The sequence below is a fragment of the Drosophila rhopaloa genome, unplaced genomic scaffold, assembly GCF_018152115.1.
Source record: "Drosophila rhopaloa isolate 14029-0021.01 unplaced genomic scaffold, ASM1815211v1 contig_203, whole genome shotgun sequence".
Taxonomy (NCBI): domain Eukaryota; kingdom Metazoa; phylum Arthropoda; class Insecta; order Diptera; family Drosophilidae; genus Drosophila; species Drosophila rhopaloa.
This window is the reverse complement of record NW_025335088.1, coordinates 1116821-1169154: the sequence shown is the minus strand read 5'-3', so window position 1 is coordinate 1169154 and position 52334 is coordinate 1116821. Positions and strand designations below refer to the sequence as shown.

Below are 52334 nucleotides of genomic sequence, written 5' to 3'. Positions count from 1 at the left end.
ATATTGTATTCGTGCAAAAGTATGTAACAGCTAGAAGGAAGCGTTTCCGACCCTATAAAGTATATATATTCTTGATCAGGGTCACTAGCCGAGTCGATATAGCCATGTCCGTCTGTCCGTCTGTCCGTCTGTCCGTCTGTCCGTCTGTCCGTCTGTCTGTCCGTCTGTCTGTCCGTATGAACGCTGAGATCTCGGAAACTATAAAAGCTAGAAGATTGGCATTTTGCATGCAGATTCTAGGAGTTCCTACGCAGCGCAAGTTTGTTTCAAAAAGGTGCCACGCCCCCTTTAACGCCCACAATCGCTTATATACGATACATTTAAATATTTCGGAAAAGTAAAAATGCAGTTTTATTGTGTTTATCAATACCTATCGAAATGTAGAAGAAATTTTTCAAATCGGACCATTCGTTTAAAAGTTATGCGTGATCAAAGTTTCTATCTCCATCTCCCTCGCACTCCCTTTACCTGAGTAACGGGTATCTGATAGTCGGGGCACCCGACTATAGCGTTCTCTCTTGTTTTAAAGTTAGGAGGTTGGAATTTCTTATGAATATTAAGAATGCATCATATGAATAATTTTGGCTAATTTCGGCTTGCCGAAGTTTACTTCATTTCTCGTTGAGGGGTTATATACCGTTTTTTTCAACAAAAAAAATGAAAGTTTCAATTTTTTTTAGGTATTTAATAAATATTTTTTTATTACATGAATGATTCTATTTTCTGAAAGTTCAGTTTGCTGACAATGTTTGTGAAAAAATGTTGAATAGTTTTTAAGGGGTGGCTGTTTTCCTTGAACTCCTCTGTTTGGAAGAGCCTTGCACTGATAATTCCCCTTGTCGAACAAGTCAACTGAAAACGTAACAAGAAAGGAAAGCTAACTTCGGGCGGAGCCGAAGTTGATATACCCTTGCAGAATACTCTGTAAATTATATTCTCCAAAATTATTCATATGATGCATTCTTAATACTCATAAAAAATCCCAACTTTCTAACTTTAAAAACACCAAAGTTATGGCATTTCCAATCGTTCAGTTATATGGCAGCTATAGGATATAGTCGGCCGATCCTTATGAAATTTGGTAGGTCGGATTGGCTGGCCAAATATAACACCCATAGAAAATGCCAACTTCCTAACTTTACAAACACCAAAGTTATGGCATTTCCGATCAATCAGTTATATGGCAGCTATAGGATATAGTCGGCCGATCCTTATGAAATTCGGCATGTCGGATTGATTAGCCAAATACAAAACCCATAGAAAATCCCAACTTCCTAACTTTACAAACACCAAAGTTATGGCATTTCCGATCGTTCAGTTATATGGCAGCTATAGGATATAGTCGGCCGATCCCGGCCGTTCCGACTTATATACTGCGTGCAAAGGAAAGAAGGGTGTGTGCAAAGTTTCAATTCGAAATCTTTAAAACTGAGAGACTAGTTCGCGTAGAAACAGACAGACGGACAGACAGACGGACAGACAGACGGACAGACAGACGGACAGACGGACAGACGGACAGACGGACATGGCTATATCAACTCAGGAGGTGATCCTGATCAAGAATATATATACTTTATAGGGTCGGAGATGTCTCCTTCACTGCGTTGCACACTTTTGACCAAAATTATAATACCCTCTGCAAGGGTATAAAAATAAAGAATTTCATTAGTTTAGAGTAATTCCTCTTATCTGAACGATCGTTTTTATACCCTTGCAGAGGGTATTATAATTTTGGTCAAAAGTGTGCAACGCAGTGAAGGAGACATCTCCGACCCTATAAAGTATATATATTCTTGATCAGGATCACCTCCTGAGTTGATATAGCCATGTCCGTCTGTCCGTCTGTCCGTCTGTCTGTCCGTCTGTCTGTCCGTCTGTCTGTTTCTACGCAAACTAGTCTCTCAGTTTTAAAGATATCGAACTGAAACTTTGCACACACCCTTCTTTCCTTTGCACGCAGTATATGTCGGAACGGCCGGGATCGGCCGACTATATCCTATAGCTGCCATATAACTGATTGATCGGAAATGCCATAACTTTGATGTTTGTAAAGTTAGGAAGCTGGGATTTTCTATAGGTTTTATTTTTGGACAATCAACCCGACCTATCAAATTTCATAAGGATCGGCCGACTATATCCTATAGCTGCCATATAACTGATTGATCGGAAATGCCATAACCTTGGTGTTTGTAAAGTTAGAAAGTTGGGATTTTCTATGGGTTTTATTTTTGGCCAATCAATACGACTTACCAAATTTAATAAGGATCGGCCGACTATATCCTATAGCTGTCATATAACTGAACTATCGGAAATGCCATAACTTTGGTGTTTTTATACCCGTTACTCGTAGAGTAAAAGGGTATATTGTATTCGTGCAAAAGTATGTAACATCTAGAAGGAAGCGTTTCTTGATCAGGGTCACTAGCCGAGTCGATATAGCCATGTCCGTCTGTCCGTCTGTCCGTCCGTATGAACGCTGAGATCTCGGAAACTTTAAAAGCTAGAAGATTGGCATTTTGCATGCAGATTCTAGGAGTTCCTACGCAGCGCAAGTTTGTTTCAAAAAGGTGCCACGCCCCCTTTAACGCCCACAATCGCTTATATACGATTTTAAAAATTTAAATATTTCGGAAAAGTAAAAATGCAGTTTTATTGTGTTTATCAATACCTATCGAAATGTAGAAGAAATTTTTCAAATCGGACCATTCGTTAAAAAGTTATGCGTGATCAAAGTTTCTATCTCCATCTCCCTCGCACTCCCTTTACCTGAGTAACGGGTATCTGATAGTCGGGGCACCCGACTATAGCGTTCTCTCTTGTTAAAGTTAGGAAGTTGGGATTTTTTTTGAGTATTAAGAATGCATCATATGAATAATTTTGGAGAATATAATGTACATAATATTCTGCAAGGGTATATCAACATCGGCTTCGCCCGAAGTTAGCTTTCCTTTCTTGTTAGTGTTTTTTTTTTGTTTTTTGGGATGTGGTAATAAATACTAAGGAATTATGGCTTTAATCAAATTCAAATAGGAAATCTATATCCCACAGAAAAATCGAAGAAATATATAAAAAAAAAAAAAATTATTATACCCTTGCAGAGGGTATTATAATTTTGGTCAAAAGTGTGCAACGCAGTGAAGGAGACATCTCCGACCCTATAAAGTATATATATTCTTGATCAGGATCACCTCCTGAGTTGATATAGCCATGTCCGTCTGTCCGTCTGTCCGTCTGTCTGTCCGTCTGTCTGTCCGTCTGTCTGTCCGTCTGTCTGTCCGTCTGTCTGTTTCTACGCGAACTAGTCTCTCAGTTTTAAAGATATCGAATTGAAACTTTGCACACACCCTTCTTTCCTTTGCACGCAGTATATAAGTCGGAACGGCCGGGATCGGCCGACTATATCCTATAGCTGCCATATAACTGATTGATCGGAAATGCCATAACTCTGCTGTTTGTTAAGTTAGGAAGTTGGAATTTTATATGGGTTTTATATTTGGCCAATCAATCCGACCTACCAAATTTCATAAAGATCGGCCGACTATATCCTATAGCTGCCATATAACTGATTGATCGGAAATGCCATAACTTTGGTGTTTGTGAAGTTAGGAAGTTGGGATTTTCTATGGGTGTTATATTTGGCCTATCAATCCGAACTACCAAATTTCATAAGGATCGGCCGACTATATCCTATAGCCACCATATAACTGATTGATCGGAAATGCCACAACTTTGGTTTTTGTTAAGTTAGGAAGTTGGGATTTTCTATGGGTTCTATTTTTAACCAATCAATCCAACCTATCAAATTTCATAAGGATCGGCCGACTATATCCTATAGCTGCCATATAACTGAACGATTGGAAATGCCATAACTTTGGTGTTTTTAAAGTTAGGAAGTTGGGATTTTTTATGAGTATTAAGATTGCATCATATGAATAATTTTGGAGAATATAATTTACAGAATATTCTGCAAGGGTATATCAACTTCGGCTCCGCCCGAAGTTAGCTTTTCTTTCTTGTTGGAATTTAATATAGTTAATAATTTCAATATAGTTTTTAACATGCATGATATTTGAAAACTAAAAACTTACACTTGGAATGTTATCACTATTGTTAACTTGTTCGGACAGCAGTCGATCCCGTATTTCCCACGCAAATATGCTGGGACATTCCCGTTTATAATCAGCAATTTTTTGTACGACCGGGGTTGTAGCTACTCGTGGTTTTGAACCACCTATCGCTCGAGGTTTAATCGATCCTGTTTCATAATATCTAAAAATGAAAAGAAACATTTTCAAAAGTTATCTTTATGTTTTTGGGCTATTAGCAGTTAATAATAAAGAACGACATATTTAATGAGAAGATAATAATAAGGTCTGTTTATATACTTTGGAATAGACAATGCCTGTAACTATATCCTTGCAGAGCACGTTATAATTTTTAGCAGAAAATTTGTACCGCGGCTGTATAAAAGAAACATACCTCTTTATGATGTGAAAAAGTAAGGATCGCCCCTTAATAAAAGTTTTTTCACTCAATTTGTTCAATATAGTTTTTATAGAGTACAATAAACCGGACTTAACAGCTTCAATTTATATAATTATTACCTTTTTACTTTTACGGAAAGAGAATAATAAAGAGAATAACTGAAGTTTCATCCAGTGAAACTTGCCAATAAAATGCCTTTGATACAATACATTCCGCCAAGCCAACAACAAATTTAATTTCTGCTGTCGACATTTTGTTTTTGTTAAATCGCTCAAATTGATTTGTTTCTGCTAATGGACAGTAAAACCCTACCAAACTTAGTTGGGATGAACTGTACAAAGTGTTGACACTAGAAAGACTATATCTATTCAGCTGGCGAACGCCTAAAAATTCCAATAGAGCCAAGTAAAACAAAAAGATTGTAGGCAACAGCACACTTTTCGCTGTTGCGAGTTCCAGCGTCTTTTTCCGGTCTCCCAAAAGTGCGGAATTTGGCTTTAGCTGGTATAAAAATATGCAAAAACTAATTGTCTTACTATCTAACAATCTATATATTGTCTGAAACTATTTTTATACCCGTTACTCGTAGAGTAAAAGGGTATATTGTATTCGTGCAAAAGCTAGAAAGAAGCGTTTCCGACCCTATAAAGTATATATATTCTTGATCAGGGTCACTAGCCGAGTCGATATAGCCATGTCCGTCTGTCCGACTGTCTGTCCGTCTGTCTGTCCGTCTGTCTGTCCGTCTGTCTGTCCGTCTGTCTGTCCGTCTGTCTGTCTGTCCGTATGAACGCTGAGATCTCGGAAACTATAAAAGCTAGGAGGATTCTAGGAGTTCCTACGCAGCGCAAGTTTGTTTCAAAAAGGTGCCACGCCCCCTTTAACGCCCACAATCGCTTATATACGATTTTAAAAATTTAAATATTTCGGAAAAGTAAAAATGCAGTTTTATTGTGTTTATCAATACCTATCGAAATGTAGAAGAAATTTTTCAAATCGGACCATTCGTTAAAAAGTTATGCGTGATCAAAGTTTCTATCTCCATCTCCCTCGCACTCCCTTTACCTGAGTAACGGGTATCTGATAGTCGGGGCACCCGACTATAGCGTTCTCTCTTGTTAAAGTTAGGAAGTTGGGATTTTTTTGAGTATTAAGAATGCATCATATGAATAATTTTGGAGAATATAATGTACATAATATTCTGCAAGGGTATATCAACATCGGCTTCGCCCGAAGTTAGCTTTCCTTTCTTGTTAGTGTTTTTTTTTTTTTTTGGGATGTGGTAATAAATACTAAGGAATTATGGCTTTAATCAAATTCAAATAGGAAATCTATATCCCACAGAAAAATCGAAGAAATATATAAAAAAAAAAAAAATTATTATACCCTTGCAGAGGGTATTATAATTTTGGTCAAAAGTGTGCAACGCAGTGAAGGAGACATCTCCGACCCTATAAAGTATATATATTCTTGATCAGGATCACCTCCTGAGTTGATATAGCCATGTCCGTCTGTCCGTCTGTCCGTCTGTCTGTCCGTCTGTCTGTCCGTCTGTCTGTCCGTCTGTCTGTCCGTCTGTCTGTTTCTACGCGAACTAGTCTCTCAGTTTTAAAGATATCGAATTGAAACTTTGCACACACCCTTCTTTCCTTTGCACGCAGTATATAAGTCGGAACGGCCGGGATCGGCCGACTATATCCTATAGCTGCCATATAACTGATTGATCGGAAATGCCATAACTCTGCTGTTTGTTAAGTTAGGAAGTTGGAATTTTATATGGGTTTTATATTTGGCCAATCAATCCGACCTACCAAATTTCATAAAGATCGGCCGACTATATCCTATAGCTGCCATATAACTGATTGATCGGAAATGCCATAACTTTGGTGTTTGTGAAGTTAGGAAGTTGGGATTTTCTATGGGTGTTATATTTGGCCTATCAATCCGAACTACCAAATTTCATAAGGATCGGCCGACTATATCCTATAGCCACCATATAACTGATTGATCGGAAATGCCACAACTTTGGTTTTTGTTAAGTTAGGAAGTTGGGATTTTCTATGGGTTCTATTTTTAACCAATCAATCCAACCTATCAAATTTCATAAGGATCGGCCGACTATATCCTATAGCTGCCATATAACTGAACGATTGGAAATGCCATAACTTTGGTGTTTTTAAAGTTAGGAAGTTGGGATTTTTTATGAGTATTAAGATTGCATCATATGAATAATTTTGGAGAATATAATTTACAGAATATTCTGCAAGGGTATATCAACTTCGGCTCCGCCCGAAGTTAGCTTTTCTTTCTTGTTGGAATTTAATATAGTTAATAATTTCAATATAGTTTTTAACATGCATGATATTTGAAAACTAAAAACTTACACTTGGAATGTTATCACTATTGTTAACTTGTTCGGACAGCAGTCGATCCCGTATTTCCCACGCAAATATGCTGGGACATTCCCGTTTATAATCAGCAATTTTTTGTACGACCGGGGTTGTAGCTACTCGTGGTTTTGAACCACCTATCGCTCGAGGTTTAATCGATCCTGTTTCATAATATCTAAAAATGAAAAGAAACATTTTCAAAAGTTATCTTTATGTTTTTGGGCTATTAGCAGTTAATAATAAAGAACGACATATTTAATGAGAAGATAATAATAAGGTCTGTTTATATACTTTGGAATAGACAATGCCTGTAACTATATCCTTGCAGAGCACGTTATAATTTTTAGCAGAAAATTTGTACCGCGGCTGTATAAAAGAAACATACCTCTTTATGATGTGAAAAAGTAAGGATCGACCCTTAATAAAAGTTTTTTCACTCAATTTGTTCAATATAGTTTTTATAGAGTACAATAAACCGGACTTACCAGCTCCAATTTATATAATTATTACCTTTTTACTTTTACGGAAAGAGAATAATAAAGAGAATAACTGAAGTTTCATCCAGTGAAACTTGCCAATAAAATGCCTTTGATACAATACATTCCGCCAAGCCAACAACAAATTTAATTTCTGCTGTCGACATTTTGTTTTTGTTAAATCGCTCAAATTGATTTGTTTCTGCTAATGGACAGTAAAACCCTACCAAACTTAGTTGGGATGAACTGTACAAAGTGTTGACACTAGAAAGACTATATCTATTCAGCTGGCGAACGCCTAAAAATTCCAATAGAGCCAAGTAAAACAAAAAGATTGTAGGCAACAGCACACTTTTCGCTGTTGCGAGTTCCAGCGTCTTTTTCCGGTCTCCCAAAAGTGCGGAATTTGGCTTTAGCTGGTATAAAAATATGCAAAAACTAATTGTCTTACTATCTAACAATCTATATATTGTCTGAAACTATTTTTATACCCGTTACTCGTAGAGTAAAAGGGTATATTGTATTCGTGCAAAAGCTAGAAAGAAGCGTTTCCGACCCTATAAAGTATATATATTCTTGATCAGGGTCACTAGCCGAGTCGATATAGCCATGTCCGTCTGTCCGACTGTCTGTCCGTCTGTCTGTCCGTCTGTCTGTCCGTCTGTCTGTCCGTCTGTCTGTCCGTCTGTCTGTCTGTCCGTATGAACGCTGAGATCTCGGAAACTATAAAAGCTAGGAGGATTCTAGGAGTTCCTACGCAGCGCAAGTTTGTTTCAAAAAGGTGCCACGCCCCCTTTAACGCCCACAATCGCTTATATACGATTTTAAAAATTTAAATATTTCGGAAAAGTAAAAATGCAGTTTTATTGTGTTTATCAATACCTATCGAAATGTAGAAGAAATTTTTCAAATCGGACCATTCGTTAAAAAGTTATGCGTGATCAAAGTTTCTATCTCCATCTCCCTCGCACTCCCTTTACCTGAGTAACGGGTATCTGATAGTCGGGGCACCCGACTATAGCGTTCTCTCTTGTTAAAGTTAGGAAGTTGGGATTTTTTTTGAGTATTAAGAATGCATCATATGAATAATTTTGGAGAATATAATGTACATAATATTCTGCAAGGGTATATCAACATCGGCTTCGCCCGAAGTTAGCTTTCCTTTCTTGTTAGTGTTTTTTTTTTGTTTTTTGGGATGTGGTAATAAATACTAAGGAATTATGGCTTTAATCAAATTCAAATAGGAAATCTATATTATATAGCTCCCACAGAGAAATCGAAGAAATATAAAAAAAAAAAAAAACAAGAAAGGAAAGCTAACTTCGGGCGGAGCCGAAGTTGATATACCCTTGCAGAATACTCTGTAAATTATATTCTCCAAAATTATTCATATGATGCATTCTTAATACTCATAAAAAATCCCAACTTCCTAACTTTAAAAACACCAAAGTTATGACATTTCCAATCGTTCAGTTATATGTCAGCTATAGGATATAATCGGCCGATCCTTATAAAATTTGGTAGGTCGGATTGGCTGGCCAAATATAACACCCATAGAAAATCCCAACATTCTAACTTTACAAACACCAAAGTTATGGCATTTCCGATCAATCAGTTATATGGAAGCTATAGGATATAGTCGGCCGATCCTTATGAAATTCGGCATGTCGGATTGATTAGGCAAATACAAAACCCATAGAAAATCCCAACTTCCTAACTTTACAAACACCAAAGTTATGGCATTTCCGATCGTTCAGTTATATGGCAGCTATAGGATATAGTCGGCCGATCCCGGCCGTTCCGACTTATATACTGCGTGCAAAGGAAAGAAGGGTGTGTGCAAAGTTTCAATTCGATATCTTTAAAACTGAGAGACTAGTTCGCGTAGAAACAGACAGACGGACAGACAGACGGACAGACAGACGGACAGACAGACGGACAGACGGACAGACGGACAGACGGACATGGCTATATCAACTCAGGAGGTGATCCTGATCAAGAATATATATACTTTATAAGGTCGGAGATGTCTCCTTCACTGCGTTGCACACTTTTGACCAAAATTATAATACCCTCTGCAAGGGTATAATTATTGGAATTTAATATAGTTAATAATTTCAATATAGTTTTTAACATGCATGATATTTGAAAACTAAAAACTTACACTTGGAATGTTATCACTATTGCAAACTTGTTCGGACAACAGTCGATCCCGTATTTCCCACGCAAATATGCTGTGACATTCCCGTTTATCATCAGCAATTTTTTGTACGACCGGGGTTGTAGCTACTCGTGGTTTTGAACCACCTATCGCTCGAGGTTTAATCGATCCTGTTTCATAATATCTAAAAATGAAAAGAAACATTTTCAAAAGTTATCTTTATGTTTTTGGGCTATTAGCAGTTAATAATAAAGAACGACATATTTAATGAGAAGATAATAATAAGGTCTGTTTATATACTTTGGAATAGACAATGCCTGTAACTATATCCTTGCAGAGCACGTTATAATTTTTAGCAGAAAATTTGTACCGCGGCTGTATAAAAGAAACATACCTCTTTATGATGTGAAAAAGTAAGGATCGCCCCTTAATAAAAGTTTTTTCACTCAATTTGTTCAATATAGTTTTTATAGAGTACAATAAACCGGACTTAACAGCTTCAATTTATATAATTATTACCTTTTTACTTTTACGGAAAGAGAATAATAAAGAGAATAACTGAAGTTTCATCCAGTGAAACTTGCCAATAAAATGCCTTTGATACAATACATTCCGCCAAGCCAACAACAAATTTAATTTCTGCTGTCGACATTTTGTTTTTGTTAAATCGCTCAAATTGATTTGTTTCTGCTAATGGACAGTAAAACCCTACCAAACTTAGTTGGGATGAACTGTACAAAGTGTTGACACTAGAAAGACTATATCTATTCAGCTGGCGAACGCCTAAAAATTCCAATAGAGCCAAGTAAAACAAAAAGATTGTAGGCAACAGCACACTTTTCGCTGTTGCGAGTTCCAGCGTCTTTTTCCGGTCTCCCAAAAGTGCGGAATTTGGCTTTAGCTGGTATAAAAATATGCAAAAACTAATTGTCTTACTATCTAACAATCTATATATTGTCTGAAACTATTTTTATACCCGTTACTCGTAGAGTAAAAGGGTATATTGTATTCGTGCAAAAGTATGTAACAGCTAGAAAGAAGCGTTTCCGACCCTATAAAGTATATATATTCTTGATCAGGGTCACTAGCCGAGTCGATATAGCCATGTCCGTCTGTCCGTCTGTCTGTCCGTCTGTCTGTCCGTCTGTCTGTCTGTCCGTATGAACGCTGAGATCTCGGAAACTATAAAAGCTAGGAGGATTCTAGGAGTTCCTACGCAGCGCAAGTTTGTTTCAAAAAGGTGCCACGCCCCCTTTAACGCCCACAATCGCTTATATACGATTTTAAAAATTTAAATATTTCGGAAAAGTAAAAATGCAGTTTTATTGTGTTTATCAATACCTATCGAAATGTAGAAGAAATTTGTCAAATCGGACCATTCGTTAAAAAGTTATGCGTGATCAAAGTTTCTATCTCCATCTCCCTCGCACTCCCTTTACCTGAGTAACGGGTATCTGATAGTCGGGGCACCCGACTATAGCGTTCTCTCTTGTTTTCTTTTTATACCCTTGCAGAGGGTATTAAAATTTCAGTCAAAAGTTTACAACGCAGTGAAATGACTCTATAAATTATAAATTTTCTTGATCAGCATCACCACAAGAGTCGACCTAGTCATGTCCGTCTGTCCGTCCGTCTGTCTGCTTATACGCGAACTAGTCTCTCAGTTTTGAAGATATCGAATTGAAACTTTGCACACACCCTTCTTTCCTTTGCACGCAGTATATAAGTCGGAACGGCCGGGATCGGCCGACTACACTGGTCGGCATATATATTTTGTCATGGCGATGCCTCAGTTTATTTTTATACCCTTGCAGAGGGTATTATAATTTTGGTCAAAAGTGTGCAACGCAGTGAAGGAGACATCTCCGACCCTATAAAGTATATATATTCTTGATCAGGATCACCTCCTGAGTTGATATAGCCATGTCCGTCTGTCCGTCTGTCTGTCCGTCTGTCTGTTTCTACGCAAACTAGTCTCTCAGTTTTAAAGCTATCGAATTGAAACTTTGCACATACCCTTCTTTCCTTTGCACGCAGTATATATGTCGGAACGGCCGGGATCGGCCGACTATATCCTATAGCTGCCATATAACTGATTGATCGGAAATGCCATATCTTTGGTGTTTGTAAAGTTAGAATGTTGGGATTTTCTAAGGGTTTTATATTTGGCTAATCAATCCGACATGCCGAATTTCATAAGGATCGGCCGACTATATCCTATAGCTGCCATATAACTGATTGATCGGAAATGCCATAACTTTGGTGTTTGTAAAGTTAGAATGTTGGGATTTTCTATGGGTTTTATATTTGGCTAATCAATCCGACATGCCGAATTTCATAAGGATCGGCCGACTATATCCTATAGCTGCCATATAACTAAACGATTGGAAATGTCATTACTTTGGTGTTTTTAAAGTTAGGAAGTTAGGATTTTTTCTGAGTATTAAGAATGCATCATATGAATAATTTTGGAGAATATAATTTACAGAGTATTCTGCAAGGGTATATCAACTTCGGCTCCGCCCGAAGTTAGCTTTCCTTTCTTGTTCAATTTGTATTTATTTTAAAGACAAAAATATTTATGGATTGTACATAATTCATTTAGTTACAATGTATTAAATTATATATATAACAATTTTTCATTTTTATTTCATTAAAACTAAAAACAACGTCATTTCATGGGTGGCGTAAGTATTTTGACATTTTTTTTTCGTTTTATTTAACTATAATGTATTAGAAATTTATTATAAACTGGAAATTAATAAAAAATATAACCTCCTTTGGTGTCTATCACCTTTTGGAGGCGATTTGTAACGGAATCGACCAAGGTTTGAAGGTATTTTAAAGGAATATCTTTCCAGATCATTGTGACCTCAGTAATGGTTTCTGCTTTTCTCCTGGTCAGATCAGTGCTTTTATTTCGCTTTATTAGCGACCACACATTTTCAATAATGTTTAAGTCAGGACTTTGTGGTGGCCAATCGAGGGTTTTCACCCCAACATCTCTTAAAAACCTAGTAATCATTTTGGCCTTATGGCAAGGAGCGTTGTCCTGTTGGAAAATAAATTCCTTTCCTATTAATCTGTCGCCGGAGGGAAATGCATAATTGTTTAAGGTATCTAAATATCGGTTCTGGTTCATGGATCCGTCGATAGGAACCAAGTCTCCCACACCATTATAGGAAACTGATCCCCAGAACATAACGCTTCCACCACCATGGCTTACTCTTTGACACACAGGAGCAATTTTTATACCCTTGCAGAAGGTATTATAATTTTGGTCAAAAGTGTGCAACACAGTGAAGGAGAGATCTCCGACCCTATAAAGTATATATATTCTTGATCAGGATCACCTCCTGAGTTGATATAGCCATGTCCGTCTGTCCGTCTGTCTGTCCGTCTGTCTGTTTCTACGTGAACTAGTCTCTCAGTTTTGAAGATATCGAATTGAAACTTTGCACACACCCTTCGTTTATTTGCACTCAGTATATAAGTCGGAACGGGATCGGCCGACTATATCCTATAGCCGCCATACAACTGATTGATCGGAAATGCCATAACTTTGGTGTTTGTAAAGTTAGGAAATTGGAATTTTCTATGGGTTTTATATTTGGCCAATCAATCCGACCTACCAAATTTCATAAGGATCGGCCGACTATATCCTATAGCTGCCATATAACTGATTGATCGGAAATGCCATAACTTTAGTGTTTTTAAAGTTAGGAAGTTGGGATTTTTTATGAGTATTAAGAATGCATCATATGAATAATTTTGGAGAATATAATTTACAGAGTATTCTGCAAGGGTATATCAACTTCGGCTCCGCCCGAAGTTAGCTTTCCTTTCTTGTTTTTTAAATGTTCGTAATGAATTTTGTTTGTACTTGAACGATCGATTTTTCATGCACAAATTTTTATTTCGCCGAAATGGATTTTTTTTTGTAAAACCTCTACCGACCAAAAAATTCATTTTTTGCATAAAACGTTCCCGTATATACAAAAAAAAATTATAACAAGAAATGAAAGCTAACTTCGTGCGGAGCCGAAGTTGATATACCCTTGCAGAATACTCTGTAAATTATATTCTCCAAAATTATTCATATGATGCATTCTTAATACTCATAAAAAATCCGAACTTCCTAACTTTAACAACAACAAAGTTATGGCATTTCCAATCGTTCAGTTATATGGCAGCTATAGGATATAGTCGGCCGATCCTTATGAAATTTGATAGGTCGGATTGATTGGCCAAAAATAAAATCCATAGAAAATCCCAACTTCCTAACTTTACAAACACCAAAGTTATGGCATTTCCGATCAATCAGTTATATGGCAGCTATAGGATATAGTCGGCCGATCCTTATGAAATTTGGTAGGTCGGATTGATTGGCCAAAAATAAAATCCATAGAAAATCCCAACTTCCTAACTTAACAAACACCAAAGTTATGGCATTTCCGATCAATCAGTTATATGGCAGCTATAGGATATAGTCGGCCGATCCTTATGAAATTTGGTAGGTCGGATTGATTGGCCAAATATAAAACCCATAGAAAATCCCAACTTTCTAACTTTACAAACACCAAAGTTATGGCATTTCCGATCAATCAGTTATATGGCAGCTATAGGATATAGCCGGCCGATCCTTATGAAATTTGGTAGGTCGGATTGATTGGCCAAATATAAAACCCATAGAAAATCCCAACTTCCTAACTTTACAAACACGAAAGTTATGGCATTTCCGATCAATCAGTTATATGGCAGCTATAGGATATAGTCGGCCGATCCCGGCCGTTCCGACTTATATACTGCGTGCAAAGGAAAGAAGGGTGTGTGCAAAGTTTCAATCCGATAGCTTTAAAACTGAGAGACTAGTTTGCGTAGAAACAGACAGACGGACAGACGGACAGACGGACAGACGGACAGACGGACATGGCTATATCAACTCAGGAGGTGATCCTGATCAAGAATATATATACTTTATAGGGTCGGAGATGTCTCCTTCACTGCGTTGCACACTTTTGACCAAAATTATAATACCCTCTGCAAGGGTATAAAAATTTGAAGAAAATCGATTCAATAGTCTTTCGCCTATCCATATCACCGCAAACACCATTTCGAGATATTCGCGTTTAAAGTTTCAAGTTTAGTTTGGGGCGGGGGCTGTTCTTCAAGATAAAGCAATTACAAATTTTCGAGTTTTTGGAAATGGAAAAGGTATATAACCTCTTAAGGGAACCCCCCTCGATTATTTTTTTTTGTATTTAATTCGTACCTATAACTATTCAAGAATGTTCCTTTAAAATTTCAAGTGAAAATGAAATGAAATGAAGCATGAACTAGGATAAATCAAATCGGTGAGAATCTTCTTTACTTTTTACCTTGATTTGTGGCTGAAAAAAAAGGTCCGCCATTTTGTTAATTTTTGTCCGAATTTAAAAAAAGCCATACATATACTCTTCCTAACCCCGTTGTAATTTTTGGTTTCAGATGTTCCAGTGAGCTTAAATCCCATACGCCGACGAAAAGAAGGGCCTTTGTTCAATGACAAAAAACAACAACAAAAAACAAAATAAAAATTATGTTTAATTTTTTTTTTTTTATTCAAGTCTTCAAATAAATGATGCAAAGTTGCAAGCCTAAAAAATAATATATGTACATTTTCCAGCCCATTGAAAATCGTCAACATTTGAAATCGAGAATGGGGGTCCCCTTAAGCGATGTTTTCTTCACTTGACCTGAAATTATTATATTTGCTTTTATTAATTATTAATTATTTTTTTCTTTTTATATTTGGATTCATAGTGGGGATTTCTCTTCCGCGGTTCTTTTCGGAATAGTGTTTGTCGTCTATTTGGGTACCTTAACCTGTTTTTTTTTTAATGGATTAGTAGTTTTAGACTTGTTTGTACCGAGCGTCTATTTCGAATATTTGGCGATTCTCATTTAGATTTTTAATTCCTTTCTGTTTACTGTCTTGAGTATTATATTCTGGTGTTCCAGCATAAATGAAGATGTCAGCGGGTGTTCTGCCTGATGTTTTGTGATTAGGACATTTTCTGATTTTAACCAGAGGTGCAAAGCTGCGCACATAAGTGCGGAATCTCGTCGGTCACGATTGTATTTGATTTCGTTGTTTTTGTCAAGTTATATGGAATAATTATTTCTAAATAATAGTTTTGAAAACAAATCTGCTTCATTTGGAAAATATATAACGGTTTTCTTAGAGCTTGTATATTATTTTTATTTTCAGTTTATGAAAGTAATTTATAGTTTGTACATTACTAGATTCTCCTCTAACAAATTCGATTTGCCTTTAAAAACAAGAAAGGAAGGCTAACTTCAGGCGGAGCCGAAGAATGTTCTGTAAATTATATTCTCCCAAATTATTCATATGATGCATTCTTAATACTCATAAAAAATCCCAACTTCCTAACTTTACAAACACCAAAGTTATGGCATTTCCGATCAATCAGTTATATGGCGGCAAATTTGCATTTTCATGGTCAGTCAATTCATTCTCCTGTGCTCATTCCTTTAATTTTATATCTCTGGTTTGTTAAGGTTTGGTAAATTACAACATAGACAGTTTTCTTTGTTAATTTAGTTATTTCATACCATTTCAGAGGATTATTTTTTTGTACAAAAGAGAAGATGGAAATGAGCCTCTGCTTTAAAAACTCCACGACATTAAAATGTGCCTGCATTTTTCGCCTCTTTTGTATGACCTGCAATAATCTTTAGTATCTTTATTGAGTTTTCAAAGTATTATGTGAGCAAAAATTTCATCCACATCTTCGGATAATTGAGCTTTTAGTTTTATTATATAATTTGACTCGTTAATTGTGTGAATGGAAATTTCAATTTGCTTATTGAAGTCTAAATTTAGATTAGGTAAGTTTATAGGAAAACAAATTTTCTTTTGTTTTATACCGCTTGATAACAATTTCCTAGTGGCATATTTATTAACCTTTAAGTTTTTGCATGGACCCTTAATCATCCAGGTCGATGTTGAGGTACGCCGTGCAAATTAATTTTATAATTTGTTTTTGATTTAACAAAAATAAATTTTGTATTTTATTTTATTGGAGATAAACATTTATGACTTATCCCACTTTAAACTCAAGATAATTTTACTTTTTACTTATTTAAAGATCGATCGCGCTTTGAATCCGTCAAAGTTTAATTTCCTTAATAAAAAAATCGTATCCAACGAACCTAGGCCAGAACCCTCTTTTTCAGTTTCTAGAACATTAATTTTTGTTTAGAATAAAAGCTTATGCTGAAACATCGCATTTTAAAATTAAATTATGCTGGCCGATGCAATTTGGTTCAAAATTGGGATGCAATATATTTTGATAAACAGAAAAACAGCAAATTAAAAATATTTTTTTATGTTTATTTTTAAATTTTCCTATAGGAGCTTTATGATATAGATGTCCGATTTTAATTTAATTAAAACCGTTATTCCATATTATTTAAATATTATCAAATCCCGGAGAACAAATGGCATGCTCTTTAATTGCACCACAACGCTGAGAACATCCCCTGCAGTACCGCTCATCACCTTTTAATCGCTTTTTCATCACCAAAAATTCATCACTGCTGATTAATCGGCGATGAAACTTCATACAAATTAGTGATGAATTTAACATTGGCATGTCCTAGGAGTTAATCAGTGAAAAATTCATCACTCTTTAATCAGTAATTCATCACTCTTTTTTCAGTTTTTTATCACTCTTTAATCAGTAATTCATCACTCTTTGAACAGCGTTTACTGATGAACATGCGATGAACGAGTGATTAAAATGCGATGAAATAGTGATTAACGAGTGATGAATTACTGATTAAAGAGTGATGAATTCATCACATTTTCATCAGTAATTCATCACTCTTTAATAAGTAATTCATCGCTTTTTCATTTCATTTTCATCGCTTTTTTTTCATCAGTAAAATTCATTCACTAAAATTTTCATATAAATTTCATTTTTTATTTTATTACAATATTTCATTATTATTTCATTACATATAACTAATTAATTTAACTTAATTCAATCTACATATGTACGTTTTCAGTTGTCCCGGAGGTGTTGAGGATGTTTCGGTTTCCGTGCCCTTTTTTTGACTTCGTGCTTTATGTACTGGCTCTTCCTGACCAAGTATATCTGAAATAGAAAAATTATTAAAAAAATAAAAACTTACTGCGTTTTTTGTTTTGCCGCCGGCCAAGTCCAGCTTAGTTTATGTTGGCCCAACAGTTTTATTATAAGCTTCGCCTTAAATAATGAATAAATATATTAACAGTATATGTAGGTACAGTTCAAAATAATTAATAAAATAACACTTACATAAATTTCTGATAAATTTAGTTATAAAATTTCACAAAAAATCTCAGCTTCGATCTGTTCTCTCCGTTCTCTCAAATGCAAGTGCACGTAAAAACCGCGAAAACAACTTCAGTTGAAAACAAGAAAGGCAAGCTAACTTCGGGCGGAGCCGAAGTTGATATACCCTTGCAGAATACTCTGTAAATTATATTCTCCAAAATTATTCATATGATGCATTCTTAATACTCATAAAAAATCCCAACATCCCAACCTTAAAAACACCAAAGTTATAGCATTTCCAATCGTTTAGTTATATGGCAGCTATAAGATATAGTCGGCCGATCCTTATGAACTTTGGTAGGTCGGATTGATTGGCCAAAAATAAAACCCATAGAAAATCCCAACTTCCTAACTTTACAAACATCAAAGTTATGGCATTTCCGATCAATCAGTTATATGGCAGCTATAAGATATAGTCGGCCGATCCTTATGAACTTTGGTAGGTCGGATTGATTGGCCAAAAATAAAACCCATAGAAAATCCCAACTTCCTAACTTTACAAACATCAAAGTTATGCCATTTCCGATCAATCAGTTATATGGCAGCTATAAGATATAGTAGGCCGATCCTTATGAAATTTGGTAGGTCGGATTGATTGGCCAAATATAAAGCCCATAGAAAATTCCAACTTCCTAACTTTACAAACACCAAACTTATGGCATTTCCGATCAATCAGTTATATGGCAGCTATAGGATATAGTCGGCCGATCCCGGCCGTTCCGACTTATATACTGCGTGCAAAGAAAAGAAGGCTGTGTGCAAAGTTTCAACTCGATAGCTTTAAAACTGAGAGACTAGTTTGCGTAGAAACAGACAGACGGACAGACGGACATGGCTATATCAACTCAGGAGGTGATCCTGATCAAGAATATATATACTTTATAGGGTCGGAGATGTCTCCTTCACTGCGTTGCACACTTTTGACCAAAATTATAATACCCTCTGCAAGGGTATAAAAAGGGCGCCGTTAATCCTATTGTTCTTTCCTCTGCCTAATTTGTCTTTACAAGTTTCGCTTCGCGTCAAAGCAGGGTATATAAAACCATGTCCGACTATGCAAAATAATCACATAACTTTAATTCACTTAAAAAAGGAATCAATACCTTTCAAAACTATCATAATAATTTTATTTTTAAAAAGTATTTCCATAAAATAATATAATTAATAAGAATCAACGACTACAATACAAAAATTATGCTCATTTATTTTCAAGGGTGTATAAAGGTCTGGAAGTGCAAAACCAATCAATAAAAACTAACCAAAAAAGTAATATTTTCGGATTTTTTAATTTGGTGTTACAAGGAACAGAGGATCTATGTACGTTATTTGTTGGGCCATCTTTTTGACCATTTTTTACTTTCACTAACATGCTTACTTTGACTCTATTTAACCAATTTGTTTGATAAAGTAAACTCGGCTCTATTATGAACCCCGCCCATGTCTAACAACGGAATTTGTTTTTCTACGCCACATTGATGCCATAAAAGCAACAAAGTAGAGATTTGCCGTGTTCCCGAGGTTTTAATATCCTTTACAGTAAAGAGAGTTTTACACAGTTTACAGATGTATATTTGTTCAAATATATTACACGCACGTATACACACATAGATTAAAATACCATAATTATCATTATAAATGTGACTTAGAGAATACAAGTAGTAAGACTGGTGCAACGTTTCGTTACCAGAGTTAGTCAGACATTCTTATGTTTATATGTAGGTACATACATATACACAATAATGGCCTCGGATTACTTAATACAGATACGTTTGTATACCCTTGCAAAATATTTAGAGCCATAACAAAAATAATAAAAAGTTATTTGTTTTATGTTTTTATTCTTAGTAAATGAATACGCATTAAAAGTATTTATTTTACTTTATTGTTCCACTCTGTTTATTATGTAAATACATTTCCGGTTGCTTTCAACGCAATATATGTATCCTACCATGAGACATTCCATTATAATTATAATTTTTTTTTGTAAAATTCGACTGGCCGAACTTTCTGCTTTTCTGTATATGAACAATAAAAATTATCAATTCTTATATATAGTATATATTTATTAACTTCGAATTCGTTTTGAAGTTAGTTGTTTTTATTAGAGCATTTTGCGCGATATGTGAATGGTTAAGCCTTAATGGGCTGCTCAAAAACAGCATCTCCGGATTCCTGTTCTGAAAATAAAATAAATAATCCATTCCCTTTTTAGTGTACAAAAATTACAGAAATTTAATTTTTAATTTCCAGATTTTATTTACTTTTAACTTATTTTCAAAATTAAAAAAAAATTTGAAGTCCATACAAAAATTTTATTTTGTACATTTATCGATTGAACTCAGATACACTGGTAATAATTTACCCCATTAACGTGATCATAATACCGATAACTAATCGTGGAACAGGTCATGGTTTATATTACCACAATTTCATACAAACAGTTCTGCTTTTAAATCCCCAGTGTTTTAAGTTTATGCAACATGTTTAAAAACATTTAGAACATTTATAAAAAACTCAATACATTTATTTGAGTAAATGCTTTGAGGCCTACTTTTATTTTATAATAAAACGAAAAAGTTATCTCCGATGAAGTTGGTTAAAATCAGAGAGGAATATAACACAAAGATATGCCAATTTCTAATTCTATTATGGATGGTTCCGACTATTTACTGCAAATTTACAGCCTGGAATTACAAAATATTTAAGATGTTTTAAGATGAATCCGTATTGTCATTTTCAATTTGTGTATTTCAAATTTTTTTTAAAAGATTGAGAATTGAAATTTATTAGCTTGGAAATAGCAGAACAATTTTCTATTTTTTCTTTGGTAGTTGTGGCATGTGCCATGTTTTGAATAAAAAAAGTGTTAAAGAATAATCTTTACATGGGGGCCTATATAGGTCTTTTTGTAAAACAATGTTTTGTAAAACAGGCTAGGTTATCCAAAAATCTCAGATTCAGTCTTCCGAATACCAGTCACATTTGAAGTCTTCTTTATACATTTTTATTTTATTTTTACTTTCATCCGGAATCTGGCCGAACACAAAAATTAACTTTTTAGTAAAAACGTAAATTGTTAGCCTTAGATCAAGCGTAAAAAAAGATTTGGTCAGGAATTACATATTGCCTTACCATTTCCGTTTAATGATTGATGTGGATTTACGTCGATGCAACCTAGTCGCTGAGTTTATCTTACGCACCTGTAGAAGATAATGTCATATCTTTTTCGGGGGGTTGCCGACTCTTTTGTACAGATATTATATGAATTCACAAAGCAGTTTTTAATTGTATAAAATCCTCGTCTATATCCTGCATCCATTACGTATGGTCTCTGATATTATAAGATAAAAATAAAAAGCCAAAGCAAAATGTTGAAAAAATATAGACATACATATGGGCCTCAAACGTTCGTTCGTTCGTTCTGTTTAGTTTAAAACAAAAAATTGAAAAATTTCATTTCCTCCTTGTTTTTTTGAAATGAAGGATTTCATTGAGCATAACAACAAGCATGTGGTCGGGAGTTTACGCCAAATGATGTATATCGACTTTATCTGGTTATAAAAGGGCTAGTATTTCTCAAAGAGATAGTCTCTAAAAAAAATTTAATTTTCTCGAGCTTCCATGTTAGAGTAACCACTAAAATCAAGCCTAACTCTCTGCTAAGTCTTTTTCAGCTTGATAAGAAGACATCTCATTTTAAAAGCCAGATTTCAGCTGCTTTTATCAAAGAAAGGAATTTTGACTATTTACACAACCAACTATCTATATTTATACCCGTTACTCGTAGAGTAAAAGGGTATATTGTATTCGTGCAAAAGTATGTAACAGCTAGAAGGAAGAGTTTCCGACCCTATAAAGTATATATATTCTTGCTCAGGGTCACTAGCCGAGTCGATATAGCCATGTCCGTCTGTCCGTCTGTCCGTCTGTCCGTCTGTCTGTCCGTCCGTATGAACGCTGAGATCTCGGAAACTATAAAAGGTAGAAGATTGGCATTTTGCATGCAGATTCTAGGAGTTCCTACGCAGCGCAAGTTTGTTTCAAAAAGATGCCACGCCCCCTTTAACGCCCACAATCGCTTATATACGATTTTAAAAATTTAAATATTTCGGAAAAGTAAAAATGCAGTTTTATTGTGTTTATCAATACCTATCGAAATGTAGAAGAAATTTTTCAAATCGGACCATTCGTTAAAAAGTTATGCGTGATCAAAGTTTCTATCTCCATCTCCCTCGCACTTCCTTTACCTGAGTAACGGGTATCTGATAGTCGGGGATCCCGACTATAGCGTTCTCTCTTGTTTTATTTCGGTTGAAAGAGATTTTCTTACAAAATCCGTAATTCGTTTTTTTGGTTGGCTATGACTCATGTCACGAGCGTACGGTTTTTCCCTTGCCTTTAAATGATTTTTTTATTCTAATTTGGAAGTGCAATATGTAAAACAAACATATTAAAATGCATTCCATAATATCATTCTTATGGTGAAGTATATAAAAAACTATTCTCATAAAAAAAATTGCAAGAAATATATTTATAAAAATATATATTTATCGCTGACTTTAGTTTATAATTTTTGAAAAAGTTTGAGAGGAAAATTCGTCTAACTCACTTTTGAGATTTTTTCCTGGTTGACCTTTTTTTTTTGAAATGCCCATATTTAAATGAGCATATGTGCCTTTTTTGGTAAAAAATATTTCTGTAGATTGTGTAATTGAATTTTAAACTAACATCGATTTCGTGCTAAGTAACACATATTGTTGTTTTTTTGTGTGGCTGATAATCTATTTTTAAAATAAGAAATCAGAAACTGAGCTGTTTTTTTATATAAACTATCACCTAGCATTAAGTGATGTATAAACTGGCATGAACTGTGATATAAAATGTTTAACGACATTCAAAAAATTATAGTGGAACTTCTTCTTTTAACATATTGATTAACATATTTGTTTTTTTCATGTATTGAAAGTCGATTAAATTGTGATTTTGACCAATAATAGTAAACTTACTTTATAGTGTTTAGTAATATATATGAATTTAATGGGAAAAATGAAAACTTTTTTATAGTGCCGTTAATTATATAAAAAAACAAGAAATGAAAGCTAACTTCGGGCGGAGCCGAAGTTGATATACCCTTGCAGAATACTCTGTAAATTATATTCTCCAAAATTATTCATATGATGCATTCTTAATACTCATCAAAAATCCCAACTTCCTAACTTTAAAAACACCAAAGTTATGGCATTTCCAATCGTTCAGTTATATGGCAGCTATAGGATATAGTCGGCCGATCCTTATGAAATTTGATAGGTCGGATTGATTGGCCAAAAATAAAGCCCATAGAAAATCCCAACTTCCTAACTTAACAAACACCAAAGTTATGACATTTCCGATTAATCAGTTATATGGCAGCTAAAGGATATAGTCGGCCGATCCTTATGAAATGAAAGCTAACTTCGGGCGGAGCCGAAGTTGATATACCCTTGCAGAATACTCTGTAAATTATATTCTCCAAAATTATTCATATGATGCATTCTTAATACTCATCAAAAATCCCAACTTCCTAACTTTAAAAACACCAAAGTTATGGCATTTCCAATCGTTCAGTTATATGGCAGCTATAGGATATAGTCGGCCGATCCTTATGAAATTTGATAGGTCGGATTGATTGACCAAATATAAAACCCATAGGAAATCCCAGCTTCCTAACTTTACAAACACCAAAGTTATGTTATTTCCGATCAATCAGTTATATGGCAGCTATAGGATATAGTCGGCCGATCCCGGCCGTTCCGACATATATACTGCGTGCAAAGGAAAGAAGGGTGTGTGCAAAGTTTGAACTCGATAGCTTTAAAACTGAGAGACTAGTTTGCGTAGAAACAGACAGACGGACAGACGGACGGACGGACAGACGGACAGACGGACAGACGGACATGGCTATATCAACTCAGGAAATGATCCTGATCAAGAATATATATACTTTATATGGTCGGAGATGTCTCCTTCACTGCGTTGCACACTTTTGACCAAAATTATAATACCCTCTGCAAGGGTATAATAACATTATCGAAGTCAAATAAAATCTTTAAAATTCCCCCATATTAATTTTATTGGCTTAGAATTCGTTATTTTGGTTAAATTCAATGTTAAATATCACTGGCGATGGAAATGAGTACTTTGTTCAAAATAATTAATTGAATTTGCATATATTGATTTGCACAAATCCGGGCAACAATATTATGGTCAAGAAGCATCGCGATGCCTTAATTTAATTTAATAAATATTTGGATCGAAAAAATGACATTTCCGCGATGGGTGGCAAATAAATAATATTTAATAAAATTTTTAACGTTATTTCCATTTTCAAAATTTTAATTTTACCAGGTCAGCTTTTTTGTAATATAATATTTGATTAATGTTTGACCTTTAACTTTGCAATGGGTAGTTAGAGGTTGTATTCATTTACATAGTATCCGCATATAAAAAACCATTTAATAATACTTTTTAAATGAATAAATATTTGCAAGGGTATGTAATCCTCGGCTTTCCGAATTTATATTTCAATTGATTACACATAATTTTATTGGGATATCGATTTGGTGGGAATTTTTTTTTTGTGCATATTTAAATATTTTAATTTGGAATTGCCAACCTAAGTTGGTTCAAATTCTGATTCTGGTTATGGTGTGATCTTAAACCGCCATAGCTTTTGCGCGATTTAGTAAATATGTACATACACTATTAAACTATGATTATTATGCATTCATTAATATCAAATCTTCATTTATACATACATACACAAATACACGAAATATATATTCTAAAACATTTACGTACTACAATTGTATTATCTTAATATCATAAGTAACTTCCATAATAGCGATAAATTGACCAGATGAAATATCAACTATTTATCATTTCTCTATCGACTTTTTTAATGTTAAAAAATAAAGAAATCATTTTAATATTAAAAAAATGTTAGAGAACAATTTGATTTTTATTGATAGTAATATACATTAGTACAATGAATAAACATTTTTACAGAAATTGAAATAAGGCTTTTATTTATAAATAATTCTTAGATATAGCATAAAAAAATAATGCATATGAAACAAAAATTGTAATATTACAAATACAAATAAAATAATTACGTTTAAAAAAGTCAATAAAATAAGCTGCAAAACATTTGAACTGCACTCCGGTTTAATGCCATTTTAGTATCATTCCGTTTTATATAGATAGGCTCGGTAGCCAGTTTGTTATTACTATTAGAAACGTTTTAAATCACGTGATCAAAGATTTCTTATATTGGAGCTGGAATATCATCGATTAAATAATTAAGAGTGTTGAAATTTGCTTTAATAGATCACGATACTGTTCTTTAAGTTCTGTAGGGTTTTAACAGCTTTTTCTTGCGATTAAAAATCACGTGAACTGTAATTATTTTGTCGGAATCAGTTTGTATTGCTCACAGCACAATTCGGATAATTTAAAAAAAAGCTACCATAGATGAAGGGAACAACTAAAGTCTTTTTCAGAATTGAAATATTTTCGTAACAGGGGACAGAGAGCCCGGGTACCTTATAATTGAGCACTGAACTTATTGCGTTTGTTCTCCTTTTTTTTTATAAGTCACTCTCAGTATTACATTTGTTTAATTTATATCTTTTGATCGCGTTTTAAAGAAATCAATAAAAACAAAACACATATCAATCAGTATTGTCTATTATTTCTGTAAAAATATCACAAAGCATAAAAAACTTGCAAACATTTTACAAGCCCGAGGACCAAGTAAAATGGTGTTCGAGACGTTTGTGTGTGTATTACGTGTTGGTTTACAATATCTTTTGAACTTATATAAGAGATGACCGACATTGCGTTTTCGTTAATGCACATATAATTTTGAACCTTCTTCTTAACTTCGACATTAATTTTTTGTGAAGATTAAATCACAGAAATTGAACGAATGTCGTGCTATTAGGAATGTGACTTAGTACCATAAACTGCAGATAAAAAAAGCAATACATGAATATCCTTAATTTTCAACATAGGTTTGCAACTGTATAAATATAAGTCATTCACTTTATATTAAGTTAAAATTAAAGTCAGTCGATTTTTTATTTAGATTACTTTATCTTGAATGTTTAATCTTACATTAGTATACTTATATCAAATACATACATACATACATACAATACCATTATATTAAGCATTACATGAGCAAATACGACATTTACAAATGATTTTTATAATCTGAAAAAAAAGAATTTTTTTGAATTATTATTCGATGACTTTCTTAAGAGAATATTTTTTTAAAGTAATATTTAGTAATAGTTTTAAGTGTTCGGTAATTTAAACAAACCATCTGTCTGGTATTTTATTTTTAATACCGTGTTGTAAGCCTAGAGTAATTTGGAAAATGTTTTCAGACTACAAACTAGTCATCAACGATAGTACCAATAGTGGGCCTTATATCTGACATCTATATTAATACCATAGGGCCATATAAACTTTCAGAAAGTTAATAAAAACAAAAAAGGAAAGCTAACTTCGGGCGGAGCCGAAGTTGATATACCCTTGCAGAATATTCTGTAAATTATATTGGTTGGCCAAAAATAAAACCAATAAAAATCCCAACTTCCTAACTTTAAAAACACCAAAGCGATGGCATTTCCGATCGTTCAGTTATATGGCAGCTATATGATATAGTCGCCCGATCCGGCTCGTTCCGACTTATATACTACCTGCAATAGAAAGACAACTTTTGGTAAAGTTTCAAGCAAATAGCTTTAAAACTGAGGGACTAGTTTGCGTAGAAACGGACGGACGGACGGACGGACATGGCTAGATCGACTCTCCTGGTGATCCTGATCAAGAATATATATACTTTATAGGGTCGGAAATGTCTCCTTCACTGCGTTGCAAACTTTTGACTGAAATTATAATACCCTCTATAAGGGTATAAAAACAGCAAAAAAAAATACCCTTGTTCTTTAAATACATCAAATTTAACATATTTCAAATTTCCCATGGCAGCTATGGGGTCAGCGGCATGACTATTTTAGCACGCATAGCGATATTGATTAAAGGTATATACATTTTATAGGGTCGAGCCAATAATGATAAAAAGTATATAAATTTTATAGGGTCGAACCGGGTATATTGGAACCATTGAAAAAGAAATTTAAGCAAATAATAAGTTTTTTGTTTTATAGATATACTCCGAGATATAGTCATTTTAAGCAATTTTAGAATTTTAGTTTAAAATCGGTTGACTGTAACAGATAACTGCCATATGAACGATCAAAATATATATCGAACAAGAAAGGAAGCAAACTTGGGCAAGCCGAAGTTTATATACCCTTGCAGTTATTACAAAACGTACATTTCGATTTCTATGCCTATATTACCCAAAACAATGGAGCTATGTCGATTTTACGCTGCATTTTGCCATCACTTCTATGGCGGCTATATATTGTTGTTCGATTTTAATTTAATTAAAACCGTAATTCCATAATATTTAAATTATACCAAATCCCAAAGAAAAAAAAAAAAAAAAAAAAAAAGTTATTGTGCCTATGGGAGCTATATGATATAGTCGCCCGATCCGGCTGGTTCCGTAGTAATACGGAATAGAAAGACAACTTTTGGGAAAGTTTTAAGTAGATAGCTTTAAAACGGAAAGACTAGTTTGCGTAGAAACGGACGGACGGACAGACGGACAAACGGACGGACAGACGGACATGACTAGATCGACTCTCCTGGTGATGCTGATCAAGAATATATATACTTTATAGGGTCGGAAATGTCTCCTTCACTGCGTTGCAAACTTTTGACTGAAATTATAATACCCTCTGCAAGGGTATAAAAACAAGTTTGATCGTCCATAAGCTTTAAAAAATGCAGTTTCACGTAGTAAATTCAAGTAAATGTTTGGGTCGTCAATAAATATGTTTAAAATGAATTTTGAGTTTTTCATAAATATTATAATTAAATTAAATTTAAACATGATAAAATTTACGTACAGCTTTAAGCAAGAATGTTTACATTCGAAATAAATACATTTCAGTGGCTGGTATATGAAGACATTCCTGTTTAATGAACCATGGTTTTATCAACTAGATGCTTATATGTAGCTCACTTTTTGTATTTTATTTGTCAGCTTGATAGGTTAGAGACACTTCTTATTCTGCCGACATTATGTTGTGAACTTGCTCCAATTTAAAAGCCAATCGCTGCTTTTGCGAAAATTCATCCTCTTCAAGTGTAACTGTAAGCTGCTCATTGTACTTTACAGCATATGTGTATAGCTCATGGAGAGCACAATTTGTATTAAATTCAGTTGTGTGAAGCTGAAATTAAAGAATAAGAAATCATATATTTCATAAAATATATTCAAGTCATATTTGGGACTAACCCTTGATTCTTCTGCAAGCATGGCATTCATGTCCTGATCTGATATTGGGGACATATCGCGAATGTCTCTATAATAGCGATCTACCCATTTGCGATACTCTGGTATATCTTTTGCATATAGCAGTTTCGAGCTTGGTGAGTCCTTACCTGAAATAATAATTTTACAGTCAAAAAATTTTAATTGAGCATTACCCTACTTACCCAAACGGTGATCAGAAGTTGAACAAGAGTCCATAAATGTTTGAGCTACAACTGACAAGCAGGAATCCACTATGTTCGACTTATGTATGTCAAAGACAAAATTGGGATTTTTTATTAAGTTTACCCAAAATCTAAAAATTAAATAAAACCCTTATTATTATTATTGTTTAGCTAAAAACTAAACATACTAACCGCAATGGTAAGCTATTACTTTTCCAAGTATGCACAACCTCTGGATCAGTTATCCCATGCAACTGAGCTTGATCGTCTAGAAAGTCAAACATGTATTTTATAGCTAATGGCAGTGCCGATCCACGATGAGCGGTGCTAAATATCGTTTCAAAGAGATCATCTACGAATTTCTGAAGTGTGCCTTTAGTAGACAATAGTCTGGTTAAGTATATCTCAGATACTAATTTGTTAACCCGTTCCCCTTCTTTCTGCATATCACTATCATGGTGTTTCACTAGATGCCAGTATCTTAGACCGTTATCATGCATATCATTATTAAGAGGGCTGCCGGCGCGGCTAAATGTCGGAGAGGAGGAGGTGTATTTCGATATATTAAGAGTTTCATACCTAAGATTGACAATAAAATATTAAAATGTTACGTTATAAAATGTATTGTTTCCTATCGAAAATATCTTACTTGTGTGATTTTTCATTTTTATCCGACAATATACTGAAGTTATAAATCGAACTTTGCTTTGGTACTAAGCTTAGACCAGCGCCGTCTGGAACATTATAGTGCTGCAGAGTGTTTAGTTTCTTCCATTCGCTCTCCGTTTTAGACGTAACATCCTCGTCGTACAGAATTACTCTACCTGTAGCACCTGTACGCCACTCTAAATTAAAAATGTTGTATTACATATTATCGAAATAGAAATCGCTGTTAATCAAACAACTACAATTTTCATTGAATATTGTATTCATGGAAATATTTTACGGAACACTGACGTTTTAGACTCATCAATGAACATATATTTTTAAAATACCTTTCGTACATGATTTTTAACACATAAAGAACAAGAAAAGAAGCAAACTTTGCCAAAGTTTATATACCCTTGCAGTTGTTACAAAACGACTACATCTTGATTTCTATGCTTAAATTACTTAAAACAATGAAGCAGCATTTTGCCATCGTTTTTATGGCAGCTCTATGTTAGCTATATTGTTGTCCGATGACAAAGCGTAATTCTGATACAGTAAACAATTACTATATCTCAAAGAAAATTTGATAAATAGAAAAACATCAAAATACTAATTTTTTAATTGTCAATTTTCCTATGGGATCTATATGAATGATATAGATGTCCGATTTTAATTTTATTAAAACTAGTTTGTATAGTATATAAGTCAGAACGAGCCGGATCAGACGACTATATCATATAGCTCCCATAGGAACAATCGGAAAAAAGAATTCAAAAAAAATTATAGATTTGTTGTTTTTGATTATTTTTTTTGTTCTTTGGGATTTACTAATATTTAAATATTATGGAATTACGGTTTTAATTAAATTAAAATCGAACAATAATATCATATAGCTGCATTGAAACGATGGCAAAATGCAGCGCAAAATCGACGTAGCTCTTTGTTTCTAGTAATAAAGGCACAGAAATCGAAATGTAGTAGATTAGTGAGCGTTAGAGTGTGAGTGGCAATATTTTGAAATAAACTCGCGCTGCGTAAAGAAACGTAGAGTCTTCAGCTAAATCCCATATTCAAATCTCTAGCTCTTGTACTTTTCGAGATTTAACTTTTATACGGGCGAACAGACTGACGGACAAAGGTTAATCGACTCGGCTATTAATCTTCATCAAGAATATATTTACTTTATAGGGTCGAAAACGCTTCTTTCTACCTACTACAACCTTTCCAACAACTTTTAATCTGCGAGTGACGGATATAAAAGATTTTTATGATTTTATATTAACTTACCTAAATCCAAGTCATCTTTCCGAGGTCTTTGGCTTGATGGAATGTTTTTATAAATTGTTTCTAAACACTTCTCTTTTACTTGTCCAATTGTATCGCAGTCCAAAACTTTTACAGGTACGTTTTCGGTGTGAGAAGGCAACATATCTAAGTTGTTGCAAAATATTGGCTGCTGTATAATGCTTGCATAGACATTCATTGGTCGGAAATCAATGGACTGGCGTATAAGTTTTTCTTCACTAAGTGAGTATCTCGCCTCATGAGTGCAAGCGTCAACAGGACCCTTGTCTACTTGTCCTTTCACAGCGCGGAAAAGCATATATAAGGGCTCTCCAGCACACTCTTTTAAAAACTTGTAAAGAAGGAATGTAAACCAAGCACTTAACATTTTTTCTGCCACACTTTCTGTTCTTCGTAACAAAAGTTTCGGATGACTTTTTCCTTCTATGCATTTTTCAATCAAGTCTCCCAATAATGTTTTTAGTATATCTGTACAATATTCTAACTTTGATTGTAGTGTGACCATAATTAATGATGCAACGTTAACTCGTTCTCGCATAGAAAAGTATCGATTCGATTCTAAGGTTCGAATAAAAAGTAGCAGGAAAGTTTTATTCATAATAAGTTGACCAAAAATACGCAACCCTTTTTCTTTTCGGAGAAGCTCAGGTCGTTCCCATTGCAGCACAATGTGATCTTCGTTGTTGGGAAAAAGAATTTTCATTGCATATGATCGGTAATCCAAAAACGGAATGCCTCCAGACGTAAGATCTCCTGTGAGGTCAGTCATCTCCGTTTGAAGTTCGGCAAATGCTTCTTTACATTCAGCTGCGACACGCAGCTCTAAAATGTCCATCTGTTCCTGCATATTTCGAAGTACCCTGTTTGATTCAGAGCTTTTCTTTTTATATGCTACAAGCAAAGCAACAAAAATGAGGAGTAAGATGACAATTGTGGCTATTACAGCAAAAATTACATTTTCTCCCCAATCCAAAATTATGTTTGATGATTCGTAGCTGAGTATACCAATACGGTACTCCAGCGAAGTACCAATACGAACAATAACCTCGGGTCCATTTATGCTTTTAGTTGCCGTTGCTTCTGGAGGAGGTCTACATGTAAGTTGCTGTCTTGAAAGAGAAGTAATATTGCAAAATCCATTTCCAATTTTTACTTCCACGTCAGTCTCCTTGCAAGCGCGATCTAAGTTCCGACCATTTATTGTTAAATACTCGCTTTTGAAATACTTAACTCTTTCTTCAAATATGAAATACTCAGGATTTGGATAAAGTTCAAAATGGTTGTTATGAATTTTTGATAAATTTTGTACACGCAAAACATTATCCATTAGGAAGCCGTACTCCAGGAGCATTGGCCTCTCCGCTTCAATAATTTCGCTGTCTACTCCAATAACTGGAGATGCACATTCCATTTCTGTATCTGACTGGACTCGACATTGACTGGCAAATATCTCACCATTATATACTACGTAAATGTTTGGAGTTTGTATACTGGTAAATTGGGTACCAATAACGGAAATTCGAATGCCGCCAGCTGGTATTCCTTTCGGCACTTTTATTTGTCCACTTGGTCCTGAACTGACGTGTTCAACTGTAGGATCCAGAACATATTTAAAATTGTAATCATTGAATTCTCGGGGACCATTATCAAATGACATTTTTAGCCTTCCTTCAATGATACCAGGTGAAGGGGACGTACGGCATATAGCTTGTGTGGAACCGGTGCTTAGAATTTTGCAAGGTAAATGGTCATTTATGGACGCTTGTATGCGAGAACCGGCATTTAAATGCTTTCCAGTTATATGTATTTCAGTTCCACCCGAAGTTGGACCGAACTTTGGATTAAAATCCAGAATTTTAGGATCAACAAATTCATAGTCTTCCTTAGACTCACCGCGATAGTCCCCTATTTGTACGACTATTTTTCCATTTCTATACATTTGTTCCCCAGGGCTATCCACTGTACATACGATTTGCTTTGTGTCGATATAAAATTGCGGAAATGGCATACAATTTATGCCAGCTATTCGAACGCCCGAATAAATGTCATTATAATTTTTGCCTAAGTTTATACCACGTATTGTAATGTTTGTTCCTCCTTCCCAGGGACCCGTTTTGGGTTCAAAAGTATGAATCTCAGGGTTGGGACAAATTTCACTTCGATTTAGCCAATCGGTTTTTCCCTCTTTGTTCTTGTTACATTGTTCCTCAACTTCGCAGGTATTGGTAGAAGAACACCATCCGCAATTGTACTTTTCGGCTAGGGCCAAGCAAATACCACAACTGTCGGCCATTTCTCGACATCGATAAATAACAACTATAATACATAAAAATAAAAATATAAATTTATAAGGTGCGTGCTTTATAATCAAACTTACCATGTATGTTATGAGGATTATCTAGAGGCTTGGATCCGCCCCATATAACAGCGAAAGTGGCCGTCAAGTTGGGTGATCTTGAAGTATACTGAAATTCCATGCTATCGCAGTAAATTGTGTCTCCCAACAACTGGGCGTTTAAACTCGTTACACGTCCCTCAATATTAAATTGGCAAACGAATCGAGTTTGAACTATAAACTGCCCTATTATATGAACTTTAACTTTTATAGATTTGCTTGTGCCACCAGCCACAAGTACTTCACTTCCATCCCCTGTAGCGTTAATAGTTGGACAAAATCCAGGACCCGATCTATAACTTGGACCTATCCGGCTAACGCCTGTGACCAAAATATCATTGCGGCAATTCTCAGCAGTGTCGTGAGTGCAACGGTGAGCCTCAACACACCAATCACATGGAAACTCCGAGGACACACAACGTGTACAAGATGAGTGGGTACTGCAATCAAAGAACGTAAAATCCGTGGACACTAGGTCGGGTCCATTTCTGGTGCGCACAGATAGTTTTGCTGTGAAATGATGTTTTCCTTGTTCAATTTGGGGTAGCATATCTGTTCGCGGTGTTGTACAGTTCACGCCATTTCTCTTTTTCGTAGCATTAGTGAACAGCGCCTTATCCTCTGTGGTAAAAGCACATATTAAATTCTCCTTTAGTTGTGGCAAGTGATCTATGATAAGTTCCAAGGTTCGAGCGGTTGTGCGTTGCAACTGGTGTGGCACAACACTTGTTATTGTAGTGCATTTTCCAGTTTTATAGCTGACCCAGTAAAGAGGGTCGTTGGCGTCATCCTGGCAGTTTGAACGTGGGCTACATTTGTTCTCCAATGAGCACCAGCCACAATATGGATCTCTAGCTCCCAAGCACTCCCCACATGTCTTGTAATCGGTGCAATCAAAAACCTTAACTTTGGACACTTTAGTTTCGGACATGACATACATATAAAGATTTTGGTTGTCAAACTGCATGTCCTGATTTATTGCCGAACCCAAGTCCACAGAAAAACTGGCATATTCATTGGCAACGGATGAAGATTCGACGACAACTTTCTTAAGGTGTCCATCTGTCGTGCCCACAAAGACAACGGTATATCCGCTTGTGCTCGTAGCAGCAACTGATGTTAACTTTTTGTTAAACATGGCCACTGGCACTGAAGTAATGGGATTTTCTCCTCCTAAAGGCGAATTTACATCTAGTCCACAGAAATCTTCTCCAATAGTTTGCAGTTTCTAAAATTAATAAGTCGAGATTTTGTGACCAGCGCTTAAAATATAAGTTTAAACGTTTCGCGCCAGGATAAAATAAACAAATAAATTATACAAAACTATTAACAATAATATATCAAACACAAGAGAGAACGCTATAGTCGGGTGCCCCGACTATCAGATACCCGTTACTCAGGTAAAGGGAGTGCGAGGGAGATGGAGATAGAAACTTTGATCACGCATAACTTTTAAACGAATGGTCCGATTTGAAAAATTTCTTCTACATTTCGATAGGTATTGATAAACACAATAAAACTGCATTTTTACTTTTCCGAAATATTTAAATTTTTAAAATCGTATATTAGCGATTGTGGGCGTTAAAGGGGGCGTGGCACCTTTTTGAAACAAACTTGCGTAGGAACTCCTAGAATCTGCATGCAAAATGCCAATCTTCTAGCTTTTATAGTTTCCGAGATCTCAGCGTTCATACGGACGGACAGACGGACATGGCTATATCGACTCGGCTAGTGACCCTGATCAAGAATATATATACTTTATAGGGTCGGAAACGCTTCCTTCTAGCTGTTACATACTTTTGCACGAATACAATATACCCTTTTACTCTACGAGTAACGGGTATAATAATTTGTCTCAATTGACCTGTCGAAATCGAAAATAAAGGCGGACCCATTAATTAAAGTGCTTTGTACGATATAGGGATATATAGGGATATTTTGTTTACTTACCGTTAAAACACATGGCATACTGGGTGATATAAAGTCCAGTCCCCTCATCCCATTGCCGTTGAAACAGGATTTTATGTTTTGCATAAATTTTCGACGAATGGATTTTAAAGAGTAAATGCAGAGTGCAGAATTATTGGTTGGTGAGTTACCGTCGCCTTTTGAAAACACTGCAAAGAGGACATCATCCTGAATTGATATACCCAAGCTTTGAGCCAGATCTGAGCTGGGTTTACCCAAGTAACCGGCCTGAACTAAATTGAATTTAGTGCCGCCCTGAGCATCGCTAATACATTCGACTGGAATTTCAGTGTATGAATAATAGTTTGAATCTTCCTGGCATATTCGGACAAGTTTAGTTATATACTCCTTTGGTGAAGAATGGTGACTGTGCTTCAACTGTGTTGTAAGAAAGTATGAAAATCTCTCGGAACTGAATCCGTAAACATAGTTCACAAAGTATGTTTCCCGCGCGTAAGAATTAATAAAGGTTCTCGTTCCAGTCGTAACCGCCGAAGAAGCAATCTGAAACATCTTTGTCTTTTCAAGAGAGCGTGATGCAACTGCTGGTATTTCACTACGGTATGGTGAATTATTCGTATAAGTAACTCCAACGTACATAACATTTGTCACCGGATGCTGTGGAGGCCCTGGCGCTATAAATGCCACGGTTGAAGAATTGGCATCGTTTGCAACAACCGCATCAGGCACTTCATGCTCAATTATGCTGACATTCTGAAGATTACGTACTGTGCATGTTCCCTGGAATAGTGATCCACACGCAATTAATCGAGAAGTCGCACGATCTATGAGCAAGACCTTGTTATAATTATCTGTCGGGCTGCGAACAGCATTTAAGGGACAGTCGAGTATGCTGCACTCTACCGAATCATTTTGAGGTCCTGTTTTCACCGTTTCGGTGAGCTCCAAGTCGGGCGACAATTGATACAACCTGTTAACACCACCAACAAAGACTCGTCCAGTAATAGTATCTACTAAAAGGTGATTTAATTTCGTGTCAAACTTAGCTACATTTGTGATAGTAGTACTAAGGTTTTTTGCATCCTTTATTGTCACATTTGCGTCAGTCAAATTAATCGGTTCATTTTGATTAGCCGGCTTGTCTGACCAAATATTGGCTGCCAGTGTCTGAGAGCCTGTTCTCGAGTGCAACCAGTAGTCATGTTTATCTCCCAGAGTTGCTATTAGCAGCAAACTAAGAATTAAAATCATCTCCACTATCGCTCCTTCAAAAGGGCGATCGGATCCACTTAATGAATTTACAGTTTATTCGCAGTTTATTGTAAGTCCCTTTTCTATGAATCCAATAACTCAATATTTGGTTTAAATTGATAGCATTCATGCAATTTTTAATATCCGACTACTTTTATGTGGCCTTTATACATTTTCCAGTACGGCACTATATTTACAGAGTTGTGATAATTTATTTACTGATTTGATCTCCAACGTCATTGAATCTGAAAATTAAAGACAATTCAAAAGCAAATTAATTATAATTTATTACATTAATAGATTTTAGTAGGTTTTTCCCAAGCTTTTGTTCTCCTATCAAAACCATTATTCGAACTTTTTTTTTTTTTGGATATACAAACAACAGCCGGAGAGTGCAGACGTGTTTTGCGCGAGCTCCGGAAAAAAAACCGCTCAAAAGTGAAAAACAATAACTAAAACAAGAGAGAACGTTATAGTAGGGTGCCCCGACTATCAGATACCCGTTACTCAGGTAAAGGGAGTGCGAGGGAGATGGATATAGAAACTTTGATCATGCATAACTTTTTAACGAATGGTCCGATTTGAAAAATTTCTTCTACATTTCGATAGGTATTGATAAACACAATAAAACTGCATTTTTACTTTTCCGAAATATTTAAATTTTTAAAATCGTATATAAGCGATTGTGGGCGTTAAAGGGGGCGTGGCACCATTTTGAAACAAACTTGCGCTGCGTAGGAACTTCTAAAATCTACATGCAAAATGTCAATCTTCTAGCTTTTATAGTTTCCGAGATCTCAGCGTTCATACGGACAGACAGACGGACAGACGGAGAGACGGACAGACGGACAGACAGACGGACAGACGGACATGGCTAGATCGATTCGGCTAGTGATCCTGATCAAGAATATATATACTTTATAGGGTCGGAAACGCTTCCTTCTAGCTGTTACATACTTTTGCACGAATACAATATACCCTTTTACTCTACGAGTAACGGGTATAAATACTAGAGTGGTGTAATAAAGGCAATCTTATTGCTAAAAACAGTAAATAATAATTAGTGCTATGTAAAAAACTAGTGCAAAGTTATTATAAAAACTAAGAAGTGCCACGAGTGATAGCTCAATGAGCGGCGATTCAAAAAATGAGCGTAGAAGCTCCGTAGACCAGAGAAACAGTTATATTTCTTATTTCTCAACCCGTGATACAGAAGTAGAAAGAACTTCTTCAAAGAGCAACTCAGCCCTACTGACCATTGACAGTGCGAGAGCACGGTCTTGTTCTCCCGCCCTACTCACACCAACTCCCACTTCATGGAGCTTGCAGTGTAGAACCCCACCCCCAGCTTCGACTCACAGCTCACCAGCCACGAGCACTGCGACCTCGTTAATTTCTGCAACCGCAGCCACTGCAACAACAACATCAACGGTCGCCGTTAACAACAACGCGATTTCGAATGCGTTTGCAACTTCTGCAGCGCCGAATAAAACTACAAAGCCAAGTGTAAGTACGAGTGCCAATATCGGCAATATCAAACAACAACAAGTGGGTCCGGCTATACAGACTGGCATGGACCGTTACATCCAAATCAAACGGAAGCTAAGCCCGCAAAATAAAATGGTTGGAAATAAACCAAAACAAAATTGCCCTAATAAAGGCAGCGAACAACCAGGGGCATCTAGTAACAACAGATTCGCCCTATGGTCGGAAATTGATAATAATCAATCCGAATCTGGACAGGCTGTTCAAAAGAAACCAAAGCCCCCACCAATTTACATAAGGGAACAGAATTCAAATACCCTAGTAAAGAAAATTGTTGCGCTGGTCGGGAATGACAACTTTTATGTTACTCCCCTTGTTAAAGGGAATATTCATGAAACAAAGCTTCAAGCTAAAACTGAAGATCAATTCAGAGCTGTAACAAATTACCTAGACGAGGCTAGGAAACCCTACTACACGTACCAGCTCAAGAGTAGCAAGGGCTTGCAAGTAGTGCTAAAGGGCATAGAGCCCGACGTATCCACCAATGAGGTAAAAGAGGCACTGAAAGAAAAAGGATTCTTCTCCAAAAATATTATTAATATTATCAACAAAAATAAAAAGCCGCAACCACTCTTTAAGGTCGAACTGGAGCCTGAAAGCAGAGCCTTGAAGAAAAATGAAGTGCACCCGATCTATAAACTGCAATACCTGTTGCACAGAAGGATTACTGTTGAAGAACCGCATAAGCGGAATGGCCCGCTGCAATGCACAAACTGCCAAGAGTATGGACACACCAGAAAGAACTGCGGGCTTCGTTCAGTCTGCGTAGCTTGTGGTGGCTTCCACAAATCCGAACCTTGCCCTGCAAGCAAAGAAGACCCAAAGACAAAGAAATGCGCTAACTGTGGAGATAACCATACCGCAAACTACAGAGGCTGCCCGGTCTATAAAGAGCTGAAGAGTCAGTTTCAACAAGCAAAACAAGCACGCTCCCAGAATGCACGAAATGCGTACATGCAATCCCAAACCACACCTAATGTTTTCTTTGCGAAAGCAGCCAGATCTTCATTTGGGCCCCTCAACACAAATGGGGGAGTTTCATACGCCAGTGCCCTAAAATCAGGACTTGCCAATCAGACGGGGTTCCCACAAGCTCAATGCTCTGAGCAAAATATAATAACACCTCAGCAAGCAATAGGACAAATACCAAACAGCATGGAAACCATGATGCTGACTTTACAACAGGGTATGATGGAATTTATGTCCTTCATGAAAACAACAATGACAAACCTTATGCAAAATCAAAACATTTTAATAAATTTGCTCACATCCCAACAATCTAAATAATCGATGTCTTGTCTTCGAATATCCATGTGGAATGCCAATGGCGTTTCACGGCACAAACTTGAAATAACTCAATTCCTCAATGAAAACCAAATAGATGTAATGCTGCTGGCAGAAACGCATCTCACAAGTAAATACAACTTCCAAATAAGAGGTTATACTTCATACTGCACAGATCATCCGGACGGTAAGGCTCACGGAGGAACTGGAATCCTAATCAGGGAACGCATTAAGCACCACTTTCACCAGAGGTTTGCAACAAATTATTTGCAGGCTACATCTATAAAACTACAAGCAGGCAACGGCAGTATCACTATAGCCGCTGTCTATTGCCCACCGCGTTTTACAATAACTGAAGAGCAATTCTTGGACTTCTACAATTCACTCGGAGATCGCTTTATAGCAGGAGGAGACTAGAACGCCAAGCACACGCACTGGGGATCAAGACTAGTGACGCCCAAAGGAAGACAACTGTATAAAGCAATCATAAATTTGAGCAAAAAACTCGACTATGTCTCCCCAGGCAGCCCCACATATTGGCCAGCTGACCCCAGAAAACTCCCGGACTTAATTGACTTCGCTGTGACCAAGAACATCCCAAGAAATGTAGTGAGCGCCAAATCGCTATCGGACTTATCATCGGACCACTCGCCTGTTTTAATAACTTTCCTTCAAAGCCCGAAAGTAATCGAGCACCCCTTCAGGCTGACCTCGACTAGAACCAACTGGCTAAAGTACAAAAAGTACGTAACTGGTTCGGGAAAAACGACGTCTACGACGCGTTTGGCAATCCTGCAGATCGCCCCATTCGAAGCAACTCTATAATGATGCCACCCGCAGACTCACCAAAACCCTCAAGCAAGAAGAGGAGCTTGCGCAGCGTTGGTACATCGAGAAACTGTCGCCGACCAGTACAAAGCATCCTTTGTGGAGAGCTCACCCAAATTTAAGCTCTCCGATAGAATCAGTCACTCCGATTAAAACTCCTCGGGTACTTGGGCCCGCAGTGACGAAGACAGAGCCGAAACATTTGCTTTACACCTACGAAATGTATTTCAGCCGAACGCCGCCACAAACTCTCTTCAACTACCGCCGTTTAGCTCTGAAATTGCAATTAACCCGATTTTGTTTCAAACACCTGAAATTGCTAACGTCATTAGGAAGCAAATAAAACCGAAAAAGGCTCCAGGGGCCGACCTAATAACCCCAAAAATGATAATTGAACTTCCAAACTGCGCAGTGGATGTTATATGCAAGCTATTTAACGGGATCGCAAAACTTGGCTACTACCCCAAAAAAAGGAAAAAGTCCGTGGTTATAATGATACCGAAGCCTGGCAAAGACCACACAATTCCCTCATCGTACAGGCCAATAAGCTTACTATCGTGCCTGTCCAAATTACTGGAAAAATGCCTGCTCACGCGCATATTTAAGAGAACAAAACTTAATCCCGGCACATCAATTCGGGTTTCGTGAAAGCCACGGAACCATCGAGCAAGTCAACCGGATAACTTCAGAAATTCGTACAGCCTTCGAACATCGGGAATATTGTAGTGCGATATTCCTCGACGTCTCTCAGGCATTCGACCGAGTGTGGCTTGAAGGCCTTATGCATAAAATCATAACATTACTGCCAGAAAACACTCATAAGTTACTTAAGTCGTACCTCTACCACAGAGTCTTTGAGGTTAGATGCAATACAACGACATCCAACGAGTATAACATTGAAGCCGGAGTCCCACAAGGTAGCGCCCTGGGCCCTACCCTGTTTATCCTATACACAGCAGACATCCCTACGAACGAGAGGCTGACTAGACCGCAATCCTGAGCCGCTCGAGATGCCCAACTAGAGCAACAGCTCAACTGGCTGATCATTTGGTGGTAGTTGAAAAGTGGCTATCAGACTGGCGAATCAAAATTAATGAACAAAAGTGTAAACATATAACGTTTACCCTTAACAGACAATCGTGCCCGCCGCTAACTTTGAATGGTACGCAGATTCCCCAAGCCAGCGATGTAACATATCTCGGCGTCCACCTCGACAGACGCCTAACCTGGCGGAGGCACATTGAATGCAAGAAAGTACATCTCAGACTTAAAGCTAGCAGCCTACACTGGATTATAAATTCTCGATCACCCCTGTGTCTGGACTTTAAAGTTCTTCTCTACAACTCCACCCTCAAGCCCATTTGGACCTACGGCTCCCAGCTCTGGGGGAACGCGAGCAACAGCAACGTTGACATCATACAGCGCTCACAATCAAAAATCCTGCGAACAATCACTGGGGCACCATGGTATGTTCGGAACGAAAACATCCACAGGGATCTGGGCATACCACCGGTCAAAGATGAAATAGCAAAGCAGAAAGCGGCCTACCATAACAAGCTTACACTGCACCCAAATAATCTCGCAAGGAACCTAAGACGGGTTTCGAACAGAACTCGTCTGCATCGTAACGATCTACCAGCCCAGCAATAAATATTAGGCCCGTTAGTCTAAATTCAGTCTACATGACTGTAAGTTAAGTTATATTCTTAAGATTTGATATACTTATTGTTAGTCTCATATAGATATATTTAAAAAAAAAAAAAAAAAAAAAAACTTTTTAAGATTTTAAGATCCGTGTTCTCGAACTATTGCAAAGCCAATTTATTTAAAATCAAAAAAAAGAAAGAAACTTGGGTAAGACGATTTTTTTATACCCAAGCAAGAATATGCAATCAATATAAAATTCTTAAATAAAATAAGAAATGGTGACAAGAGAAATCAGTAAGTGAGGTACTTATTATTACACTACTGTCCCAAATAATAAGTACATAGGTATAGGTATCATTTCTTGAGACATAGCTCGAAAGCTATCGAATGCATGGCTGCTAGTTGATTATATTTTGAAAGGTTATAGTGTTGTAAAACATTTAAATCAAAAATGAAAATGGGGAACCCCATTTATCCAGTGCTAAGCCTAAATTTGTTCTGGATGGTCGTTTTTGGTCTGGTCAAAATAATAAGTACACTTCCATTATTCACAAATTTGAAAGGATTAAGTTTAGAATTGGACTACGGTATGTTGATTTTTAATGATTTCTTGCATTTTAAAATGGACCGAAAAAAGCATTGTACCCTGGAAGAAAAGAAGATTGCCTTTAATCTTCAACAAGAAGGAAAACGTCTACAAGAAATTGCGACAAGCCTTGGACGCTCCGTGTATTTAGTTAAAAATGGCTTAAAATCGAAAGAACCTACCGAAAAACGAGGAAGGAAGAAGAAATCTTCCCAAACGACGTACACCCGCATCGTCAGTCTGGCAAAAAAGGATCCCTTTATGTCTTCCAAGTCCATTGCCGCTGAAATCGGCAATGAAATATCATCTCGAACGGTTCGTCGCATACTTAAAAGTGCCGGCCTAACAGGACCTATAGCCAGAAAAGTTCCTTTACTTCGGAAAAAAAATTTTCAGACGAGGCGCCAGTTTGCACAAAATCATTTGGCATTGTCTGAACCAGAACGTTTTAAAAAATGGAACAATGTGTTATGGAGCGACGAATCAAAAATAAACCTTTTTAGTGACGACTCTAGACGTTAGGTACGACGCCCAAAAGGTAAAGAATTCGTCCCCCGGTACACAAAGAAGACCGTTGAGCACGGAGGCGGATGCATAATGGTTTGGGGCTAATTTCTTGGCATGGCGTTGGTCCGATCTATCGCATAACTGATATAATGACCCGATTTGGGTATAAAAGTATACTCGCTGACGTTATGCTACTATATTCTGAGGAAAACATGCCTTTGAGATGGGTCTTTCAACAAGACAACGACCCAAAACACACCTCAAAGCTCGTCGTATCGGCACAAATACTTTTCGAAATGCCGAAGAATTGTGGACATTTGTCAAAAACACATGGTATGACATTCCAGTGGATACTTGCCGCAAGCTTATTGCTAGTATGCCAAAACGAATCGCCAAAGTTGTACAAAATAAGGGTGGCTATACTGGATACTAGTTATAGATTAAGGAAATCAAGGAAATGTTGAAAAATTGTTGTTAAATTTTGAGTTTGTAGAATTGGTGTACTTATTATTTTGACAAACCCTTTTTTTTTTGTAGATATAATCAACCACAAACTTTATAAATGAATTGAAAAATGCCTATGCTAACTATTTTTATAATCTAATATACAGCTGTGAAAAAAATAATAGCACCACCTACTCAAGCTATGTTTAAACGGTCACTGTACCTATACTTTTTAAACTATGAAAACGTTGAATACCATTTTGAAATCGAAAGACAATAAACCAACTGGAAATGAGAAAAAAATTAGCAAATTTATTTAATTTCTTAAGATATGTTTGATATCTTATTGAAACTAAAGAAATTTGACGAAAAAAATAATAGCACCACTTTTCAAAAATGGATTTAAAACTATAACAACGACTAGTAAGTAAAAAATTCTTGAGTTTTCTATATTTATACATCCAAATAAAGTGTAGATTCTTCATTTAATATTTGGTTGTGCATCCATTATTGGCAAGAACAGCCTCACAACGTCTTGGCATGGATTCAACCAAGTCCTGGTACCGTTTAGTGGGAATATGGGTCCAAGACACCTCCACTCCTTTCCAAAGTGATCTTACGGTGGTTGGCTTGGATCCAGCAACTGCCTTCTTGACATCGGACCACAGTTTTTCTATTGGATTAAGGTCAGGCGACTGCGCAGGCCACTCCAACACATTGACAGAGTTTCTTCCGAACCAATCCTTTGCCTATCTGCGGGTATGTTTGGGGTCATTATCTTGTTGGAAGACCCATACGAGTGTCAGTTCGTACTCTGCAAAGGGTTGCATAATCGTATCCAAAATATTTACGTACACGTCCTGATCCAGTATGGTTTTAATCCAATGTATTGGACCTACTCCATAATAGGAGAAACAGGCCCATACCATCAGACTACTCCCGCCATGTTTTATGGTCTTTGTGGTGTACTGCGGTATAAAATCAGAGTTTTTGGGACGCCTGACGTACGATCGAGATCCTTTTCCACCATTAAAACGAACTTACTCTCTTCTGACCATAAGATATTCCTCCATTTTTGAAGTAGCCAATTAACATGTTCTTTGCAAACTTCATGCGCTTAGCAATATGCCTGGCATTTAAAAGTGGTAACCTTTCTGGGACTGCAGGCTTTTAAGTTATGTTGTCTGAGACACTTGCGAACTGTTTCATCTGTTAATTAGGCTCCATTTCAAGCTCAGTAGCAGACTTAAAAAGATCCTTCTTACTCTCATGAATCAATCTTTTGGCATGTCAAAGTGTTACAGATCGATTTCTTCCACGTGTTTTGGATTTTTATACCCTTGCAGAGGGTATTATAATTTCAGTCAAAAGTTTGCAACGCAGTGAAGGAGACATTTCCGACCCTATAAAGTATATATATTCTTGATCAGCATCACCAGGAGAGTCGATCTAGCCATGTCCGTCTGTCCGTCCGTCTGTCCGTCCGTCCGTCCGTTTCTACGCAAACTAGTCCCTCAGTTTTAAAGCTATCTGTTTGAAACTTTCCCAAAAGTTGTCTTTCTATTGCAGGTAGTATATAAGTCGGAACGAGCCGGATCGGGCCACTATATCATATAGTTGCCATATAACTGAACGATCGGAAATTCCATAACTTTGGTGTTTTTAAGATTAGGAAGTTGGGATTTTCTATGGGTTTTATTTTTGGCCAATCAGTCTGACCTACCAAATTTCATAGGGATCGGTTGACTATATCCTATAGCCGCCATATAACTGATTGATCGGAAATGCCATAACTTTGGTGTTTGTAAAGTTAGGAAGTGGGGATTATCTATGGGTTTAATTTTTGGCCAATCAATCCGACCTACCAAATTTCATATAGATCGGCCGACTATATCTTATAGCTGCCATATAACTGAACGATTGGAAATGCCATAACTTTGGTGTTTTTAAAGTTAGGAAGTTCGGATTTTTAATCAGTATTAAGAATGCATCATATAAATAATTTTGGAGAATATAATTTACAGAATATTCTGCAAGGGTATATCAACTTCGGCTCCGCCCGAAGTTTGATTTCCTTTCTTGTTTTTTATGATTTATGTCGTTCCTAATCATTTAATTGGAGCATCCTACCAATCGACCAACTTTTATGTAAGAATTTCCTTCCAAAATCAATTTTTTAAGAAGTTTACGCTTTTTCGCGGTGCAGTGTTTTCCACGTCCCATTTTAATGTTGTTTTTAATTTTTTTTTTAACAAAATAGTTATAAAATAGTTCAATCTTATCAGCAGGTACTTTTTATTAAGGCTGTTGGGCGAAATATAAGATATTCTCTAAGTAACTTGTAAGTGGTGCTATTTTTTTTTCGCTGTTTTTATGAATTTTTTAGTACAAAACTAAAAATAAAAAATGTAGGCGGGATTAATAAAAACGGAAACTTTGTTTTAGACAAGAGCAATACTAAACCTTAAAAAAAAAATTATTTTGAAAAAAAACAACAACAGCAAACTAACTTTTTTTTACAAAGAAAGCAGCGCGATGTAGTGGTGCTATTATTTTTTTCGCAACTGTATATCAAAAAGCTATAAGTAAATTTGAGTTTTTCTTTATAATCATTAAAGAAGTTTAACGAAAAGTTAAAGAAACCGTACACGGGTGTACTTACTATTTTGCCAGTAGTTTACGTCCGGCTTATTGCTTGACCAATAGAACAATACGTCAAGACAGCAAGAAAATATGTGAAAATCCTTATAAGGCCTCATATGTTGTTAAACATATAGATGGGTGTTCGTTCCCATATGATTTTATAACAATTTTTCAAGCTGAAAAAATTGTTTTTTTTCTAGTTAAAAGACCAAAATCAAGCTCGGGATAACAAAAATTAAAGAACCACGAAATCAGCGAAAATACTAAATTTTGCAATTTACAATTACGGTTCTATAAAACTCAATGTCGAGTTTTCAATTCTTAATCGCGGAATTCAAATGACCTCGAACACCATCTCTAAAATATTTTTCAAATGCAAAGAAATGGTTTTTCATAATATTTTTTCACGGCATAATACTTTTCATTTAATTTTATATAACCGTTCAGGGTATTATAATTTCAGTCAAATGTTTGCAATGCATAGAATGAGACGTCTCCGAGCCAATGAAGTCTTTATATTCTTGATCAGCATCATCAGGAGAGTCAATCTAGCCGTATCAGTCAATTTCGGTCAACTATATTTTAAAGCTTTCATAGGAACAACAAAAATTGGAAATTAAATTATAAGTTGTTTTTATACCCTTGCAGAGGGTATTATAATTTTGGTCAGAAGTTTGTAACGCAGTGAAGGAGACGTTTCCGACCCTATAAAGTATATATATTCTTGATCAGGATCAATAGGGGAGTCGATATAGCCATGTCCGTCTGTCCGTCTGTCCGTCCGTCCGTCTGTCCGTCTGTTTCAATACCGTTTGCGAGCTCAGTTTAAAAGCTAGCGATCTGAAACTTTCACACTCGTCCTAAAACAAGTGTACGCAGATCAAGTTTGAAAACCGTCCCGATCGGATGTCTATATCCTATAGCTCCCATAGGAACAATCGGATATAACTTGCAAGAATGGAAGATATTTCGCGCAGTGTAAAAGCTATTGACATAAATCTTTCCAAATCGTATTTTTTATGCGTACCTTGATCAGGGTAAAAGCGCGTGACGATCGGACGTCTATATCCTATAGCTCCCATAGGAACAAAAGGGTAAAATCGGCTAAAATTTAATGATTTTTAGGATATTTCGCGCAGTATACAAGCTATTGACATGAATCTTTCCAAATTGTATTTTTTTATGCATACATTGATCAAGGTGAAGGCGCGTGCCGATCGGACGTCTATATCCTGTAGCCCCCATAGGAACAATAGGGTGAAATCGGTCCAAATTTGATGATTATCAGAATATTTCGCGAAGTGTGTAAGCTACTATCATAAATTTTTTCAATTCTTATTTATTTACGCATATCTTGATTAGGGTAAAAGCGCTTGCCGCTCGGAAGTCTATATCTTAATGGAGATAGGAAAAATTAATTAATTAATTTTAAGGCTGAGAAAGTATCCCTTTTTTATACCCTTGCAGAGGGTATTATAATTTTGGTCAGAAGTTTGTAACGCAGTGAAGGAGACGTTTCCGACCCTATAAAGTATATATATTCTTGATCAGGATCAATAGGGGAGTCGATATAGCCATGTCCGTCTGTCCGTCTGTCCGTCTGTTTCAATACCGTTTGCGAGCTCAGTTTAAAAGCTAGCGATCTGAAACTTTCACACTCGTCCTAAAACATGTGTACGCAGATCAAGTTTGAAAATCGCCCCGATCGGACGTCTATATCCTATAGCTCCCATAGGAACAATCGGATATATCTAGCAAAAATTGATGATATTTCGCGCAGTGTAAAAGCTATTGACATGAATTTTTCCAAATCGTATTTTTTTATGCGTACCTTGATCAGGGTAAAAGCGCGTGGCAATCGGACGTCTATATCCTATAGCTCCCATAGGAAAAATAGGGTAAAATCGGTCCAAATTTTATGTTTTTCAGAATATTTCGCGCTGTGTAAAAGCTATTGCTATAAATTTTTTCAAATCGTATTTTTTTATACATTCCTTCATCAAGGTGAAAGCGCGTGCTGATCGGACGTCTATATCCTATAGCTCCCATAGGAACAATCGGATATAACTTTCAAGAATGGAAGATATTTTGTGCAGTGTAAAAGCTATTAACATAAATCTTTCCAAATCTTATTTTTTTATGCATACCTTGATCAGGGTAAAAGCGCTTGGCGATCGGACGTCTATATCCTATAGCTCCCATAGGAACAATAGGGTGAAATCGGTTAAAATTTAATGATTTTTAGGATATTTCGCACAGTATATAAGCAATTGACATGAATCTTTCCAAATCGTATTTTTTATGCATACCTTGATTATGATAAAAGCACGTGACGATCGGACGTCTATATCCTACAGCTCCCATAGGAACAACAGGGTGAAATCGGTCCAAATTTGATGATTTTCTGAATTTTTCGCGTAGTGTGTAAGCTACTGACATAAATTTTTCCAAGTCTTATTTATTTACGCATATCTTGATTAGGGTAAAAGCGCTTGCCGATCGGACGTCTATTTCTTATAGCTTCCGTAGGAAAAATAGTTAAAGGCTGCGAAAGTATCCCTTTTTTTCTATTTTTATATGACATTTTTGCAGTATAAAAGCAATTGACATTAAACGATGAAAATCTAGTTTATTTATGTATACCTTATTCCTTTGGCTACTTTTTCAGTTTTAGCAATTTCGGCAAAGTCTGCAAGGGTATTAAAACTTCGGCTTGCCGAAGTTAGCTTCCGTCCTCGTTTAAAAAATACTTTTATTCTCTAAAACATACTGTCATGTTAAAGATCGGAAAACAACTGGGAAATGGGAATGTGGGTCGACTAAATATAAAAAAAACAAGAAAGGAAGCTAACTTTGGCGAGCCGACTACGTTTCGATTTCTATAACTATATTACCAAAAACAATGAAGCTGTTTCGATTTTGCGCTGCATTTTGCCATCGTTGATATGGCAGCTATATGATATTATTGTCCGATTCGGATAAAACTAAAAGCGTAGTTCTGATATAGTATATAAATACTATATGTCAAAGAAATATTTTAATAAATAGAAAAACAGCTAAATACATTTTTTTATTAAGGCGTATAAGTTCAATTTAATTAAAACCGTAATTCTGTAGTATTTAAATATTACTAAATCCGAAAGGAAACATTTCCGACAATATAAAGTATATATATTCTTGATCAGCATCACCAAGAGAGTCGATCTAGCCATGTCCGTCTGTCCGTCCGTCTATCCGTCCGTCAGTCCGTTTCTACGCAAACTCACTTTATAGGGTCGGATATGTCTGCTTTACTGCGTTGCACACTTTTGACCAACATTATAATACCCTCTGCAAGGGTATAAAAATGTTATAGATAATAGGGTCTTCGGTCCAAATATTAATACGGAATTTCTTAATATTTTTTTATAAAAGGTGCAAAATTGAATACATGCCAATTGTTTTCGGTTTTTATTGTTTCATTTACTTAGTAATATTGTAATATTATAATATTGAAAATATTTCTGCAATCAAAGATAGCTGTTCCAGTAGGCCTTTAAAATTCGCTAAAAATGACAAAAAATATTTCATCTTCTTTGCTGACTACTTGGTTTATAAGATAGTATCTGATATAAAATAATAATGTATCCCACAAAAGCAGAAAAAGACGCTTACAAATGTTTTTCCCCACTCCATCTTGATAGTCTTAAAATCATAAAACAACACTTTTGTAAGTATTTTTCTATATATTTATCAAAAGTAATTTTTTGTATAATATCCTTAAATTAATTACAAGAAAGGAAACAAACTCCGGAAGTTAAAGTTATCTCCCTTTCAGCTATTTTAAAAATGTAAAAATCTATAAAATTATATCTCTTTTCTTGGGATTTTTACTATAAATTTTTCGAAGAACAAGTCTTGAGAAAGTTTCATGCATATATGTACATAGATTTAAAATTTATAGTCTAGTTTGCGTAGAAACGGATGGACAGCCGAAATTCGGACATAGACATATAAACTCGCGGTGATGCTGATCCATAATATATATTTATACCCTTGCAGAGAGTATTAAAATTTTGGTCAAAAGTGTGCAACGCAGTGCACACTTCCGTCTGTCTGTTTCTACGCCCGAAGTTAGCTTTCTTTTCTTTTTTTTTTGTAGAATCTTAAATTATAATAGAATATACAAGAAAGGTAAAAACTTGAATGTTTTTTAAATTGTAACCGCTGCGGTCCCTGTTATTAACAGCAATTTTTCCATCTACTTTATTGTTTCAAATAATACGCAGCAGACTTTTTTAAACGCAGTGAAGGAGACATTTTCGACCCTATAAAGTATATATATTCTTGATCAGCATCACCAGGAGAGTCGATCTAGCCATGACTATCTGTCCGTCCGTCCGTCCGTCCGTCTGTTTCTACGCAAACTAGTCCCTCAGTTTTAAAGCTATCTGCTATCCCAAAAGTTGTCTTTCTATTGCAGGTAGTATATAAGTCGGAACGAGCCGGATCGGGCGACTGTATCATATAGCTGCCATACAACTGAACGATCGGAAATGCCATAACTTTGGTGTTTTTATAGTTAGGAAGTGAGATTTACTATGGGTTTTATATTTGGCTAATCAAACCGACCTACCAAATTTCATAGGAATCGGCCGACTATATCCTATAGCCGTCATATAACTGATAGATCAGAAATTCCATAACTTTGGTATTTGTAAAGTGCTTTATTTAACTTAAATCACTTGTTATCAGTTATGGTTTGTTATAGTATCTTTTTCGCTTTTTTAACAACCGCGCCATGTGCGTATAGATTTCTTAACATAATTATAATTTGACATAAATCAGATGTTGGCCAAACCAAATTGTTTCTGCCATATGGTTAATTTTTATGTCAAACTTCAATCAAATTGGCCTGTTAACAAGTGATTCCAGTAAAATAAAATAAAAATATTTCAAAGGCACGAATTTTACAGATTCTGCGCGCTTGGCTGAGCAAAAGTCTTTTAAAATTTCATTTTTTACAAAAATATGTTTGCCCCCGGTTTATGTTAAAAATGCCTGTTTTAAGAGGTGGGCATGTTCTAAAAAATTGGAAAAAGTCAACTTTTATGTTTTCAAAAAAGTTTGAAAATTTTCAAAGATTCCGTATTTTTAAAACTAAAGGTGGGCAAAAAAAAGTGCGCAAAGATGGGTCAATGATTAAGCTTTTCAAATTTTAAAAATTCTATTTTAGTCGACCAAACTTCTTTGAGCTCATTGTTTTGTAATTACTGCAAGGGTATATAAACTTCGGCTTGCCGAAGTTTGCTTCCTTTCTTGTTTTAAACTTATTTCGCTCAACTAACTAAATCTGAAGCGGATATTATTAGTAAATTTTACAGCTAACAAACCACAACACATTAAAAAAAATAACAAAAAATCTTAAAAAAAAATTTTTTTTATACAAAACAAAAGATTTTGCTACTTGCACAATTATTATATTTTAAATGTCATAAATAGCTATAACAAATGTTAAACCTTGATATGGTTCTGCGTCATAAAAATTGTGAAATACTGTATACTAAACCTATCGTAAATGTTTTATGCTCTTGCAACTATTTATTCCCGTTATTTAAACCAAATGTGTATGTTTTGATGTTTTTCCATTGTCGGAGCCGCTTTATTTTCCCTTCTATATACATATGTATGTACATTTGCACAATTATTTGCTACTCTCGTACTATAAGAGTGCCGTGAAGGGTGGCGGCCAGCGCCCAACATCACTTTTGTGGAAGACTGTTGCTGGTTTATTAACAGGAATAGACCGCAATAAAGATCAAACTTTAAATGCACTCGCGATGAATCCTCTAAGGGACAATTTAAAGCTTTTTGTAAGTTATGGATGGGTACTTTTCAAATATAGTATCTATATGTTCATTTTGCATTTGCGTGTGCCAGTACATGTTGGTGCACCCACATAAATATGTACATATTCCTGTTTTGCAGCAACCACAGTCCATACATATTTCTTTAGTGTATACCACGCCCCTTACAATAATATTTTTTATTCGTACCAAATGCTTTAGAAACAAACAAGGTTAATTATTATTAGTTCAAATAGTTCGTTTTTTGAACTCATATTTAAGAGACAAACATTCTAGGTACGTAAGAATCATAATACAATACATACTACATATATGTAATATGCACATATCCCATTATACACCAGGGGGTTAAATTTCGTTTGAATTCAGGATAATTAATGCAGCAATTATAAAAATGTACAAGAAAGTTAAAGTTCTGTTTAATTAAGGATTATAATAATTTAATTACATATTTATTATATTATTCAACATAGAAGCCGTCTCTAAAATTTTTATAGCGGGGTCAGTTTTAATTTTGTATGTATATCTGAGCCATTGGGCGGAGAACACTTCTTAATTCAACCTTTGGAAACACTGCTTACAATTTTCTTTTTAATAAAACATTCAAGAAGTACCAATTCATGAAATCGCACAGCACTAAACATGATTTTTTTTTATTTTTGTATTACACTACTCATTATATTACACATTATTGTATGAAAACGTTATCGATATTAAGATGCGATAAGCAACAACCAGAGATGAGCAACGTTTTTAAGACAATCCATCTATCGGTACTACAAATTCTTGTGCGATGACTAGGAACATTCATAAAGCCTGTTCAGACAGGGGACGCAACTGCAACAGCGGTAATACGGTACACCCACAGAGCATACCCAAGGGATTGGTTGGGACTCTCGAAAGCTTCAATTCGAAATCCATCAGACCACCATTCAGAAACAGGGAACGAAAATAGATTAC

The 52334-nt window shown here is 35.8% G+C and overlaps 2 protein-coding genes across 2 annotated transcripts; both read right to left on the bottom strand.

Annotated features, from left to right (window-relative positions):
* Window positions 1–4097: 4097 nt before the first annotated feature.
* LOC123037891 (paired box protein Pax-6-like) lies at window positions 4098–28076 on the bottom strand. Its single transcript, XM_044460678.1, has 4 exons — window positions 27922–28076; window positions 9516–9696; window positions 6870–7050; window positions 4098–4269 (listed from the first exon to the last, which is right to left on the bottom strand). Exons 2-4 carry the CDS (start codon window positions 9605–9607, stop codon window positions 4261–4263), a joined length of 282 nt encoding a protein of 93 aa, XP_044316613.1. The 5' UTR covers window positions 9608–9696; window positions 27922–28076; the 3' UTR covers window positions 4098–4260.
* LOC108038672 (plexin-A2) lies at window positions 24416–52089 on the bottom strand. Its single transcript, XM_044460677.1, has 10 exons — window positions 51956–52089; window positions 34815–36289; window positions 32847–34092; window positions 30452–32785; window positions 29163–29358; window positions 28706–29092; window positions 28514–28644; window positions 28314–28459; window positions 28038–28248; window positions 24416–26149 (listed from the first exon to the last, which is right to left on the bottom strand). Exons 2-9 carry the CDS (start codon window positions 36042–36044, stop codon window positions 28081–28083), a joined length of 5838 nt encoding a protein of 1945 aa, XP_044316612.1. The 5' UTR covers window positions 36045–36289; window positions 51956–52089; the 3' UTR covers window positions 24416–26149; window positions 28038–28080.
* Between the last annotated feature and the right edge of the window lie 245 nt (window positions 52090–52334).

Excerpts from the sequence above, each read along its gene's own strand:
- LOC123037891 (XM_044460678.1), bottom strand. The coding sequence starts at position 9,607 with ATGATAAACGGGAATGTCACAGCATATTTGCGTGGGAAATACGGGATC. Across the intron at positions 7,051-9,515 it reads ATAGTGATAACATTCCAAGT|ATATTATGAAACAGGATCGA; the intron begins GTAAGTTTTTAG and ends TTTCATTTTTAG.
- LOC108038672 (XM_044460677.1), bottom strand. The coding sequence starts at position 36,044 with ATGATTTTAATTCTTAGTTTGCTGCTAATAGCAACTCTGGGAGATAAA. Across the intron at positions 34,093-34,814 it reads GTATGCCATGTGTTTTAACG|AAACTGCAAACTATTGGAGA; the intron begins GTAAGTAAACAA and ends TATTAATTTTAG. Across the intron at positions 29,093-29,162 it reads AAAAATGAAAAATCACACAA|GTATGAAACTCTTAATATAT; the intron begins GTAAGATATTTT and ends TGTCAATCTTAG.